The 56,890-nt window shown below is 28.7% G+C and overlaps 3 protein-coding genes, 1 long non-coding RNA gene and 1 pseudogene across 6 annotated transcripts; 2 read left to right on the top strand and 3 right to left on the bottom strand.

Moving 5' to 3' along the window:
- Window positions 1–3,716: 3,716 nt before the first annotated feature.
- LOC114400414 (probable serine/threonine-protein kinase PBL11) lies at window positions 3,717–14,023 on the bottom strand. The gene is made up of 6 exons (XM_028362852.1): window positions 13,294–14,023; window positions 6,728–7,053; window positions 5,933–6,068; window positions 5,144–5,283; window positions 4,933–5,056; window positions 3,717–4,303 (listed from the first exon to the last, which is right to left on the bottom strand). The coding sequence occupies exons 1-6, from the start codon at window positions 14,021–14,023 to the stop codon at window positions 3,717–3,719; spliced, it is 2,043 nt and encodes a 680-aa protein (XP_028218653.1).
- Window positions 14,024–20,120: 6,097 nt separating this feature from the next.
- LOC114398031 lies at window positions 20,121–20,857 on the bottom strand. The gene is made up of 2 exons (XR_003663491.1): window positions 20,582–20,857; window positions 20,121–20,499 (listed from the first exon to the last, which is right to left on the bottom strand). It is a non-coding gene; the product is annotated as an uncharacterized LOC114398031 (long non-coding RNA).
- A 2,929-nt stretch (window positions 20,858–23,786) lies between these two features.
- LOC114400413 lies at window positions 23,787–25,078 on the top strand (annotated as a pseudogene).
- Window positions 25,079–26,928: 1,850 nt separating this feature from the next.
- Window positions 26,929–30,214, top strand: LOC114399318 (reticulon-like protein B16). 3 transcript variants are annotated; one of them, XM_028361492.1, is made up of 6 exons: window positions 26,929–27,008; window positions 27,629–27,714; window positions 28,368–28,548; window positions 28,630–28,774; window positions 29,174–29,243; window positions 29,745–30,214. In XM_028361492.1, the coding sequence occupies exons 2-6, from the start codon at window positions 27,678–27,680 to the stop codon at window positions 29,909–29,911; spliced, it is 600 nt and encodes a 199-aa protein (XP_028217293.1). In that variant the 5' UTR covers window positions 26,929–27,008; window positions 27,629–27,677; the 3' UTR covers window positions 29,912–30,214. The 3 variants fall into 3 exon arrangements, with proteins under 3 accessions (XP_028217293.1, XP_028217294.1, XP_028217292.1); XM_028361493.1 differs by having other exon boundaries at window positions 27,002–27,201; window positions 28,633–28,774; XM_028361491.1 differs by lacking the exon at window positions 26,929–27,008 and adding an exon at window positions 27,015–27,201.
- A 217-nt stretch (window positions 30,215–30,431) lies between these two features.
- LOC114398460 (cyclic dof factor 2-like) lies at window positions 30,432–33,804 on the bottom strand. Its single transcript, XM_028360660.1, has 2 exons — window positions 33,319–33,804; window positions 30,432–31,919 (listed from the first exon to the last, which is right to left on the bottom strand). The coding sequence occupies exons 1-2, from the start codon at window positions 33,490–33,492 to the stop codon at window positions 30,936–30,938; spliced, it is 1,158 nt and encodes a 385-aa protein (XP_028216461.1). The 5' UTR covers window positions 33,493–33,804; the 3' UTR covers window positions 30,432–30,935.
- Window positions 33,805–56,890: the final 23,086 nt, after the last annotated feature.

Here is a 56,890-nt window from a genome sequence, read left to right as displayed (position 1 = left end):
AATTATAACAACAATGTTGACATGGAAAAAACAACTTTTAGCAACAACAATGAAGGTTGTTGGCATTTAGTAGTATTTTTTACAACGACAATAAACGTTATTGGAACATTAAGTAGTGTACTTTTTGCCCAATAATGAACATTACTGACATAGAAAAACACTTTTCGTAGCTACAAATTTGTTGTTAGGATAAGTAAAATTTTCCCTACAAAATTGGCCTTGTTGACAAAAGGAAAATCTTATTCCAACGACAATCAATTATCATCGTCAAATATCTATCTTTGTCAACAACTTAGTAGTCGCTACGAAATTGATTATTTCTTGTAGTAAACTGTTCCCGTATCAGTTATTTATAAAGACCCTGCAAGTTATTCTTCCAACCCAATCCCCTAAAGGTTGAAGTAGCTAGCTGGTACGGTGCAAATTTTTAATGCCAGCATTAGCCTGAGATGAAAAGGAACAAAATTCAGCATTAAAAAATCCATTAATTTAACAAATTACATCAATCTCTGTTGAGGATTGCTAAATTACAAATTAAATGGGAGTATATGATTGATCAAAAGTCGGACCAGACGTCAATGTAAATTATTACTCTACTCTGCTAAAATGAAAATTTCCATTAAGTTAAAATGCAAAGGACTCTATATTCACAGACACAAAAAAAAATGCAGAGACTTGTTAATTAGCAGAAGATTCATCACTGCCTGCTGTCTTAATCAAATGAATTTTTATTATACTAATACAAATTATTAATTATTTTGTATTTAAATTTAAATATTTTATCAAACAATGCTCTATATTAAAAAGAATAGTGCCTTTGCTCACTTAAAGAGGCGGGACCAAGCTAGGATATGAGAGGTATTGATGTTTTCATAACAACATATACACTGTACTATAATTAACACTGATCACGGGATGCTTAATTAGTTAAGAAAAATACTCTCTCTGCATAAATCAATATAGTTTGCAATTCATATAAATATAAAAAAATTACTTAAATTTAAAATTTTTATTAAACAATACTAAATATTAAAAAGGCACGTACATTGAAAGAATATACTCATTAATACTTTTATTTATTACATGTGCCGGATTAGGCATTTGAGGGCAAAAGGCACAAGCAATCATTAATACTTTTGATATCTTAAAATATATGTTTCCACTAACGAACGAGAAAACATGATAGAACTACAGTGATAAAAGTGCGTGAAATTTACCCTTTCGGAGTGAATCCTGTATGTCATGGTACACAAAGTGAACTACCAATCCTAAACTCATTGAAAAATGAAAATGTCATAATTCTTCTTGGAGTAGCTCAGATGAGCCTGCTCTTTGTTGGTCAGAAAATTTTGCAGGTTGGTTAACTTCCAGCACTCCCTTGGCATCTTTTTAAATCTTAATGGTGTATTTCTATATGAATAAAGCTTAAATGCTTTGTTTTGTTTTTACTAGCTAGTGCTTTTGCTTCTGGTTGTTGTCTTTGTGCCCAGGATGCTTTTCCCAAAATCCTTTTATTTTGAAGAAGCAAAATGAATCTGTATGCTTAGTTTTGTATTTTTTAAGTTTTCTCTTTGTTTACACGTGACTTTTATCTTTGTTTTGGTTTTAACTTCTATAATATTTATACTACTTCAGAGGCACAGGGTTGAATCCTATACGCCACTTCAAAGCCATATGAAAGCTTGCAAGTGAAGTCAAACCATGATTCTCATGGTCATGAGGAATTTGAGTTCAGTGAAGTCTTTGTACATCAACTCATACAAATCTTATTTCCAATTTCTCATTTCTTATTATGGTGGCAACTACATACAAACGTGATAATTTTTGTTCTATTTGGTGTAGGAAAAGCAACGCCTTTCAAACCCAAGGAGTTGGAATAACTCAGAGAGAACCTGTGTTTGGATATTTAGTTTTTCCACCTAAACAGTCAGAATATACTAAAGCAATGGTAAATTATTTATCCAGTCAAATCAATGTTGTTGTGTTGTTTGATTTTGATGGCAAGATTTGGTGGTGAATCTGAGCTAGTGCAATTGACTATAATACAAAGGTCTTGGAATTGGATCAGCAGGTCTTTTTGTAATTTACTATTTATTTGTTTGGTCTATTTCATTGTTTATATGAGATCATGACAGTAGTTTACAATATGCATTTGATCTCATATATTGCTAGTTTTTAGCATTGTCCGGATGTGGATAGTTGTACCGTTATTAATTTCCTAGAAATAAACCAGCTTTTTACACAATAATAAAAGTTGTGAAACCTAGGAGTGGGAAAGTTACCTTTACTAGCAATTTCAATTGCCGCTAGTATTGCTGTTAATTGTACACGTTTTTCTTTGTACAATAAAAGCAGCCTTTACCAGCACTCGTAATAATTGCTGCTAAAGCTTTTAGTGACCGGATGCAGCGGCCAGACAATAATTGCTGGTAAATATTTTAGTACCAAAATATATTGTCGCTAAGACTTAAAATAATTGCGACTAAAAATTACTTTTGGTATAATGACATTTAATATTTCATAGTATGTTAGGCAAACAAGAAAAAAAGCTTTCTTCAATAAAAATTCGACTGAAAAAAATAGAAGGAAAAGAAGAAAGCAAAAAAGATTAAAAATGTATACATTTTACTATTTGAATTAAAAGTATTTACTTATAGTTGGACAAGAAAGTAAAAAGGAAAAATATATAAAAAGTAAATTAAAAGAATGAACTCTATTTACATATTTAGTTGGATAAAAAAGTAAAAAGTAAAAAAATATAATTTTTATTGCACATCAGATAAATATATATTTGTAATATGACTCTTTTTTATCTTCCCTTCGTATGCTCGCTTGAGCTTAAACATATTGGCTCTATATAAGCTTTTATTTTTTATTTTTCCCCACATATTAAATGAAAGAAAAATATTTTTAAATAAAAAAAATCATGCATGTTTTCCCTCTTACTATTTTCTTCCTTTGCGAAATCAATCGATACAAACAATACATAAACTTTCATGGGTCCCGATTCACTTAACCAATGAGACACTAAAAATATTTTTCTTCTTAAGGTTTAGAGAGATTCTAGCTTAATTTTGGTACATATCTAATAGCATGTAGCTAGAATAACTGATAAAAAAAATAGCATGTAGCTAGAAACTATATATTATTTAATATATAAACAAATTGCTCGGGTGCCACATCTTGGAATTGAATTATATCCATTTGTTTAAGTAAATTTTCCTTTACAATGGAATGATCTGTACGTATATGCAAAGTACTAACGTTACTAATTGCTCTAAGATCAAAATTACTCTAGATTGCTCTAATATCAGTCTGACTTCAAAAAAATTACGCTTTCAATAGCTAGCCTAATGTGCTCCGTTACCTTAATCCATCTTGTACATAAGACAATTTTGTAAAATTGTAGGCTTAATCTGTCACATCACTTAACTATATAATCATTATCATAAAATATTAGATTGTATTGTAGACTTTGTCATACATACGAGAAATTAATATGATAATCTAGTTAAAAGCTTATCAGAGCTGTCTTTATAAACATTAGTCGAATTGACATTTTTCTCACCTTGATTTCTAAGGTTATCAAAAAAGAACTTCCACATAACAAGAAAGAAGACTGTTATTCAAAAAAAAAAAAAAGAGACTGTTGGAGTTTAACCAGAACACTAGGGTAAACTACAGCATAAAACTTTTAAAACGGTTAAAAATAACTTTTAGATCGGTTGTCGAACACTAGGGTTAACTACTACATTGGACAAAGATGCAACAGTAGGATTGGATGAAGATCCAACACCAGGATTTGGAAGAGGTAGAGGATAGGCTTGAAAGTGCCTTCGAACGTATGGTGATTGACCTGTTCTGAGGCCATACTTGTTCGCACCACCATGGTTGGAGGGGCCTACATCCAATCTTTGAAGTGAGGTTGAGGGAATTGAGACTGAGGAAACTGATGAAGTTGTGGGACCAGGTTGAGAAACCATGTCATCATCATCACGAAAAAGAGGCAAAGATTTCAACTCACGAACCACTTCACTCATAAGGGGTCTTGATTTAGGGTTATGACGAATACAGTGAGTGGCCAACCACAATGCCCTACGAGCACTTTTCATTGGGTATTGACCTCCAAGTCTTGGATCCATTAGATAGTGAAAATTATCTTTCTCCCTAAGACGAGGACGCAACCATTCCACCAAGTTTTGCTCCTTCCTAGGAACTCTTTGATCCACGGCTCTTCTTCCTGTCAGCATTTCAAGTAGAACCACCCCAAAGCTATAGACATCACTCTTGGAAGTAAGGTGTCCTGTGACAACAACATGCATCTTCTTAATTAGCAACTCCAAAGATCCCGACCCAATGGAGTAGAAACTAGCACCATATGCAACATTGAAGCATAAATCATACATATATTGCTTCGTGAGTGATATGATGTGATAAGAAAACAAAAACAGAAATTAAGAAGAAAAATTCTATGTTGCCCTAATAAGTTTGGAGGTTTCGGTATAGTTGGTTTTGAACCAAAAGTTGTATGATTTTCCGTTTAATAAAATCATGTCATCTATTTTGCTATTTAGTATGGAAACTTAGATTTTATGCATTTAATGACCCAAAAACTAATTGTACATACCAAAACCCCTAGATTTATATTTATATACATGAGTACTTTGGCAACTCTCTAATCTAATACTTTTTGTAAACAAATTATTATATGTTTTTATGAAAGATAATCAATATTCTGTTTATGTTAAATATGAAGAATAACATTTGTTCATAGATCCTATTGAATTGACTTCGTTTAAGATTTATCATGGTATCAAATTAATTAAACATGGCCCTAACTAGCTAGGTATTTTCATAAAGCTTGTGATTGTATGCTACACATGAATAGTAACATTTGGTTGAACAAAATGAGATGTTTGAGAGCATACTAACCCGTCATCACATACTCAGGGGCTGCATAGCCTTGTGTTCCCATTACTTCAGTGGAAACATGAGTTTTATCTCCCACTGGAGCATCTTGGGCAAGCCCAAAGTCAGAAAGTTTTGCATTGTAGTCCTAAAATAGAATGATATTAAGAGGTAAGTAAAGGTGTTTATATGTTGAAAGTTAGTATAGTAAGCAATGGAACATTCAAGTTATTACCTCATCCAATAGGACATTAGATGTCTTGAAATCTCGGAATATTACTGGCCTTGAAGCTTCCTCATGCAAAAATGCAAGGGCATTAGCAGCACCAATTGCAATTTTCATTCTGATAGGCCATGTAAGGTGCTTAGTTGCCGCTGATACATGACAATGTTACTTGTTAATTCAATGATATATGTCTAGCGTATACATATTAATTAATCAACCAAGTTGTTAAGCTAAATAAATGGGAAATTCACACTAAAACAAAATTGAAGGTACATGCGACATTATGATGAAGGTGAATTCAGATTGGATTGTGCACTCATTTTGTTCATTGAATGAGGACAACAAAACAAGGCAATACGAGATTAAATGGCACACTTATAATTCAATCCCCTAATAGCATCAGAACCTTTATATTGATAATATATTTAGAATAAGAAAGCATGCATCTTCCATATTTAAAGTTAAAGGCTTAGAAATAATTTTACATTTGATTTTAAGAAAATGTTGATTTTCTGATCTTAGATTGTTCCAAAATCTTCCGTCACTTTTCTTTTTGCAATCATGCACATAATTTATATTTTATTTCTTTTTCTTAATTAAAAATATAAGGGTGTGTTTATTTCTAATTAAACAATAAAGTGACATTTGAGAAATTTAAAATAATTAAAAGATGAAAATAAAAACAAATAAAAATCTTCAAACCATACAATCAGTATTAAAAAATTAACTAAATAATGCATTTACTAATATATTAGAATAAAAATTTCTATGAAACAATAAGTTGAATTTAGGACATACTCTTGAACAAATGGTTGTCTAAGCTTCCTTGAGACATATACTCATATACTAGTAACCTTTTAGCATCTTCGATGCAATAGCCAACCAATCTAACCAGATTTGGATGATGGAGCTCACTAAGATAATTAATTTCAGCCTGCCATGCATGAAACAGTAAAAGATTCAATTGTAAATCGATCATAGCACTTTGTACCAAATAAAAATGAGTAAAATTACACTATGGTTGCAGCCTTTATGTTTATTTGATTCTAGCATTGTGGTTTCATTGTGGTTTCTAAGCCTAGAAAAACTATGTTTAGGAAGGCTTTCTGGATGGATTTAGTGTTTAAATTTTCTTGTGTTTAGGGATGATGTTAATTTGGTGCTGCAACCATATGGCAACAAATAATTTCTGTAATGTTTGGCTTATATATTTAGGTCACATCTTGTGGCTTTGATAAGTTTATGAGAATAAAATTTTGTTTTGTCTCTTCAAAAAATGAGCAAAATTACACACTAATACCTTCCTTGATATCCTGAGATTGTGTAAAATACTCTTGCCTTTTTAACATTTACAATATTTCCCTTAGAGGGCACACATTGTAATGTGTGTCTTTTTGTGAAATAAGGGTGTCAATGTAATGTATTTAGAACAATTAAAAGGGATTACTAGAGGGGTTCGAAAGATAGGATATTTTGTGCAATCTCAAGAAATCAAAGGATGTGTCAAAGTAATTTGCTTAAAAAATGATGGAAATTAAATAAATTGTTAAAATATAAAGAAATATAGTAGGATTAGAATGGTACGTCACATACAAGCCATTCTTTATGACCTTGAAATCCATTTGGGTTGAGAGTCTTCACTGCAACTGGAGTCCCTGTTCCAGGTCGTGCTGCAAAGTTCTCATGCTCATTGACCCAACCTTTCAACACAGTTCCAAAACCCCCCTCACCAAGAAGATTCTTAGACTCAAAATTTCTTGTTGCCAACTTAAGATCATTAAAGGTGAATCTTCGAAGGGAAGAAGCTTGGATTATTTCCTGGCTTAAGTTGGTGGCTGAGGATCTTTTTGACCTTTTGGTGGATAAGGATCTTTGGGTAACTGGTTGGTGTCTAACCAAATCATTTGTAACATTTCTTCCTGTTGATTAGATGGAAAATATAAGATAGCAAATGCAAATTTAATTAACAACATAAAATGTATAGAGCAATGAGGAAGATCCTAAATTGTCCGTTTTGTAGCATGCAATATACATATATAAAGTAAATATCATTTAAAAGTTTTAGGACCATTGAATCAAAACTTACACTTTATAATAATCGTTATTTTGACAAAATAATCTAAACTTAAAATTTAATCACATTAATAATTTTTATTATACAACTTATGCTCATTTTTTATACAACTAATAAATACAACATGCTAAAATATCTATTTATATAATTTATGAATATATTTATAATATCTATTTATATATTATTATTATCTATCTTTACACAATTTAATAATAATATACTAGAATAGCATCATTATAAATACAAATGTATTAAGTATCTTTTTATATAAGATATAAGTAGGTGTATTGCAAAAGAGAATTTGGAAAATTGATTTAATAAAACAAATATTTTTATTAAATAGAAATAGAGAAAATTAATAAAATGAGAAATCATGTAACTACTACAAAGTGTAGTATTCGTTCTCACTTATTCAATTTTAATGAAAATAATAATAATGACAATAATAAAGTTACACAATTTTAATTATACTAAATGAGAGTATTCAACTTATGATAGGATAAGGTTAGTCAATGCAAATCTTTAACATTATCACATAATTAAATTTATATCTTTAAATTATTAAAAATATTGTTTTAAAATAATTAGAAATTATATCTATTTAATAAAAATTATACTATTTCATTAATTTAAAATCAATTTTAATTTTGATGATAAATGCATTTAAAAATTACTACATATTAACATTATATAATAAATAAAATAAAATTAATTAATTAATAACTATATTATATATTCATATTTATTATTTTTAGATTACTTTTGAATTTATACTTTTAATATAGAAAAAATAGACTTGAAAATGAAAAAAAAAATCTTATCATACTTTTTTTGTCCCTTATTTCATATTAATTATATGAGTGAGAAATTATATAAGTGTGAAATTACTCACACTATTATTATGATTTTTTTTTCATGACCATTATTATCATTATGTGCTATAAATATAGACTCATATATATTTGATTATTTTTTTTAGTTAAGTTAATTATTTTATATTTTTTTCTCTTGTTTAAATGTTAATAATATAGTTTATAAGGAAATATTTGATAATTTACTTTAATAAATTATTATACTTGACATATTTTATTTTTTAATGATAACATGATGAAAGAAATTGACCACAATTTTTTTTAAAATACACAACACTCTGAAAAACTCCATTTACAACTAGTTGTTTAAGATAAATTAAAAAAATCATAACAATTTAATTATTTAAATAAACTTGTTCAAATCAACTGTTTAATAAGTTAATGTAAATAATTATAAATTTTCATTTACTAATTTTATTTTAAAATTATATATTCATGTACTTTGTTACTCAGAACAAGAACCAATAAAGATAATTTCAAGAACATCTAAAAGATCACATCTACTCAGTTAATTTGATCTCTTTATTCAATTTTATTGTATCTGTATTTAATAGGATACTAAATATTTTCAAAATGATTAGTTGATTTATTTATATAATAGAGAATCAAAAGAAAGAGAAATAATAAATGTCATAAATAATTTAATGCTGGAACATAGATTAAAAAAATAATGGGTGCTTGTACTGTCAAGGTGGAATTCTAAAAAAGTAGAACATAGATGCCTGTTTTTACCCTGTCTGCTCTTGTCACTCCTCGAGTCTTCCTGTTTTGAACTAAAAAACATGCAGCCTAGGAAAATCTTCAATTTCTTCAAAAAATTTGAGCCTTCTTCGTAGGTGACATCTTTATTTCTCTCCCCCTTGAATCTTCTTGCACTCCTATAACCAATCCTATTACCAGCACCACTTGTGGTCTCCATATTTTGGATTTAGAATCCTAGAACATTGACATACACAAAATTGATGAAAACAAAGACAAATAGCAACACACTAACACACGGTGTAAGAAAAAAGTCGATAAAGATGCTTGTGACAAAGTCAAATGATCTTAATATACTTAGATATTTTGAAGTCAATTTTTGTTTTGTTGATAAGTTGGTTCAACTTGGATTTGATAAAAAAAAATTACACAAATTCAATACAATCACCCAAAAATTATTATAAGTTTGGGGTAACAGGGTTGAATATGATCGTCCGTGTTACACAAAAAGAGAGAACCAAATAATCATACCATTGACAAAAAGACAGGAAGAGGTTGACATAAAAAAATATCATACATGGAATAAAAGAGATGAAGAGGGAGTAAGTACTCACTAAAGATTGGGAATGAAAAATGTTTCTACTAGGAGGATAGGACAAAGATCCTAGACCAGAATTGTTGAGGTTTGTTTGTGTTATGTAATAGTATAATGTGGTTTAATGTCTTTATTTTTTTTTTAATTTCTATTTTATACAAAACATACCAATGGTATATACCATTGAATTAAAATTAAAAAAGTTACATATTATCATGGTATATCTTTTTTTTTTTTTCCTCATAAGATTTATTGAGAGCTAAAACAGATTTAATAAGTTTTATTAATAAAATAATAAACACCATTAAAAATGATAAGCGTTACAATATATAGTTTGAAAAAATAACAAAAGCAAAATGGTCAACACCGCCAATAAATAATGTGACAAATATTGGATGCATTAAAAATAGTTGTAAAAGTATTTTAAGATTTGGTAGGTTTTGATCTTGAATCCCAGTGGTTAAAGAGAATGTGAGAGATGACCTCAAAGATAATATATTTAGTAGAGAGATACTAATAACATTTTCTTTATAACTGATTCAAATTAATTAAAAATTATTAATTTTGATGGGTTTTATTTTTTATTTAATGACCTTCTTTACTAATTTAGAAACTAAACTTATCAAAATTAATGATTTAAAAAAAATATCAACCAATATAAAAAAGATTGTTAAAAAGTATGGGGTGGTTATTCTCTTTACTTATGACATTAAATGAGTTTATAAAGAAGTGAGCAAGTACAATAATTTCAGTCAAACTCAACCTGTTGACATAATTATTGTTCTGTTTGACTGAGTATTCCTACACATGCCACCTAATCAGACACATACAACTTGACCGTGGAACTAGAATGAATGAAACTTTCAACACTTAATTGCTTTATTTTAAGAGACAACTTAAACATTGCATATTCAATCATCCATACATGTGATAATGATAATAATTCATTGGATGCAATGTCCATAGAATTTTGTTAACCACTGTGATGACATTCTCAATATTTTATTCATCATTCTTTATTGTTAATTTTGTATTGTATATTTCTTTTTTTTCTTATTTGTAAAACTCAACTTTAAAATGATATTTATTTTTATAAGATTCAATTTATAATATTTTTTTATTAATGATTTATATACTAGAAATACATTTTATTAAAAAAAATGTAGTGATAAACCATTAGAAAAGAGAAATATAAATGACAAGAATAGTTTTTTAAAAAAATATAAATTTAAGATAAATTTATTACAATCAAGTAAATTAACTAATTTTTTCAATCTAAATGAATTAGGTAATTCAGATAAACTGTAGTATTTTTTTTAGTTTAGGACTCACAGTTTAAAGATACCTGTAAATTAAAACGAAAAACCTAACAAGCGAATCACCTCATTAGCAGTAACTACATATAATTTACCATAGACCGGTCCTATATTCATATTTATAATTTATCAATGCTTTTAAATATTATAAATAAATGTGGTCAAGATTATAACATAAATATATACTTGTTTTTTTAATAAAAATTAATTTTAATCCTTCACATATAATTCATTGGTCAACATTCAACACCCTCAGCATGTAAAAATAAACATCCGTGCATGTCACTGTATTTTCCTATATTATTACTTATCTGTGTATTTATATTTTTTACCATAAAATTATAAAGGGAATTGTTATTTGATTTGCTCAAAATATTATACTATTTAATTATAAACATAAATATGAAAATGTTAAAAATTTTAAATTCTCCTTTTTTGCAAGTGTAACTGCCTTCAAACTTATTCTTTTAATAAAATTTTGTAAATACAATAAATTCTACATAATTACTTATGCAATTTTAAGTTTATATACTAAAATTTAAAACATAAATTTAGGAAACACAATATGGTCAAAACATTTGTTGTTATTCTAAAGCAATACTTATTTTCTGAAAATAAAATAATTATATTATTTTTTATCAAATTAAGTTTTATTTGTTTTTAGTTTTTAACATTACCAAAATTATGTACATTTAATTCTTGAAAGTGCACTTTCTGTTAAATAAAAAGACTGAATGAGTAAAATTAACAAAATAGAAAAATAAAATTTATAGGGATAAAATATATTTAAACATTAATTTCATTATGATATATAACAAGAAGGACTTACTAAATAAATTTTTTTCGTTGGGCAGAAAACCTCTGTAAATTTCTTTGTTTTGAATTATTAATTTGTTATATCATTTAATTGAAAAATAGTAGGCTAGGGATAAATATTCTTAATTTTACGTAAATTAATTTTATTTTTTTTAACATTTTTAATGTTTGAATTTACCTTATATAGAGAGAATAAAAAATTCCTTTTTATTATATTCCTTTTCTCATTTTTCAAAAAATAAATATTTCTCTTCCGATATACAATTGACTACATTCTTAAGAATTTAAAGGAATCTTTATCCTTCAAAAATTTATAGCATTGGTATGTCGGCCAGTCACCCTAGCTATTCCGTTTTCCAGTCAAAAGGACAAATAAATAAATATATATAATAAGATAGAAAAAAGGTTTGAATCAGTAATTATATGAAATTACTATAAATTTCAATTTTTGGGAGAAAATTTCTATATATTGCTTCGTTTTAATTAGATTATGGTTATATTAAGCAATAGGTTTAGGGTTTAGGGTCTTTCTTGAATGGATCTGGTGGGTATATGCTTAAATGGTGCATTAGTGCAAATGGAGATCATGTTTTGTTGCGATCGAGGTTTATAATTTTTGCTTGGTACTATGTGTTTCTCAGCAGTGGAACATTGGTTCTCTTTGCGGTTTTGATTTGTTTTTTTTTATTAATAAGAATGAAAGATGATGTCAAAAAAATTATAATATTGATATATCTTATTTAATCAACTGAATTTGATTTCGTTAAGTATTTGGTTTGTTTAAATATGGATTAGTGTCTTAATTGGACCCTTCTTGTTCTCAAGTTAAGATTTATTTTAATGAATTCATGCTTATAATAAAAAAATCAATTGGTATATGAACTATTCTGAATTTTTTAATTAGGTTCTAAACTAAAAAATTTGTAATTGGATCATTGATCTTACAAAAATTTTACAATTGTGTCCCTAGGGTATATTATATTAGAATTTTAAAGGATTTAAAAAAATTATAAAAAGTCTTCTATTATTCATCAGGATTTTTAAATAGTATAATAAATCTTGTGATATTTAATTAAGACTTTTAAGATTTTTTAATAAGAGCAACAAAATTCGGTGATATTTAATTAGGATTTTCTTATAATTTATGTATTAAAAAATTTACAAATTTTGATGGATTTTTTAAGAAGAATTTTGATGAATTTCATCATACTTTCTAGTATAAAATATCAATCAAACAATTTTATAAAAATCCTTGAGATTTTGTTAGACTTTTTTTTTTCTTTTTCTATTGATTATCAAACTTTCTTTACTTTCATCACACATACTTTCTTCTTTCTTTAATATTCTTCACGTATGTATCATATATGTTTCTCCTATTCTTTTGAAATAAAAAAATATCAAATATACTTTCTCATATGCACTTTTTTGTTTGGTTTATAAATTAATATTTGTCTTATGTACGCTAAAACTAACCATATTTTCATTATATTGGCTATGTCCACCACCCATTCAATGCAATGTTATTTTCATCACTGTTACCCTTAATTTTGGTCATCCACATAACTAATTCTCCTACAAAATTTTCATTCTCACCACTCCCTTCTATCCATTTAAACATATCATTGAATTTATCATGAAATAATTATAGTAATTAAAAAATAAAAAAAAATCAACTTATAATTTTAAATCTATATTGTTCAAATCCAAAAGTGAGAATGAGAAAATATTATTGTTCAAATCCAACTTGGGCCTCCATTCATACTCAATGGGTTGCATCATTTTCCGACCATCTTTATCCTTGATAGCAATTTCTTCCACCAATTTTCTAGTAATGTCGACCTCCACTAACATCCTGGCATAGGAAACTCTGAGTTTGTGGGTAGTGCATTCATCAGTAACCATGGGTGTACCAATGGCACTGCCAATTTTGTTAAGGCTTCGTTCGCCCCAAAGATACAACGGGAGCTTGGGAAGTTTTATCCATATCGGTATGGTTCGTAGCATGTCCTGCTTCAGACTAAAATCAGTTCTCCACTCTTTGAGTACCACCGGCATGCTTCTTATTGTATAGGGACCCTTCATCACCACCACTTCCATATCGTCATGTGATTTGAATCTTAGCAGGAAGTACCCATCATCGTGATAATACAAGTTTGGCAGCTGCACAAAATTCCAGTTTCTCTCCATGAAATTCTTAATCGTATTCATATTGAGGTCACCCCCCAGCACATATAGGATTAGGGCATTTTCCCAATATCTAATTTCAGATTCGATGTCCTCATCCTCAATCTCGATTTCAATTTGTCCCTCTACCATTTTCGGTGCCACATAAGACATCATCCTTCCTTTTGTTGGATTTCGATTCTCACTTATCACGTCAACCCATAATCTTCTCGCCTCTTGATTTCCTTTCGGATCATCTTTAGGGGTTTCCACCTCTTTGGATCTCTCCTCAATCAGCTTTTCCCCATCCAGTTTGTTCTCATCTTCAGTCTCATCATGCTTCCCTGTTTCCATCTCCGATTGTGGTTCAGGCGAATTCTAATTCTTCGTTGACGAAGGCACTGTGGATTTCGGATGCCCTCGCCCCCGCTTCGTCATCATCGCCGCCATCATCTCAAGAATTAATATTTGTCTTATGTACGCTAAAACTAACCATATTTTAATTATATTGGCTATGTCCACCACATATTCAATGCAATGTTTTCATCACTGTTATCCTTAATTTTGGTCATCCACATAACTAATTCTCCTACAAAATTTTCATTCTCACCACTCCCTTCTATCCATTTAAACATATCATTGAATTTATCATGAAATAATTATAGTAATTAAAAAAATCAACTTATAATTTTAAATCTATATTGTTCAAATCCAAAAGTGAGAATGAGAAAATATTATTGGAAGAAGGGTTAGTATAAGAGAACATAAAACTATAATCAATTTAGTTATTAAAAAATTTAAAAAAAAACTATATTAGTTTTACTTTTTTATCCAAACCTCATCATTTCTTATTATTTTTCCATTAACTCTTGTAATTTTGAATGTGTTTTTAAAAATTCACATGATGCTTTCAAATTTTATAAATTTATAAAATTCTTTCAAATCCTTTAAATTTTTATGAAATAAATTCATTAAAATTCAAACTATCTATCATAAAAGTCTTGTAAAGAAATCTGATAAGTCATAATATTTATATATAATCTTTAAAATTCATAAAAAAATATTATGCCAAAATAGTCTTTTAAAATCTTAATCCAATACACCCCCTTAATAACTTTCACAAATTCTTATTTTCGGATGGTTTTAAGCCATCATAAACTAACTTTAAAATTTAATTATAAAACATTTTCGATCAATGGCTCAATTATTACAATTTTTTTTGGTTTAAAAAACCTAACTAAAAAATCTCAAATAGTATAGGGACCTGTTGGTTAGTTTAAAACCTTAAGTCATTTATTTGGTATGTCTTTTTCATTGAAAAACAATAATAATAAGTATTCTATATATGTTATACATACATAAATTAATCCTTTTCATGGAAAAATATAAATTAATATAGAATTTGTTACCTCTTTACTTTTTACTTTCAGGTGAGGTGATCGAGAGGATCAAAGTTAGCATCTGGAGTTGGCTTAAGGCATGGCCATGGAATATGTCCAGAGCATTAATTTTGTTAATCACTGCAATGACATTCTCAATTAATATTTTATTCATCAATTTTTAATGTTAAATTTTGTATGTGCATGTTTAACCTTTATGGGTTCAACAATCACACGGTTTGCAGATACCTCAAGACCCAAAAGAAAAACCAAACAAACTAACCACCTCATTAGTAATAACTAAATATAATTTATCATAGATTGGTTCTATATATTCATATTTATAAATTAATCATTGATTTTAAATGTTATAAATAAATGTGGTCAAGATTATAACATAAATACATGTTTTTTTATATTAAATTCACATATAGTCCACCCCTATCCATTGCATAAAAGCACAACCTGTGTGCTTGGTGTGCTGATTTGCAATTCCAATCCCAACCACTCTTTTTCTTTTCACTCTCTTGTGCACCGCTTGCACAAAGTCTGATGTTTTTCAGGTTCAGCACCTTTACTGATCAGAAATCACATTTATGGCCATTTCATCGTATATCTCTTTATAAAGATGTTTTTACCTTCATTGAGGAGGCAGAAAACAGCCTGCACTTTTCTTATATCATATATAGATATAGAGAGAAATAAAATTCGTTTCTACTATAGTTTCTCCTAATTACACTTTTTATTCTTTGTTTTTTCTTGTTGTTGCTTGTTCTTTGTGAATATACCTCTTAATGTTTGATTTGCTAATGAGTATGTGATGGAAAATTTATTTTCGTTATGCCACGACACTTGTTGCATACTCGTGCCCACTTTGTATATTCTGCCTATATTTCATTCTTCCTCATTAATTCTCATATTAACTAATTAATGAATATTCAAAATATTAATTTTAATAAGTTTACTTGATACTCCATACATACATCATTAGTGTACGTTTTTTATACTCTTAATTAATTAAAAATAATTTAGATATGACTTTTAAGAAGGAAAAATTTACATCAATATTACCTCAAACTGTCAATATCATATTATTTTAACACAAGTAAAATAAAAACTGATTTATAAATTATATATTTAACTTCATCCAATATAATCATTAGACCATTTGATTTTGGGCCTAGAGTATTCTATCACCATGTGAATGATATGGGTTTGGAAGTTGCTGTTAGTCCCATCATCATTGCTAATGGACCCATCCAAGGGACTGACATTTATTTCTTTTTCAAAAATATCCTTTTCACTGAAACATGATTATATGATATAGTTGTACAATATAATTGTGTTTTCATTGTATGAGATGGGGATGTAGATAAAAAATACATAATGAAAATACGATTTTATTGTGTATTGGTCAACGGAATCATATTTTCATTATATTAAAGGGGTGAAAAAAAATAACAAAGGAAGTATGATTCTATTGAAATAGTATGATGGAATCGTATTTTTGTTGTTCACTAGGGGGTGTTAAAAAAAATTATGAAGGGGAAGTGTAATAGTACATAACTAAAGTGGATATAGCAAATGTCTTTTTTTTTTGCCCGAACAGCATGGCCCGCAAACCTCATGGGCCAAATAGCCCATTTTGTAGGAGATGGAGTGGTGTGGCCATTACTTCCTCTGCCCCACAAATTGCTTCTTGCCATTCCTCTTTTTATCACTTCCTCCTTTTAATGTCATGCCTCCAAAAGTGGCAAGGAAATATTTGTGTAATTTGCAATGCTTTTATGTTGAAACTAGTTAGTTACTCGTCCATACACATAGGTCATTCTCTTTCGCTCCGCTATTTTTTTTTGTTTTAGTACTGATATTCTACTTAGATTAAAAAGTAAAATATGTCAAAAAGTATAAAAATTATAAGAAAAATGTATAAAAAATCTTTTGTATTTTTTTTCAAACTACTTTTTGGTAAATAAAAGGAGTTGGATCTTCTCCATTACTAAAAAAAAATGGACATCTTCATATTTTGCCCTTGTCCCATGTATCTCTCATGTTGTTCTCTTTCTCTTTTCACTTTTCAAAATTCTCATTTTGTCCCTCTTTAAGCGATGTGCCAATAATATAGGATAACTCGAGTCATATAATTGGACCAACAATTTATTGATTAAAAAATGAATGAAAATGACATATAAACTTTGATAATTTTATCCTCTCTAATTATAATTTAATAAATGAATATCATGTGCACAAATTATATTGTTATTTAACCACAAAAATTATCATATATGATTAATTTATTTTTTTATAATAATTATTTTATAAGTTATACTAAAAAAATTTATGATTGATATGATTAATGATACAATTTTTTTTTTTTACAGAAATCAAACTTTTGAATTAACTTTCATATAAAATTTCACTTTGATAATTTTCCCTCTCCAACTATAATTTAACAAATGAATAACAAGTGCACAAATTATATTGTTATTTAATCACAAAATTATCATATATGACAAATTTATTATTTTTTATAATAATTATTTTGTAAGTTATGCTGGAAAAAATTATATTGTTATTTGATAAAAACAAATTATTTTTGAAGGAATAAAAAAAATAATTATCAAATTTTAAAAAATATATTTAAGCCTAAAAAAGTTAATCCCTACTCCTAAAATGTATAGCAAAAGAAGATATAAGGAGCATCCTGTAATATTAGAAGATCTCAGCAAATTATACTCTTTTATATATATATATATATATATATATATATATATATATATATATATATATATATATATATATATATATATATATATATATATATATATATATATATATATATATATATATATATACTATTCTTTTATATTTATACTGTATAGATTAAATTATAAAAAATATTTTTAATGATGAGAAATCACTTCAAATAAATTGTGATACCATTAACACAAAGAATAAGAGAAACTAAAAATAACTATAATTTAATAAATAAATAACATGTCCATAAATTATATTTTATTTAACCACAAAATTATCATATATGATAAAAAAATTTTATAATAATTATTTTATAAGTTATACAGGAAAAATTTATGATTGATTAATGATACAAAAACTTTTACAGTAATCAAACTTTTGAATTAACTTTCATATAAAATTTCACTTTGATAATTTTACTCTCTCTAACTATAATTTAATAAATGAATAACATGTGCACAAATTATATTGTTATTTCATCACAAAATTGTCATATATGTTGAATTTATCATTTTTTATAATAATTATTTGATAAGTTATTCTGGAAAAAAATTATGATTGATTATTGATACAAAAACTTTTATAGAAATCAAACTTTTGAATTAACTTTCATATAAAATCTCTTATATTACTAAAATTATTGTAGTTATTATTATATTTTCGTCTCTAGGTTTAGATAAGGAGGTGATATTAGAAGGTCCCAACAAACTATACTTTTTTTATATATTTATATATTCTCTTAAAATGAATAAAAATAACTTATAAACTTTGATAATTTTATCATCTTAAACTATAATTTAATAAATGAATAATATGTGTACACATTATGCTATTATTTAATCACAAAATTACTATATATGATAAATTTATTAAATTTTATAATTATTTTATAAATTATATCAAAAAAAATGATTGACTAATGATAAAAAAAAACTTTTATATAAACTAAACCTTTGAATTAACTTCCATATAAAAATTTCTTATACTACTAAAACAGTTATATTTATCCTTATATTTAAGGAGGTCATCCTTTCGTATTTGAAGGTCCTGTTGTAATAGAAGCGAGTAATAGTGTTTGGTACAATAGTGATGGACAAAGTAAAACGGTTGGAGTCATGGTATCTACAAATATTGTTATAGTGAAAAAGCTGAAAAGACCAAAAAAAAACAATAAAAAATAACACGTGTGAGTCAACCAAGTGAGAGAAGAAGTGTAATCCAAGTGAGTCAACCAAGTGAGAGGAGAAGTGTACTCCAAGTGAGAGCAGAAGTGTAATTTTGTTGTACTATTCCTTTGTATATAAGTCTTTAGTCTCAGATGTGAGTGGCGCTGAGTTTTCTAAGAAGTTTAGGTGTAAGAATTTAACAGTGGATTTATCCCCTGTTTCTATTCCAAACCTGGCTAATTCCCATACAATACACTCCATGTATTCCCTTTCTCATCTCTAAGATACAGAGGTTTTCCACTCTGTGTCGATTGTATGGTATTGCTTATTGGCTTCTTTGTAAACTCAACCACACTAAGTCGTCTACAGTCTTACGGCTGAAGGCGATTTGGATTTAACTTTTTACTTTGTCAAAAACAACCTTAAGCTCTTTTTTCGACTAAAATGGGGAGAACGCAAAATCAATGTATAATTGAATATAATTTAGTCATGTTCTTATGAATAAAAAAAAAGTTTAGTTATGTTCTTATAAATTGTCTTGTTAGTTGGTAGTAGTCCTTATGATTTCTGTATAAAAAAAAAAAAAAACAAATGTAGTCCTTTTGATTCTGAATATTAAGAAAAATGTATGAATTCATTTTCTTTAAAATTTGACAACATTAAATTCTTTCTTAATTTTCATTTAATTGTTAGAAAAGACTTCTTTTGATGGACAAAGTACATTTATGGTTTATTGTCTCAATTATATTACATAAATGCGTGAACATACTATACTCATGCATACATCGCGCTCTAAGTGGGAGTAACTTGAAATTAAATTAGGCAGAAGAAATCCAAATTTTAAATATAGGTTACTAGACGTCTAGTTAGGATTAATCTAAACTTATTTTATTTTTCATTTTTGGAGTTTTTTTTTCTAATTATATCATTCACACTTTTACAATTTTTTTTTCTAATTATATCATTCACACTTACTTTTTTTTTTCTAATTATATCATGCAAAGGTATATTTCCAATCGTAGTTTAAAACAATACAAATTACTCAAGAACTATATCCTCCTTCTTCTTCTTTGTTTCTTTGGTCACAAACCAACCAAGTTGTCCCTTATAGACCAAACAGCTGTCAGCATATTAATCAAGTATGAGATGTTTGATATATATCATTTGCATATCATCTATATGTTTCCCTTGGTCAATAAGGTGCTTCTTTTTTGGTTTGCACAATAGTACATGTATGAGATTTAAAATTAAACATGTAAATTCACCACTCACCATATCAAATTATCCCCAAAATATTCAAACAAAAGAAGTGAAAAAATACAATTAGTCACTACCATTGTTGTCTCTTCAAAATAACTGCAACAACTCAAATTCAAACCAAAACACTTATCAACTAAATCCAACATTGCTCTCTTTTAGCCTATAATTCCCCGAAAAAATCGCCGCAAACATGAAATCAGAGCAATATAGAAAACTCTCGGCACCTTCGGCCAATGCATCTTCATCTAAACTTATTCATCACCACCACCTTTCATTAATTAATTAATTAATTAATCATCCCTTAAACCAAACAACACTTATTGGAACAACGATGGTTAATAACTACTTACCTTGCTTGCACTCATGTGTGTCATCTCATAGCACCGTAACAGACTTTGCAGACAAAAGGGGCAATCATGGACAAAGAAACAACCTTCTTGAGCAGATCTTGCTGCATCTTCTTTTTTTCTTTCTTTGCTCCTTCCTTGATCAGAGATTGAGTTGCAACTTCAAAATTCAGGACCAAAATAAAAAAAATTGAACCGGTTAACCCGGTTTGAAAATGGAGATGAAACCCTACAACGGAAGCAAAAAGACTCCACAGAAGACGCAAAGAGAAATTCAAAGACTAAAAACTATTTCGTGAGAGAGACGGGTAAAAAAACCAAAAAGATAAAAAAAAATCAAAAAGTTGACATGTGTCATCAAATCAAGTGAGGTCAAAAATGTAATTTTTCTATGCAACTCTTTCCATTAGATATATTAGATGTTAGATTAGATGTTAGATATTAGATTAGATATGACATGATATTAGATATATTAGATTTTTGTATCCCCGTATATAGCAAAATCAAATGATACAACATCGATTCAAGTAGATAAAAGTATGTATGAATGTGTGGTACACATTCTTTTTTCTTCCTTTAACAAATATATATAAAGTATTTTACAGCTCTCTCAAAATATTATGGCAGGATCCCTCACTGCTTTGACAAATTTACTGTAGGGGGGTTTAGTTTTAAAAATTATTTATCAATGGGGTCTGTTTTTAACTTTTAACAGAGGAAGTCTGTTCCTGCATGAATGTCAGTCGTCAGAAGAACTGGATGTTGGGGCCGCCACTGGAGTTGGCGAGAAGCGCTGAGTTGGAGGGTCACGCCTATCCCATTGATGAGACAGGTGCTGCATTTTATTTCTTTTTTTTTTCTTCCATTATTTCTTTCTTTTGCTCTTTATAATACTAGTCTCCCTTAAAAAATTTATATGAGGCATCTTATAAATTGCATTTTAAATGAGTCTTTTTATTATAATTTATGACACATTTGTCAAAATTTTCTTAAGGAAATATTTTATTTCAAATAGTTTATTATATATATTTTGTTCTCAATTGCTAATTAAGTTATGTAAAATTATTTATTAAATAAAATTATTATTTAAAATATGGAATTAGAAAACCTCATACAAGAAAAAAAATTATGAAAAAGTCAATGAATTTTTTAATGAAAAATTATTAGTATACTAGTATTTATTTTATAATTTAAAAAGTTAAGAATTATTTATATGTTAAGGTTTGGTTATAATTAAAAAATTATAATTTATCTCTTATATTACACTAATATAAATATTAATTTTTATATTAAAATGAAACAAATTATATTCTTAAACCAGTAAATATTAGTTTATTAATTTTATTAAAAATATCCAAAAGAGATATTCAAATTCATGATCTTTTTTTCCTCCTTCACCCTTAAGCTCACATTCTCATCATACGCCAACATTATATATGGGTGAATTTGTAAATTTTTTAAAAAATAATTTTATAATAAGCATTTTTTTTATTAAGTATTTTTATTTTTAAGAAAGTAGATAGAATTTACTGCTTAAAATAAACAAAAAAATTATTTTTTTAAGTAGAAATTATTTAAATAAACATTAAAAAATAGAAAATTAATTATTTTATTAAAATAAATTATTATTTCAAATAAGTGTAAACAAAATCATGATATATCTCCTTATTCATCAATATCATGTCATATTAAACAATTGGTGCAAATATAAAAAAGATGTCAAGTTATTAAAAACATGGAGACAATATTGGAAAACTCATCAGTTATTGAAACAGGAATTGCTTCTTTTTTTATGTATATTGAAACAGGATTTAATTAATCACCTGTAACTCAATTGACACATAAACACAACTAAATTTTTAAGATTTTATGTAACGTTGACGTTTGAGATTCAATATTCTTGTTTTTATCTTACCTAAATAGTTGAACTTTTAATGCATAACATATGAAACTGAATTGCTTTCACCTTTGTATAGTTAAACTAATAACGAAAAAAAAAAAAGATATCCCGCCAACTGCATTAGCGAAACTGTGAAAAAAAAAAAAGACATCCCGCCAACTGCATTAGCAGAACTGCGAAAAAAAAGAAAACATCCCGCCAACTACATTAGCGGAACTGCAAAAAAAAAAAAAAAGAAGACATCCCGCCAACTGTATTAGCGGGCGGAAAAAAAAAAGATATCCCGCCAATTGCATTAGCGGAACTACGAAAAAAAAAAAAAGACATCCCGCCAACTGCATTAGTGGAACTGCGAACAACTATGTCACCGATTCTTCTGGCGACATCCAGACAGACCCCGTGTTAAAAGTTTGTTTTTAAAACTAACCCCCAGTAAATTTGCCCACTGCTTTCTTCATTCCAAAAATAATGATGTTTAAGGTTATTTCATATAGATTAAAAAAATAAGGATTCGAAGATAATAGTATTTGTTAGGATTAATTTTACTGAAATATTCTTATTTTTTTTTCTTCTTAATTTTAATAAATATATTATTAAATTTTTTAACATTATTAAGTTTTTCAGCAGAACAATAATTATTAGGAGACAAAATTAAAATAGATGCATCAGGTGAAAATTATGAGACTCAACTTATGTTCGAACCAAAAAAGGTTAAATCATAGTAAAAATTGCATAAAATATAAATCTAATGAATAACTGAAAAATAATCTAATATTAGATTTTTAATATTTTTGTTGTTGATTGAATTCACCCAATTTTTATTATGTTTATGACTTTAGCTTGTTTGTTCGAATATCATGTACGTAAATATAATGACACGAGTTTTATGTCTCAATTAGTAAAAAAAACTGTTCAAAATAAAAAAAAAATTGAAAACATGATTTCGGGAGAACTATTTTAACTTTCTTTCAAATTATGAAGAAATAAATTAACTATTTATAAAAGATAAGGAACCAAACTAAAAAATTGAAAGCTTAAAGAACTAAGTGTATTTTAGTCATCTTTCTACTACTTTATAAATAAATAAAAAATATTAAATAAAAGTATATATTTAATTTCTTCAAAATATAAAAGTGCATTCAATGGTGAAGTAGGAGGAATAACACAAGCATGTTGTATGAAATAATTTAAAATTATTCTAAATATTGCATTTGGTTTTTGGGTACCTATAAGGCTATAATTATAACAGGGATGTAGTATGTACCTTAGACAAGTTTCCTAACTACTTGATTGATCCAAAGTAACCCAATGCTTGTTCAGAAACTGCCACTTGCCACCCCTGCATTTCCTGTGTATCTGCCACATTTTTGTTCCCTCAAAGAACTTGCTAACCTCTTGAAACTCTCCGCCACTGCAAAGAGCTTGAGATTTGGCAAAACCATCCATGCCCAGTTGGTTGTTCGCAACCAAACTTCAAAGGACAGTGACATCACTCAAATGAATTCACTGATCAATCTATATTCCGAATGTGGTCAATTGAAATGTGCCAGAAAACTGTTGACCCAGAGAAAAGTGGTTTCTTGGAGTGTCTTGATGGTGGGGTATTTACACAAGGGTGAGGTGTTGGAAGCACTTGGGCTATTCAGGAACCTGGTTTCATTGGACAGTGCATGCCACAATGAGTATATATTTACAATTGCTCTTTCTTCTTGTGCAGACAGTGGAAGAGTCCAAGAGGGGAAGCAGTGTCATGGGTATTTGTTGAAGTCCGGGTTGTTGTTGCATCAATATGCGAAGAATGCACTCATTCACATGTACTCAAGGTGCTTTCATGTTGATTCAGCCATGCAGATTTTGGATACTGTTCCTGGGGATGATGTATTTTATTATAATTGCATCTTGAGTGCACTTGTAGAATCAGGATGTCAAGGAGAAGCTGCACAAGTTTTGAAGAGGATGGTGGATGAATGTGTAGTCTGGGATAGTGTTACATATGTCAGTGTTTTAGGCCTTTGCGCTTCAGATTAGAGATTTGCAATTGGGTTTGCAGATCCATGCCCAGTTGTTGAAAACTGGTTTGGTATTTGATGTCTTTGTTGGTAGCACACTGATAGACACCTATGAAGCACGGACACTCCAGTCCCTTATTGTGTTTGGTGTTCGACACTCATCCGTGTCAGTGTTCGACACCAACACGACACCCGTACTACGTTCTATATTTTAGACATTACAAGTGTTCACGTGTCCGTGTCCGTGTCGATGTCGGTGTTTCATAGATAGACACGTATGCCAAATGTGGTGAAGTTCTAAATGCAAGAAAACATTTCGATGGCTTGTGAGATCGGAATGTGGTTGCATAGACTGCCATCATGACTGCTTATTTGCAAAATGGACATTTTGAGGAAACTTTGAATCTATTTACAAAGATGGAGCTTGAGGATACGCATCCAAATGAGATCACTTTTGCAGTTCTGCTAAACACTTGTGCGAGTATGGTGGCACTAGCATATGGTGATTTATTACATGGTCGTATAGTGAAGTCGGGATTTAAGATTCATCTCATTGTTGGAAATGCTTTGATAAATATGTACCTGCAATGACCACTGGTAGTAATGTGAGAAAATTTCCATTCATATTTGTTTGAAGTGAACATGGTATTTTTTTTCTCTCACTATTTTGTGGAGCATAGAACTCTACATCATATCTGCATGCACTAAGAGCTTAAGGATATCAATATCAACCATAGTCTGAGAATGTCAATCAAACATGAAATATATCAACAACAACAATAGCTACGACGGTATTTTGTAGCAATATATATGAATTTCTTGAAATCAACTCCATTTTTATGTATCGATCCCAAAACAATTTTGATGGCTTATCTTAAAATTTGCAGGTTTGAACGTTGGATTGGACCAAAATGAAGAAACTTCTCTAGTACCAATTACTACCCTCATGATTTTTTTTTATTTGATTAACTTCACAAATGCATGATATACTTAATTTCTAATTGCATGAGGGACAACAGAAAATAATTTTTATTTAAGAAAATGAATTTAGATATAATCAAGTCAAGATATATAAATATTGTCATCCATTATTCTTATCTTATTTCTAAATTTTATTTTGTCAAGATATATAAACATTTTGTTCCGTACAATATCTTGGGTCTGTAATACAGGATGATGGGGAAACTGAAGGGGATGTGAATCATCGCATTCAAGCAGGATGGATGAAATGGAGAAAAGCATCGGGGGTGTTATGTGATGCAAAGGTACTGATCAAGCTAAAGGGAAAGTTTTATCGGACTGCGATAAGACCGGCGATTTTGTACGGAACAGAATGTTGGGCGGTCAAGAGCCAACATGAGAATAAAGTAGGTGTAGCGGAGATGAGGATGTTGCGGTGGATGTGTGGTAAGACTCGACAGGATAAAATTAGAAACGAAGCTATTAGAGAGAAGGTTGGAGTAGCGCCTATTGTAGAGAAGATGGTGGAAAATAGACTTAGGTGGTTTGGGCATGTAGAGAGAACACCGGTAGACTAAATGGAGAGAAGACAAACAATTCGAGACAGAGGAAGACCCAAAAAGACTATAAGAGAGGTTATAAAAAAGGATCTCGAAATTAATGGTTTGGATAGAAGTATGGTACTTGATAGAACATTATGGCGGAAGTTGATCCATGTAGTCGACCCCACCTAGTGGGATAAGGCGTTATTGTTGTTGATATTTTCTTTTTTGTCTTCATCTCAAACCAAAACATGTTTTTACTCTTACTTTCAGCTTCTAGCTACTTAAAGAGGTTATTGGCGAACTCATAGATGTTGGTCCAGTAATAATACATAATCTTTCTAAATTAAAATTTATTGAAATATATAAAATCACGAAGGAAACTCATTTAATACAAGATTTATAAAGTTTGATAATTTTTAACAAATTTCAACTAATATTAAAAGGAATGAATTGAAGAATATATTACTACATTGTATTAAAAAATAATATTCTGTTTGCGGTTTATTCAATTGCAAACTAGCAAATCACTCGTGTTTTTAAAACAAATTTTTTAAAGTTAAATTAATTTGTAACTTTCTAAATTATTTGAAAAAATTTAATTTGGTTTCCAAATTAACAAAAAAATGTAGCAGAGTCTCTAATCTTGTAAAATTTTTGTAATTGAGTCGTTAGGATTTTGAAAATCTCCATAAATTATTTTTTTAGCAGCTTTAAGCCGTGAATTACTTCATTATAAAAAAAAAATAAAAGATCAGGGATCCCATTACAATTTTTTTTTTAATTTGGTGACCTAATTAATATTTTGCAATTAGTTTAGAGACGTACATATTAAGTTACCCAATTTTAAAAGATAATTACTAGTAATTAGAAGGGTCTCCTAATAAATCATTCCCGAAACGTATATATATTTGAACCCGCAATGTTTTTTGTTCCCGAAAAACACGAAAAAAAAATTAAAATTATTTGCAATACAAGTCATAACATAAGCATAGTAGGAGTGAGACTTGATGACGCTTGTAAGCATTTTCTCGTTCCAAAGAATTGAATATTTGAATTGAATTGATTCCCCAATTTCAATCTTTCCCTCATTAGTTTTAGGGTTTCGCTTGCTTCCCTTTCTCACCCATAATTGAGTCTAAATTTGATTCAAGATCCTCTCTTTCAACTCTGCGTTCTCGGCACGACAATAGTCATTTTAGGATCTTTCTGGTAAAAACTGCGTAACTGGTTTCAATTTTGTTTTTTGAGTGTTAACATTTTTTGTTTTGTTGTTATTTGCGGAGGGATTTTTGCTAACAGAAAATGGTAATTTTGATTTAGGTTTTCCTTTGATGATGTAGTTGCTAGCTTGGATAATAATTCATAATTGCTTCTTTCATGGTTAGGATGGTTGTGACTAAAATATGATCTTGGTAATTTTAGTCTTATTTTCCTTCATATCATTGGTTTGTGTGTTTCCATTATCCACTCAAACTTTGGCAAGTGTTCGTTGTTCAAGCGCATGGTGTGCTATTGTAATTCAGCTTGTGATTTGGCTGAGATGACTGAATTCTGAACAATGATTTTGATTCTTTCTTATTATGAAACTTTGTTGCCATGGTAATTGACTCAGCTAACGTGTTGGATATATATCCAGGTCCGGGGTGTCTGCTTGGTAGGACTTCATTTCTGGAGAGTTTGGTTTAATGTCTGAATCAGAAGCTCAGCTTCCTACTGCCTTTGGTATGTTGTAACTCCCTGATAAGTTTTTGCATACTGTTTGGTTTATAATTTGCATTCATTTTGGTAGAGATGCAGATAATTGGACACTAACATATATATGAACTTTCCCCTGTTTGATGGGCTATTGAATCTAAGGTTTAAATAGTGGTCACAGTAGTGGTTTTCTCACGATCCTTGATATTGTGGGAAATGGTAGACAAATGCAGCTGATGTGGCTGCAATTGTAGTTTTTGAAACTCCAAAAACCTTGATGTTGCAGCCAAAATTGCAGTCGGGGACCATTGTTTAAAATCTTGATTGAATCTTCGGTGGCCTTTTTTATATATGGATACTTTGCTTCATTATGTACCTGTGATAATTCAAGTTTGATTTATCTTATTTTTTTGTTTGTTTGTGTTGGTGGTCAACTTGGTCTAATCTTAATGGTTTGGATTTGCAATTGAGATTTTTTTTTTTTAATTTTGAGTTTTTTCTCATCTGAAGATTTGATTCCAAACCAGTTAAGGATTTCTTTTAATAAATTTAAACAATATCTTTACAAACTTAGATAAAATTGCTGAAGGGCATAATTTTGCATGCTTCAGCTTTTTGTTATGGGTTCAATATGGTTATACATTATACTAGTTCTGATGTTTGCTTTGTCTCTTTTGTAGTTGCTGATGTTCTATTGTGGAAGAGGTGGCATGTTTCCTTGGGTATCATTGTTGTTGCAACAGTTGCCTGGGTCCTATTTGAGTGGACCAGTTTACCATTTTTAACAATTTGTTCAGATGTTTTGCTGATTTTGATCGTACTGTTGTTTCTGCATGCTAACTATGCTGCCCTTAGAAATAAGTATGACTCATATCCCTTGTATGTTATTTTTTATCATTTTCAACATTAGCACTATGTCATTTGTGTCCTTTTCTTCTAAAGCAGACAACCACCAACATTACCTGAACTAGTTGTGTCAGAGGAGATGGTTAATAATGTAGCAGCTTCATTTCGGGTCAAAATCAACAATATGCTTCTTATAGCTCATGACATCACTATTGGCAAGGATTTTAGAATTTTTTTCAAGGTTAGTTTATTTCAGGTTACAGCCTTTTAGGATTGTAGCTTGGGGAAGTGTGACCCAAATAATTAGTAATTCTTTTTCTGAATATATATTTTTGTTGTAAAGAATCTAGGTTTTATATGACATCGTCTTGAAGTATTACACATAATTTGGCAATGGCTTATGAAACATGCTGTCAATAACTCACTACCTTCCTTGAACCTGCTCTGTTGAAGTTATCCCTTCAAATATATCATTTGTTTTTCAACAATATCTGCTGGTTTTTCTCGAGTTTTTTTTCTCTTTTTTATAGCATAGTGATTTTTGCACCTAGAAATGGGATAATAGTAATTATCAATATTTTGTATGCGACCTGATGGAAAATCAACTGAGATAATTCAGCGTCTATTGTCTACTTGGCAGGTGGTGATTTGTCTATGGCTCTTGTCTGTCATTGGCAGCGCCTTCTCCTTCTTCACACTCGCATATATTGGTATGCTTGCTTCCTAAGTCTATTTGTTAAAATCAATTTGTGATGTCTCTCACAGAGACCCTCCTTTCATTGATGTATAGTAAATTCTGTATTACATCATTTTTGGGTGTTTCACTTTAAACTTTTGGCTTTCCTTTAACTGCTTTTTCTATTGTCTGGTTTTTATTGGGTTGTGTTGGAGGTCATTTGTGTCCAACTCTAAGCAATGTAATGTAACCCTTCTTAAACTTTCATTGCAATTGCATGGTTTTCCATTTACCCCATTGCATGTTTGCACACGCATGATTATGTGCTGTTGAACTTACTTGCATTTGTGTCACAAGTCCTACTAGAAATCTTCATCTATATGTTTTGTGTACTGAAGAGCTATTTTGACAGCTAATTTTCTTGAACAGCACATGTATATCCTTCATGTCTCACACAAGTTGGGGATATATATAACCATTTGTTAATTTTTTTTTATTTTTTCATTTGTACTGAAGAGCTCTTTAATGGTGACAGGAACCCTTCTTATGATTACTATCCCTGCATTGTACAGCAAATATGGGGGTTATGTAGATAAATGTTGTGGAGTTATACATCGCCAATTTTCAAGACATTATAGGATAGTTGATGAGAGTGTTTTCAACAGACTGCCACGTAATATATCAAAGGACAAAGAGTCTTGATTTTCAAGGTCTTCCAACCCAGTTCATGTTCCTTTTGGTGAAATTAACTATTTCATGTTCTGAACTTCGGAGAAAGGTTGCAAGCTTGTGTGCATAGTTTGAGGATTTTGATGCCTGATTTTGGTGATCATTTGTTAAAATCTTCGGGAAAAAATTATATTAGTTGCACCGATCGATGACAGATGCAGTTAGCAATATTTGAATATATTGTCACTATTTTTTTTAATGTAATGATTCTTACTTACAAGTGCCAGATACATTTTTTTTACTGAGTTTATAAAATTACTTCATAACGCGGAGTTCTTTTTCTGGTCCTACCCAAGCTATTGCCAAAGGCATTCGGGAGAGATTGGCATTGTTGGTATTTTTTTCATTCTGATTATGTTGGTATGAGAAATGTTAAAAACTAACACTCGTATCTCACTTTTTGTAATAACAATATATCAAGGATAAGTTTGTTAATTTTTAAAATAATTATCTTAAAGTAATTTAAACAATAAATTATAATTAAATAATAATGTAAAATTATTTTATACTGTTAATATGATATTAAACTCATAATATAAAGTGTGTTAAAAGAAATATGTTTGACAATATCTTGTGAGTATTGCTGATATGGCTCACGCTTTTCTTTTTGTTAGGATTGTTCCTTGAAACTACCACAAGAGTCACGCAAAACCCTATCTTCATTAGCTTTCACATTTGAATCACATCTTCTGCATCAAGCTAATTATCTTGGACATTGTCATTTCATTTTGCTTTCAACACATCCATAGAGCACTTTCTTTTCCTCACCACTTTTGCTTTTCCCCTTAGGCATATCCCACTGCCCTGTACATTCCCCCAAGAGGAAACCCACTATTCTTTGTTGGCTAATGGATCAAGGAGACATCAACAGTAACTGGTTGGGTCTAGAAGCCTTATCTCACTTTCCCTCACTTTCCATTGCAATATGGTTGAACAGCAATAAGAGTCCTCTTGTTGAAACCCCACTTCCTCCTGTTAACTTTTTGGGACGTGGCAATCAAGACATGGCTATGGTTCGGGCAATGGGGTCTGGACCAGAGTTAGACACTGTGCTATTTGGTAATGATGGTTGCGCTAGCCATGGGATGCTCCATGCACCCGGTATAGTAAGACCCCAATAAGCTGCTGCAGGATAGAGAGGCATGGTAAATCCTTGTGGGAAAAAAGCAGGTGGTGATGGTACCGGGGAGTTCCACAGTGCTGGATTCCATGGGAAAGGCCAAGGGGCACCAGGAAAGTAGGGAGCATGAGGTGGGAAGGGATGACAATTCTCTATGACTTGTTCTTGGGACCTATTGGTGGTTTCACCTTCCATTGGCTTTGTTGACATGTCAGAAGATTTATTGGAATCATCATTCACTTTTTCTCCAGCAACATAAGCAAAAGGAATTTCTAGTTCTTCTGAGCCATTAAATCCATTTGTTGTGGAATTGTTCACTGCTTTTTCAGCAAGGTTCAAAACAGATGTCATTGATTCACACAAGGGTGTATCAGACCCAAATGCAAGGAGTGTGGCATTACAGTTCAAGGAAGGATGACTGACTCCATTTGGCAAGTCCGGCTGAGAACTCAAGAGTGCTGCTTCAGGAACAGTTATCTGACGATACTGAGAAGTAAAATTCTTGTTCTTCCTGCGACCAGCACCCACAGGAACATTCCTCATCACTCCACCGGCAGTCCAGTATCTCTGACAATTCTTGCAGAAATGGCGGGGTTGGTTGACATTGTAATTATTGTAGTAGCAGAACTTGGTATCCATGCTATTGCAGCGGGGGCAAGGCAGTATTTTGTCCGGCTTTCTCAGTGTTTTATCTTGGGAATTTTCACCTTGTTCTTGTTCGGTCTTTTTTGAAGTTTTCAATGTAAGATCCTCCTTCTTGGTAGAGGGGTTAATAGACACTTCCCCTGGTCTTGAGACAGTATCAAGATTGGTCACTTCATCTTCCTTCTCACTCTCAGTTGTTTCCTCTCCCATTATGTCCTGCATTCATGAAAACAGCTGCTGAGTATGTTGTTATAAACTAAAAAGTTAGTATAAGAAATACATTAGTGTAGAAAAGGATGACTCATAATTTTACTGTTAGATTTCTGCCTTCTGCAATTACATATGTGTGTCCAAGTCAAACAAAATAACTTTAACTAAAATAAAAATTGAAACACAGAATAAAATAATGTTAATATTGACAATGATACATGGAAAGCCAGTTCACTGGGATTAGGTGAAAACAAATTCAGTACCCCCAGCATCTAAGGAAAAAAAAAAAAAATTGCATCCCTTGTTTAGGACTTGCAGGGCAATGTCAATTATCAAGATCTCAAAATTCTGTAGTTCATCGACAAACATGTTAATCCAATATTTTCTCAAAAGGTTAAGGTTGAAAATATTGCCTTCCAACTCTAGTCACTGACTGGCTAAAACCAAGAGAAATGAGAATAATAGTAAAGGCAACCAAACAGGAACGTTGTACAGCAAAACTGAATAATATTGAATTTCTGTGTATCTGCAGCTCATTATTCTTTCGTTACAAGATAGAACAACAATTATGAACTCAAAAGAAGACAAGGCTAACAGTAATTATAGACAAAAAATCAACAACCGAAAAAACCAAAGCAAAAAGTATAGTGAATTGAGCTTGAAACTGTAAGATGGACAGTTTTCAATATTTCTGTTCCCAGATTTAGAAAGAATGATATATAAATTGAAAAGTCAAATAGAAAAGGCATTTTATCAACTAAGAACGATTCGTCATTTGCTACCAGAAATATTAGGTAAAATCAGAAAAAGAAAGGCAAAAACAGATTGATATCTATAGATTGTTCATATTTAACACACAAATAAGAGTTTAGAAGCTGAACTGCAAACATACAAAGAGATGTCATCAGTGCCCAAAGAACCAGCAAGTAAAGAAAATATACACACAAGTATGCTCAGAAATAAATTGGAAATTGCTCAAATAATGTTAAACCCATGCTGCAGTTTCAAAACTAACAAAATAGCTGAAGATTCAATCTAAGTGATATGCCATTAGAGAAACAAAACTGTTTCAATTTAAGCCATCAGAAACTCCAACAGCAGCAAGTCAAAGATAGCATGAAATACACTTGTACAAGCGGGAAAAAAAGTTGCAAATTTGAAACAAACCATCAATGAACACATCAAATTGAACAAAACCAAAATGTCAACAGAACACTAAGTTACCAAACCCTTTCAAACAAAACCATAATATATAACAAATTAAAAAATACAACACAAGACGCTGCTACAACAAGTCAACAACATCTCCAATGCCAACAAACAAGCCAAGAAACTAACATCGACCCACTAAATCTTTTCGCATTTCCAATAAAGGGCCACTCTCAAAATCAATAATTTTTCACACCTGCTCAATCTCGTGCTCTTCACCATCCCCATTGACACTTGAAGAACCATGGTTCTGAACAACACCAACAGCATCAGCATCACCAGAAGACAATGCCGGAGCTCCGGCGGAGATCTCCGGCGCAGGGATCGTCTTCCCGAAGAGCTTCATCGTCGAGTCTTTTGACTCCAACATTTCTGTTTCTTTGGTTTTTTTTTATTTTTCTTTCTTTTTAACTTTTTTCTAATAAGGATAAATAACCTTTAAAATGCCGCGTGTTTTTTTTTTGTTGTTTTTTGGGGTGTTTCTGGAAAGTTTTAAAGAGAGAGAGAGAGAGAGTGGTGGCACGTTGTGTGTGGGAAAGAGTGTCGTGGTGGTTTGATTGTGCACTTTTATTGTTTGTTGATATGCTGAAGTGAGTGAAGCAGATGGGGACTGGGATGCTACGTCAGATATACAACAATGAATCTGAGCCACAACCACTTTGTGGCAATCCAAAGATGCTTTTCTCTTTCTCACTTTTTACATTCATTCAATTGCTAAATACACGTCTCTTGTTTTCATGACGCGTGTGTTTGATGACGCAGAAAAGCATTTCCATTGAGTAAAGAGTACATATGGCAGTTTCAAGAGTTATCACCGCTTCCTAACACATGTTGAATTTGTCACAATTTGCGAGTTTATTATTTTTCGTAAAATATGTGAGTATTTTTAGAAAGGGACAAAGGATGAGGAATAATTAGGTTCTAGATTGAATGAGTCGAAGAGTCTGATTGTTTCAAGGATTAGAAGTCTATTTCCAGAAATGTAGGCATGAAAATTTAACATTCTCATTCTATTACAAGTTTTACAATTTACAAAATTATACCTTTATTGTTGATTCCTAAGAATGTTATTATTTTCTTTTTATTATATTTTTTCATGTTTTTATTTCTATGAAAAGGGATGAAAGTGTGATATTTGTTTTCATGGAAATATGAAAAGTTATTCTCTGATACTCATATCACTTTCAATTTTTATTTTTTATTTAAATTATTTTACATTTTAAAAATATTCCTAAAAATATTAAAATGTAACCAACACATGTTTTTAAATATACCTGAAAATATCATTCCTAATTATATGATTCCTGTGAATATAATATCAGTTCATTTTGTGAAACAAACACTCCCAAATAATAGGTATACGTCATAACTAATTAACAAAGTGAAACTTGTAGATAACGATGGTTATATGGGCCAGGATTCCCAAACCGACCCTTTAAACCTACGGATCTCTTTTTCTGTCCACATAGCTATAGTAAATTTTGGGCCTAGCTATAGTAATTAACTTGGTGAGCTTAATCCACATATTTCTAAGTTTATGCTTTATTTTTTATTTATTTTTCACTATTTTTTAAAAAAAATATAGAAGTTTGTATAATATAAGAATGAAAATTTGTCAGATGTGGATAAATCTCAATTTCACACATTTGAAAGAGCAAAAATTTTCTTCTCATTACCATCCAAATTTATGAGAACGTGGGAGTTTAATATTTAATTGAATGTTTATATTTATATTTTTTATAATTATTTATTTTCTTTATCGCATCTCTATTGGAGATCCAATTTTAACTTGTAGTTTGTTTATGATAATGTATTTATCAACGGTAATCGTACTCAACTAGTAGTCTTAAATAAATAAATGACACCCCGTTTTCTAATTTCTTTTACCCTCAAACTGACACTAAATAGTATACATATTTCGTTTAGTTTTTTAAGCAAGATTATAACTTTATTTTAATACTAATTACAACAATATGAATGTTTTTTCTTACAAACAATAAAGATGTTTAAAAAAAAAATCATTACATTTTATGCTGCAGGTGTAGTTTTTCACTTTTGTTTTGTCAATTATAAGAGGAAGCCAAAAAAAAAAACATAAAATAACTCGTCATCCTGAAGATTCCCAAAAATAGCACGTGAATTTGGGTCCTACTTCTTATTTAATCATTTAGTCCAGCTAGCTAAGGAGGTTTTTGCTTTCGGCACCCCAAGTATTACTACATGCATCTCTTTATTGTGATATATCCCAAAATTGTCCTTCTTATAAGTTCCTCGGACCCTTGTTGGAGCTTCTCCACCCAGCTCCATTAACCTCAACAGTTTACCTCCATCTAAAAGTCTCTGCCACCATTATTGCTCATTTTTCTTGGTTCACACTTATTTCCTCCTCCGCATAGGTCACCCTTCGTTGCTTGGCATCCAAGTAACTGTTTGAGGTAAGTTCCTTTTTTTTCAGATCTAGTTATAATTCTAATTGGCAAATCCTGAATAGACAAAAAAAAAAATGTGCACTTATAAATTGTCCAGAAATTATGAATACATAATTATGGAACAAACAATCCAGAATACATAATTCTAGATTGTTGATTCTAAAAGCACACAAGTTTTTTGTTTTATAATCCTGATTTAGCATTCTGGAAAATGATCTATGCATTTACGAATTTCATTCTGTAAGTGCACATAGTTTTCAACAAGCACTGAAAGGCATTTTGTCAATTTGGAGCGTTTTAAGATTTTATGGAGTGCAGGAAGCAAATTCGAGGGGTGCAGAAAGCAACACTCGGACTCCTTGCCCCAAAAATCCATTGTCGTTAGGATGTATTTAGTAGGTATAAGAAAAATAGGATGAATAGAAATTAAATTAATAAATAAAAAAATAGATGGAAAAACAATACATTATTTCTTCTCCTACAAACATCTTAACTTATTTTCATTCACCTGAAATTATTTCAATCAATCATATCAAACAAGGGGTTAGACATTGATCAGAACAGAAGGAAAATAATACTTTTAAGAGTACACTGGTATTTCCCTTTGTAATAACTCTTTAATTGTTTAAAAAATATTGTACTGATATTTTTCATACATTGTACTAATTCCATTTAATTGCTTGAAAAAACTTTTATAATTTACACTGTATTTTCATCTAAAGGGATTGTTGTAAATGTTTACAATTTACACTGTATCTTCCTTTCAAGGGATTGTTGTAAATGTTTAAAAGAGTACACTGGTATTTGTTCGGTTTTCTTATTCATTTAAAGAATTGAATTAAACATTTAATTTAACTGAATAGATCAGAATGTATTAAATCTTTTAAGATTTAAAATAATTACCAACTTTCAGCACATGGATGATCTTGATTTATTTTTAGATTTGAAAATATAGAAAGAAATATCAAAAAAATAATTTTTTCATCAGAAATATTAAACTATATTAAAATGTTAGATTCAATTTTTTAAACGCACATATTACTTATAGAATATTATTCATAAAACTGTAAATTTTGTTATATAAATAAAATTTTCAAAATTAGAAATATTTAAAATACATAAATCATGTAATAAAATGCATTAAATGAACTAATTGTATTATCTATTGAAAATTTTGACTTTGTATTTGGTACCTATGATTATTTTTTAAAAAATTACCAACTGAGTTCCTATTGAAAATTTACGACATGTTATTCAATATGACTACGAGTATAAGTAGGCCTGGGCCTCCTACTGAGTCCAACTTTGATGCTCTCAGAGGACAGGATCTATTTGGTGATGGTGTTGCCCACGGTGAAGAGAAGAGAGTGAGTAAGGTGAGAAGGGTAAGATGGGGACTTTAAAAATTTAGGAGGTGTACCAAGCAAAAACATAAGGTGCGTTATGTAATTGCCCAATCAAAATTGTCCAAGTTCAACCCATGAGCTGCTAGGCTTAGCCTGCCCAGTGTTAAATTTTAAGAAAATTTGAAACCTAAGTTGGAATTTTTAATGAATTATTGATAAAATAGAGGATATAATATGTTTTTATTTCTACAAAACTTTCAAAGTTTATTTTTAATCCTTCTAAAATAATTATCCGTTTTTCATTCCTCTAGTTTTGAAATGTCTGATTTTATGTCTTATATTTAAACTAGTTTTTCCTCCTTTACAAAGAAAAAAATTATATATTAATCATGTAAAAAAATTTATATTTTCACACACTATAGTACATAAACGTTACATTCTTCTATAAATACTATTTAAACTAGTTTTAGCTTTTATGTACACCCAAAAAACGCTAAAACTATTTAAACCTTTATAAAACACTTTTACGTATGAAAATATGCGATTAGATAATTATATAAAAAAAATATTCTAATTAAATCTTTTATTTAGTTATTCATCACAATGAAAATTATTTAACCCCACCGTTTATTCCAGACTTCAAATACAGTCACGTATTTTCCCAAGTATTTCATGAAACTTCAATTTCGTGCCACGTTGCATTGGTCTTTCCAAATAAAACGCGTGTCTCAATATCAACCAACACACAATGGTTAAATATGAATAAGCTGCATATTTATTTTTTCATCTCAACAAATTTATTTTAATTTTTAGAAAAAACAAAGAGATACAACAGGGTCGACCCAGATCTAAATTAGTTAAAACCCGTGCTTTAAATTGTAATTTTTAAACTGATCAATAATATATTTGTAGAAATTTTAACAGAATTATTAATTATTTAATAAATAATATTAATCTATTAAAAACAATTAAATACAGTAAGTCTCCCTTTCTGTTGTAATTTTTTTTTTCTCTTCCTATGAATATTAATTGCATGTAAAATGTTAGTGGTTGATTAATGTGATTATATGGGATAGGTATCCGGCCGAATACTTAGTCTGACAATGAGAACTACTTCTCATAAGCTCATATAATAAAGTAGTGGGAAGATGTGATTAAGATGTATAATTTTGGTAAAAATTGGATTACTAAATATGAGAATCTCAAGATAAGTTATTGATCATTTATATTTATATATGATCTCATTTATGACTTTAGGTTGAAATCTCACTTAAACTTTGAAATGTTTTTAGAAGTATCCAGCCATCTAGAAGGCACCAAAGCCCCAATGAAGAAATAAATATCCGATCAATTCTAGGCAAAAACAGTGATTATTTTTATTTTTTCCCTTTTTTATACTAGTATTTTAGTTTTTCGGTAACACACTAGTAATTTAGTTTGTACATTACACAAGATATATATTTATTTTATATAATTAAATAAATATTTAAAGAATACTATAATTAAAATTCATAGTAAATAAATAATTTTGAAAATATAAAGTGTATTTAAGATTTTCAACAAACAATTTAAATTGTATATATGATTTTATTTTTAATTATTATTAAGTATATTAAAATTCCTTTCTTACATAAGAATGTTTCTGGGACAATTGCATATAATTACAAAATCTTACACACAACACAATTACATCACGTACACTAATATAAATAAAGGACGAAAGCTCCTATTCACACAAACATAACACTGATAAATAAAGGACAAAAGCTCCTATCCATCACACAAACATATCTTTCATTGATTACCGCTTATATGCTCAAATTCTAACTTCTTGGAAAATAAAATACATTGTTTTTGAAATATCAAAATGCTCTAAGTCCCTACAATTTTTTTTTATATAAATACATGTATTCTCTAAACCTTTTTTCCCTAAAAATTTTAAAAAAAATATACAAATAATACAGGTTAAAAATTATTTACTCAAATGATACAAAATACTATCGATTTATCACCTTTTGTTTTTTTTTTTCTTAGTTAAGAAATTGTTTCTCAAGGAATCAATTTCTAAATGTTCCTTTATTTTATTTTTAAAATCCAATTAAAAAATTGATTTTTCAAAAACTGATTTGTTAATTTCTTTTTTTTTTATTTTATTTTTTTATTCTTTTCATAAAAAAGTTGTGTTCTTAATTGTCCATATTTATGTTTTGTTTAAACTAAAAATAATATTATTATACATATGTTGTTAATTTTTTTGTATATTTTATGTTTTATCATTTTTTAAAGAGTTGAAATCTTTTGTATTTTCATTTTATTTGATTATTAAAATACATAATTGAAATTAAAAAAAAACATATTTAACCAACAAGTTGAATTGAACTAAAATATTTAAATTACAAAATAGACATAAAATTAAAAATAATAGGACAAAATATTTAAATTTGAAACAATACAACAAAATTTTTAAAATACAACCAGTATGACATAAACTTAATATTATTGGCTTGAACCTACACGATGGGGGTATTTATTTTTTAAATGGTCTAGGATGCGACACATGGAACATCATTTTAGTTGACCTTGTTCTTAGATATCCATTTTTGTGTGTATACGAGAGAAGACAAGACGACCTTTAGAATTTCTTTTCATCTTTAGGTTAAGACAGATTCTTGGCTTGTAACACAGTGATCAATATGCTTCGTTGCACAATCCCCTAAACAATCCTATGTACATGTTGGACACACTTTCCAGTGTATACGCATGATGTTTGTAGTTCTTACACTCGTGATGAGCATGCTTACAAGCAGCAACAACATGAGAACAACGCACATGAATTTTTTGGAATTTGTCACAGTCACACCACCTTTCATCTACCCTGATCCTGAAATTTCCAGTGAGTAGAACCTCTCTCGGGTTAATTGTCTGCTGGACTAAGAACTATGTGTCACATCAATCAAACTCAAGAACAATGTGAGAGTTTATCTTTCTCTGTGTATCTTCCATAGCCATGTTTAATACTTGTGTATAAACTTGGCCATACGTAATCATTAATGCGACTTCTCTCCCACTTTGGTTGAACAATGCATTATATCCTATATAGGTTGATTTTACCAGCGCACTTATTGGCAGATTTCGTGTTTTTATTAGTACCGAATTAATTGACTCAATAACATTGGTGATCATTGTTAACTCGTTAGCAAGTACATCAAATTTGTCACAAATAGTAAAATACTCAGAAGTCTGAGTGTCGAATCCACGGAGACTTTGTTAGTACTTAGATTGATGCAAACCCAATTTACAAGCAAGAGATAGGAAATTTAAAATAACAGATAAAGAAATATAGGAGATAAGATAAAGATTTAAAGATAAAAATAGAAGATAGAAAAGATAAAAGATTTAAATTAAAAGATTATAAAGATACAGATAAAAATAGAAGATAAAAAAAGATAAGATAAGAAAATAAAAGATAAGAAAAAATAAAAGATGAAGATAAAGAAAGATAAATTCAAAATGTGATAATGTTGGGATCTAGTCTGTCTTATTTGCCTAAAATGTATTATTTTAGATTTTTCTCTATTAATTTGGTGAATTTTTTCCCACCTAAATCTGTTAGAATACTTGTCCCTAATGTCTCACGATGACAAACCTATTTTACCTATCTATCTCCCAAATGTCTTTGCAAAGACTCAATAGATAAAATGCATGAAGTTTTAATTCTAGATGTTTGCATTGATGCATGGGCATAATACAATCATTCTATGTCTAGCAATGATTTTATTAAGATACTCTTTCCTTTTAGTTCTATTAGAAATGACCCTCTGCCGAGCGACTAATCCCTAAAACTGATGCATGTAAGACCTTTTTTGTATTCCTATTAAGAATTATCCTCTGTCGAGCACCTAACCCTTACACATGATACAAGGATGAATGATGCACGAAATTAAAATAAGAAAGGATAATAGAAAAGAAAACGCCTATTTGCATTGATAAATATGAAGTGTAAAATACATCTTTTGACTTTTTAGGTCTGTCAAGCCCTAGCTAAGGGTTTAGTCTCTCATAACCATAAGTGGCCTTACACTTGAAAAGGGGTTTAGAAACTGATGGAAGAGAATGGATGGAAAAAAAACATATAAAGAAAGATTTCCCCACTAGAGATACTCGGGCTTATGATGTATTCATTAGAGAGCTCTAAGTCTCCGGGGTGGTGTATTTTCTCCTTGGCCTAACTCCCTTTTTATAGTTGTTAGAGTGAACTTGAACCTGATGTAAAAAATCTTCCTTATTCATATTTTTGATATTTTTCTGAATCTTTTTCACTTTTCATACCTACAAGGCATAAAATAATAAAAATATCAATTCCTAACATTTAAGCCAAAAATAACTGCTAAATAAATATTTTTAAAGATATTTTTAATATATTTTTATCATAAAAAATAACTCATATTTAGCAGTTATCAATCACGTGTCCCCATCATTGGCCACCATCCCTGACGTAAAGCAAAAATGTATCTAATTCACTAGCGTAAAATAAAAGGGTCTCTGATGCACTGACGTAAAGCATTGGATTTCCTAACGTAAAACAAAAGTGTCTTTAACACACTAACGTAAAACATTGAATTCCCTAACGCACTAGCGTAAATCAAAAGTGTCTTTAACACACTGGCGTCAAGCAAAAGTCTCTCTAACACACTGACGTAAAGCAAAAGTGTCTCTAACCAAGGGTTAGGGCTAGGGCTAAGGGTCGGGATTAGTAAAAATGAAGCCAATGAGACAACCTTCAGGTCTCGATTCAGCCTTAAAACGCATTAACAAAGTGACCAAAAATAAGAAAAAATTGTTGAAACTTCAAAATTTAAATCCATGAGGCAACTTTTGGCACCTAGATTGTTATGTGTATTAGTTTTTTTTTTTGTTAAAATAATGTTTCATTCCTATAGTTTTCATATCAATGAAGCCAATAAAATAACTTTCGAGTCTCAATTCAGCCTTAAAACGCATTAACGAAGTGATAAAAAACAAGAAAAAATCACTGAAACTTTAAAATTTCAATCCATGAGGAAAACTTTTGACACCTATATTATTATGCGTATTATCTATTTTTGTTAAAATAGTGTTACATTCCCATAGTTTTCATGTCAATGAAGGAAATATGGAAACTTTCGAATCTGGATCCGATCTTAAAATGCATTAACAAAGTAAAACAAGAAAAAAACCATTGAAACTTCAAGATTTCATTCCATACTTCAAACTTTTGGCCTTAAAACATACATGGCGAATTTTTTATTATAAAACAACACTCAGTAATACAACAATGAACAACAAACATGACGAATATTTTTATTACAAAACAAACACTTAGTAATACAACAATGAACAACACACATGATGATTATAAATCATTAGATAATAAAATAATAATCAAATCAATTGGGGGGGGGGTTTCTTCAAAACTCAATTCAAGGTTCATTAATTCATCGAGGTATTCATCCAAACCCTCCAAATTCAAAGAGCTTGCAAAAATTGGTGGTGGTTGTGCACATGTTTGTGTTAATGTGTCTATGATGGTAAGATATAACTCGAGGCATTTGAGGTTGGAGAGTTGCACGAATATATAAAACATAATAATTATGTCTTTATCATCTTACAGTATGCATGTCCTGTATTGAAAACAATCACCAACAGATAATACAGGACATCAAAAATGTATATCCATAACCACTTTACCATTTGGTAGACTAATCTATTTTCCAATAGCTTGTTTGAAGGCAGCAAGTGTCATTTTGTTGTCAAGTTGAATGATCTTTGGTGAACCACTTACAAACATTTAATCATGTTTAGTTGTTGTGATGATGCTATTATAATACACAATCACAGTGACTAATGATGAAGTCATGGTTTGGGTTTAGGATTTAGGATAGCAATAAGGTTTATGATTAAGGTGATGTATCAGATTGCCTCACTACAAACTATATTTATAATGTTTAATTACTTGTCACATGCACTTTAAAAAAACGATCAAGATCCCACCGACAAAATGAATGACTTAGATAACACCGATTGGAGAAACTCATGATGATCGACCAAGATCCCACTGAAAAATCAATGACCTAGATAACACCGATTGAAACAACGCACACAGAATGGCCAAGATCCCACGACAAAATCAACGACCTAGATAACACTGATTGGAACAATACATGTTAAACGACCAAAATCCCACCAATAAAACCAGTGGCCAAGATTGCACCAAATAAATTGTTATTGTTAAATTTTTTTCTATAAATACAATGCATGTATTGTTATCATATACAGTGACAGACTCACTTTTTCTCATTCTTATATATCCTTCTTTAACTTCTTCTTGACGTTTTTAACAAAGCCTAAACCATTGAAGCTATAACTGCTCTTTTTCTTTGGAAACAACACCTTCATAGATTTGGAGTAGTAGGTAATACATTTTGTACTTTTGAATGTTAATTATGTTATGATTTACAAATACTCATGTTGTTTTTATTTTGATTTCTGCATGTAACAAATGATGTAATCTAGTCATATGCTCAAGCTATGCCTTCTCTAGATCCCATAATTGAATCTTTGTTGGTTAAAGCTGGGTTTTCAAATGTTGCAAAGCTCGGATAGATTAAAATCAATGATGCTTTAGTAATTGTTTTGGTAGAAAGGTGGAGACCTAAATCACACATGTTTCATCTTTCAGTTGGTGAATGCACAATCACTTTGAAAGATGTTACTCTTCAATTAGGTTTACATGTTGTGAAAAACCAATTACTGGCCCAACATATTATGATTGAGAATAAATGTGTGCAGAATATATAAGTGTCATTCTCTGAAAAAATGCACTAGTGGAATCAACACTGAAACTAAAATGGTTAAAAGAAAGCATGTCAACTCTCCTAGCAAAACTCACACCACAACAATTAGCATCCTATTGTAGGCCATACATTTTAGGATTGATTGGTGGTTCTTAATGCTAGACAAGTCAGGAAACAAAGTTCACTTGATGTATTTACCTTTGTTAGTAGATATTAAATGAGATGGATAGTGCAGTTGGGAGAATGCATAATGTTTTATAGTCTTGGGCATGGTATCGCATGTCATTCATTCAACTAAGGGCCGAGTGTCAACCGTCATATCCACTTGCAACTAGGTAAATTAAAATTTATCACTAAAAAAAGATCATTTTTTGTAAAGTATTTGACACTAACATATTACATTTCACTAGATGGAGTGGCAGAGGGTTACGATTTTCCAAAATCACACATTGTGATGTTATAAGCTACAGATTAAGATTCGATAGCATGCGTAATGAGGAGGTTGAACCATTTATTTTTATTTTATTTATTCAAATGTCAATTACATTGTTTTGTAAATTATTAACACAAATTAATTTTTTAGTTCCATTAGATGCCTTATGGAGGGTTTAAGTCATTTCTGCCAAAACATGCATATAAGGATTCCAAAGTATAAAGTGCTTGTATTACTTTAATTTGTTTCCTTGTGGTAGTATGGTTGCAAACTAATAGGATCATGTTCCAATTTGGACTTTGTCAAGACATTCCAAATTCACCTTATAATCTTGACAAACTCCATCAAATTGAAATGAAGGACACAGTGACACAAATTGAGCACAGGAGCATCAACAATTAATTGTAATTTGGAAGGAAATATGTAAATATATGTTAATCGGACAACCTATTCAAGGAAATCTTGAACATAAGAGTAATTACATGAACTAAAAGTTTTCCTAACACGGTTTGCAACTTATCCAAATGTTGTTGTCACATCTTGCTCAACTCCAAAGATGGAAACTGAACAACATCCTTCACCATAAATCGCACCAATTGTTGCCAACATGTATGATGAAGGACTACAACCATATTCTCAATCATATGAATTCATACCACAACAACATCATCATCAAGATTATGGGTACAATCTGTAGTTCTTTAGTGCTACCTCATAGGTACAAATCTTCGAACATCAGAATTTGTTTATGTGTGCATGCAAAGTATGTTCATACCTTCATTTACATCCTTTAACCAAACTATTATGGACAGTTCTTCAACCAAACAACCAAATATTAATGACTTCGTTCAGGAAGAGAAACCTGTTGTTCCTGATAAACAACTTCAACCATAAGAACATGAACAAGTATATTGGCAACCAACAAGAAACAAACAACCTCCTAGATGTGGAACTGATGGACACAAATGACATTAATTATCCTTGTTAAATTATTGTGTACTATGAATGTTAGTTTGCCTTGCTTAATTGATTGAACACTAAACACTGCATTTTTCTGAGATGAATTGATTGAATATTGTTTTTTTTCCAAAATGATTTGACCCCACTTTGTTTTTTCTCAGAAGGTTTGACCTCACATTACTTGTTTCGAGACGACATGACTCAACGATACTTTTTATGAGACGATTTGATTGAACATTATTTTTTTTTTGAATTACGCAAACCAACCATAATAAATTAAGACACAATCTAAACCATTTATATTGTCGGTGCGACCTCAGGCACTCGTGTGAGTCACAAGAAAACAATTTATCACCTAATGTAAATACCAGTAGGGGTTAGATGCAATGATATTCACCATATTGCTTAAAATATGGAAAGTGTATATGCTCTTATGTATTGGGATAGTGACATGATTCCATCATATAAATGGATAATGTTTGAATGCCCTAATCATCCTAAAGTCAATAAGTGAAGACATGTCGTTTGATGCCTTAAAGAAAACAATTTTGACACTAACAGAGGTTGCAAAATATTACTTGATATTTTTAATAGTCAACCAATTTTTGTTATGTAGGTGATGGTTGTGTTGAATATGACTGTATGGAGCTCAAACACGATGATGATGTGGGAGAAATGTTTTTCAGAATTTAGTACCAAAAGTCCAACTAAATTGAATGCTACTTTTGGGCGATCTCGAGATGGAATCCTAGCACTACTGCACAAACCAAAAAAATCAAGAATTCTTGATGAGATTATTGCTCTGATGTGTGATAAATTTGTGTAGTTATTTCTCAAACTAGTTGTTTTAACTTTTTTATGTACTTTAATCATGTTAGTCCCTGAGTTATTTATCTAAGCTTTCTTTATTTTTTTTGTCTTCTTCAATTTAGATAAACTTAGTTTCAGATTTTTTTTTTTTTATGTTTACTTTCAAATTATGCTACCTATTCTAAATATTTCATTTAAAGATTAATTTTTTTTAAAATTCCATTTGATAAAAATAGATTACAAGTGTTTTCTTTAAAATAAATTAATTTAAAATAAATCTTTTTAGCATGCTGTGTGGAATTTACAACACAATAGGTTTGGAAAGAATTTTAAACAAAATTAAATTAATATAAAATTAACAACAACATATGCATATTAAAATTTTATTTTTTATATAATAAAATTTATATAAAAATTAATGAAAAAATTTTAAAAAATAAAAAATTCAGTTAAGAAATCAATTCTCCAAGAATTAATTTCTTAACTAAGTTTTAAAATAAAAAATCCACATTGAGAAATTGGTTTCCTACTTATTTCTCAATGTGTTTTTTTAAATAAAAAAAAAACATTAGTTAAAAAATTGATTTTTTGGGAATTGATTTTTTAACTAACACCAAAATAAAGAAAAATTGTATAAGGAGATTCGATTTCTCACCATGTACAATAAAATGTATCATATATAAATAATATTTTACTTGTATTATTTATGTAAATAATTCATTAATTTGTATTTTTAAGTAAAAAAAAAGTCTATTCTCTGCATGCATGATACATTCTTATTTGAGATATGAACATACACACTATAGTTAATTCTCCCAGTGAAATTCCTTTTATAACAAAATTCAAACTCAAGATATATATTAAATACCAACAAAGTGCAGCTTGGTGTGTAGATAACCCAATCTTTTTAAAGTTTTTTTTTTTTTTACGAAACTTTTAAGTTTTAGTATGCTGAAAAATATTTGATTCTTGATAATATATATAGAGTGACAGATAGGAGGGATATTTTTTTATAAGGGTTATTTTTTATCCTTATTATTTTCTTAAAATATGATGATTCTAAAGTATAGTTAATCTTAATCCTTCTTTCTCAATTTCTCTTATTCTAGACATAGCATGAGCTCTTTCTACTTTATATAATAAATAGATTAATTAATATAAAATTATTTTAATTTAATCAATAGTCTTAAATTTAAGTTCTAATATGTAATTATGTTAAATACTTAAAAAATTAAAAAAAATATTTCTTATAGTATCCTATTCAATGGAAGCAAAATTTTCTCTAATAAAATATACTGATAATTTCAAAAGGAAAAAAAAGTGTAAGGATAATTTATTTAACAACAGTTGTAGTGGAGGCCCTTGAGGATAAGCATGACCGAACTTGAAAACAAGAGTCACTTTCCTCATCTGATCTCTACTTAATGCACTAAATAAATAGGGTTCTGAAGTCTATCATGACATCATTTTTTCTTCCTTAACCAGTGCTAACACAGTATTATAAACTTAAAAGACGGGTCCAGTAGCACTTTTAGGTGATTCTTGATTCTGCAACTTCGCAAAGAGTAATAGTATAATAAAATGTACCAAGAACTTTAATTCAAAGGAGGTATCACAAGTCAAAACCTATAAATTAAATGGTTTATATTGGATCTTCTGATGAAAATATCTCCGTAAAATAAGAGTGCGATAAAAAGTTTGCGTCAAAGATAGAAAACAAAAAAGTGTTACAACATATACTGAGTGCTTTTCTAATGATTATGAATGACCTAATCCATCTTCACTCTTGACCCCAAATTTTGGAGCCAAGGACATTTTTTCTTCTTTTACGCACTTCGCAATGACTATAAATCTAAGAGGAGAGGGATAATGGATGAGGCTGTTTAAATTTTTTCTTCTTATAAAATCAGTTTTTCTTCTTATAAAATCATTTTTTTTAAGAAATAAATAAGATTTACTTCTTAAAATAAGCAAAAAATTATTCTTTAAAACAGAAACAATTTAGACAAATATACTAAAAAAAGGCTTATTATTTTATTAAAATAAAAATTTATTTAAATTTAAATAAACTGACACAATATATATTAACATATTTTTTAATATTTTTTATCACAATTTAATGTTTTTAAACAAAATTTAATATTTATTAGAAGCTATAAAATAATGAGTAAAATTTAGTATTAAATAAGGGGAGAGACTCATAAAATTTTGTGATTTTTAATGAATTTTTTAGTATAAAAAAAAGTAGACTAAATTATAATTTTGGTTCTCTTAGTTTTTCAAATTCATAATTTTGATCCTCTAATTGTAATATTTGGTCTCCCTAATTTTACAAAGTGGTCATTTTACTCCTTATAGATTACTAACTAATAATTATGATTAATAAAATTATTAAATTAATTATTAAAAAGCTTTAATAAAAATTAATAATCTTTAACACAATTATTGAATTTTATTAAAGTCTTTATTAATACATAGATTTTATTAATTTTTTTAATAATTAATAATATTTTATCAAAATTTGTAATAATTAATAGTTTTTAATTAATTTATAATTAACTTTATAACTCTATTAATTACAATTATTAGTTAACAATTTATTAGGGGATCAAAATTGTTAAATTGAAAAACTAAAAGGAACAAATGTTATAATTAAAAATTAGGAGGATCAAAATTATTGATTTAAAAAATAAGGGGAAAAAGTAATTTAGCCTAAAAAATAAACTGATAAAATATTTATTAAAAATACTAGTACGTAATAGTTACATGCATGTAGCTGGTATTCCTCTGAATAAAATGTCTGAACATGGCTTTTGAGTTTTGTCTACGCAACCATCGGTATCATGGCATATATGTCTATAGTATAACATAGGCATTAAAGAATTAATAAATAAAAAGTATTAAAAATACATTGAAATTATTATGAGATGTGTTAATAATATTTTTTTTAATTTTTAACTAAATTTCTAAATACATTAACTAACGTTAGAATATAGTATATATGATATGATGATCTATATCAGTTTTGACCAAAGTTGTGATTGACTGCCACTGATGAATGGTATTGTCACGACTCACGAGCCGTGTAATCGGAAAAGCTTAATTGAATTAGTATTTAGGATTGCAATAAAGAAAATAATAGGATAAATAAGAACAGGAAAAATAAAATTAAAAATATGTGTTATTAAGATGAATAAAAGTAATAAAGAAAAATTTCAATTAACTTTGACTAGCATATTAGTCATAGTTCTTTGTAAAAAAAACCAATGATTTTTTTTATATTTATTTAAGGATTCACATTCTATAATATTTCTCTCTTTAAAAAAGAAAACGTCCCACTTTTTTAAGCTTAGGTGTTTCTCTCTTTCAAAGACTCTCTTGTAACATAATTGCAAAATTTCTATTTTACCTATTAACCATTCTTAATTACTAATGTTTTTAATTCATCACAATAGAAAATTATTACACTCATTTCTTAATATACTTTTTTTAATAAGTAGAAATATATTTTGAAAATTTAAATCTAAACGTGTACTGTATAATTCTTCTGTAATTATAGTTAATATATTTGTTTTTTTAAAGAGATAAATTATAAAGAGGTGAGTACATAAAATAAATAACAGAAATATATATACAAGTCCATAAATATTTTCTTCAAAAAATTATAATTAGTAATTTAGTTAACAATTGCCTAATGGTCAAAGGCATAATTAACATTTGCCTAAAATTTCTACCCTACGCGTAAAACAGTTTGAAGTGGCAACCATTGATAATCATGTGAGGTTGGTTGACTAATAGCAATAGGATTTGATGAAAGAAAGGAACACTCAATTGTGAATTATGTGTGTGTGCTTACGGGTTTTCTCACTTTCTGATACGTTGATGTGTGGGTCATGAGTCATGGATTGAGTAGAATTAATTACACGAAGACTCAACTCTTAGTTCCCCAATAAAATTAGGTTCGAAACGAAGCTTCAAGTCATAGTGTGTGTTTTGATATAACAGCATTATATTAATGATGGCTTAAATAAGTTATTTATTTTCAAATTATCAGTCATATAATATTATATAAATTTAAAAATTTTACATAAAAATTTATTTTATTAAAATAAGTGTTTAACTTAAATCATATTAAATTTTATAATTAAAAATAATTATATATATATATATATATATATATATATATATATATATATATATATATATATATAAACAACTCACTTAAACAATACAGTATTACCAAGTTATTTGTTGCAATGATAAAAACTTGTTAAATAATGTTGCTTAATTTAAGCAACTCATGAAGCACTTGAAGATGCTCTAAATTGAGTTTGATTAATCTTATTTTTATCATCAATTTATGACACTATTCCTAAGAAAATGTTAAAGAGTGTTTTTAGGACATTGACTAAGAAATTAAAAAAAGAAACAATTTTATTGAAATGAGAAAGCGGCACAACCCATAACTTATTTTATATTCTTCACAATAAATATTTTTTCTTTTAGTTTCTTAACTAATACCTTAAGGGCACAATTATCAAGACTCTTATTTTCATGAAATATTTATGATTTAAATCAATAATAATAGGTGAAATTATTCCTATTAAAATATATTATTTTCTTAGTAGTTATCATTTAAAAAAGTCTCAAAATAATTATCATTTTAATTTCTTAATGTCATATTAGTTATTATTTTTCTAGTTATATATCTTATAATAGTCGTGACGGACAATAAAACTATAAATAAATTAATGATGGTAAGGCTAATTTTATAAAATTGTCACTTTCTTTCATTCATTTATTAATTTTTCCTAATCTATGTAAAAAAAAATAAAATTGGGCAACAAATATTATGGGACAAGCGAAGTAAAAAATAAATGAGTTTGTAAATTAAGTTGAAAAATTTAAGGGTCCATTTTGATTTGCTAAAATTATAATATATAACAAATATTTTTGCTTCACGCTTGATTTAAAAGTTGTTTATGGGACATCATAAATTAAATAAAATGGTGACAAAACAAAAATTCAATAATTTTTGTTCCTAGTATAAAGTATTAAAAAAACACATACCTCTTCTCTTATTTTTCACCCATTTTTTTTCTATAGAAATACAATTGCATTTGAATTCTCATCATCTATTAGTTGCAACAACCTTATCATGTCATTTATTTTTTAATTTACATTATCTATTAGTTTTTTTTTTGCTATGCCATTGTCTACTAGATACAACAACCTTATTATGTCATGCATTTTAAATTTATACTACCTTATTATATCATGTATTTTTGAGTTCATGTTATCTACTAGCTAGCTTACTTAAATATATTCTATATTTTGAATTAACATAATATATAATTAATAATGGAAATAACTAATATTAAAAGGGGTATTTTAGTAAATTTGTATGTGTAGTTCATTGTTTGTCAAGCAATCTACATAATAACAAAATTATCCTATAATTCAAGTATCTTGTACTATTCTCTCTATCATGCATCTACCGTTTTGCGTATAAAAATTGATAATGACTTACTTTCTTATCGGTTTGACCGATAAAATTACTATTTAATTTCCGGCGACCCTTGAATTGGAATTTATAAAGCTACAAATTATAGTACAAGTTGGCCACTAACTTGTCAAATAAGTTTTCTAAAGCTAGAAGGCATCATCAAACTCTATGTTAATCTCATCACTTCTCAAGCGGAGGATACCTTTTTTTCTTTGTTTCCATGGCAATTGGGGATGGCGGTGCAATTTTTTTTGAGAGATTACTAATAAGAGTTGAATTTGAGAGATATGGGCCAGGAAAAAGAGGGAGAAAGAAAAAGAGAAAAAAAAATAGAAAACAAAGCCTAAAGTTTTTTAAGGGTTTTGGTGAGATTTTTTGATTGAATATTATATTTATATTTTTTACTAAAAAATTTCATTGAAATCTATTTAAGAAAAAATTTATTAAAATTTGTAGACTTTTGAATAATAAGAGATTTTTTTATAAGTTATAAAAAAAAGTCATTGAATATTAATAAATTTTATTGTACTCTTTAAAAAAATCCTTGAAAAATCCTAATAAAAATTTTGATTAAATATTACAAAATTTTTTCTGAAAAAAAATCTTTTAAATTCTTTCAAAATCCTAATTGAATACATAGTTAGTTTTTCCACACTTGCAATTTTATAGCCAGCCTCGAATTAAAATGTTTTTCTCTTAAACTACCATAATATATTCATAGCCATTATATAACATTTCCCATCATTTTTCACTTGTTATCAAATTTCTTGTTAGCCATCGACATTGCCTTCATTCGAGTGAAATCTAATTTGAATGATTTAAATAAGGTTTGGTTTTGATCCTTAAAGATAAAAAAAAATGTACTTGTTAAAAAAATTAATCAGATTCTAAAAAATATTAATTATCAACAAGATCAATGAATATTTTCTCCTTATAACATGATACCTAAAAAAAATCACTGGCCAATAATCCACCCATATCTAATGACTAAAATTTAATTTAAGGTTGATATTTTAAATAATTATATATATATATATATATATATATATATATATATATATATATATATATATATATATATAAACATTTATTCACACACTTCAAAATTAAGTGATGAATAAATTATTTTAAAGAGAAAAATATTAATTAGTTTTCCAACATTTTAATTACTAAAATAGTCCTTCAAATACTTTTGGCATTACCCTAAAGTTATGATTATGAAATTAATTTCATAAAGATTCTTTTTTAAAATATTTTAACAGACGTTTATGAAATTATTTTAAATCTTCATAACAACAAATATGGTGGCACTAATTTAAATATTTAAGGAAATAATTTGGTAATAGATTATTTTTTAAAGGCTAATTTTGTAAAAATAAAATATAACTAGTAAAAAAATAATTAAATGGCCAGTATGATGATGATTTATATATTTCAATAACTAACTTAATAATCAAAACTTTCAAAGATTAATGTTATACATTTAACTATGAAGGATAATTTTTTTAGGAAACTTTGAAGGATCATATTAAGCGTTTTCTCTATTTTTAAATAACTATAACTATTAATAGTTTGTTAAATAACTTTGAAGGATCATATATATATTTTTAGGCAAATTACTTCAGTTAGTTTTTTGTTATTTATACGGGGTAAAAAAATTGTTTGATTACTTGTCAAATAAGTTGTTTTTAGTATATGTTAATTGGAATAACATTTTTTTTAAAATGGTAGTTTGTAACTTTTAATTTTTATATTTATTCACTTTTTGTTTGTGAATGCTTATTATATTTTTATTTATTTAAGGTAAACTTTTATTATTTTATATCCTTTATGTAATTTTACATAATTTAATAAGATAATTTTTCAAGTTTTAATTATTATATAATTTTTAACTTTCAACTAACTTTCCAATTAGTTTTATCAAATATAACCTAAACTAATATATATATATATATATATATATATATATATATATATATATATATATATATATAAAATATTATGATTTTAAGATAAACTAGCAAGTACCTCTTACTACAATGCACCGATTTTTATTTAAAAAAATATAAATTCAAATTATGTAAGTTATAAAATAAATATACATGATTAATTTAACTTAACAAATTAAATAAATAAACATAAAATAAACGTTTGATACACCTCTTATGCGTGTGTGAAATTTTTATTAAAGTAAAATTTAAAAAAATATAAATTCAAATATTAAAATAAACACTTGATACGCCCCATATGACTGTGTTTTTAATTATTTAAAATTATAAAATAAATATACATGAATATTTTTTTAACTAAATAAATAAACATAAAATAAACACTTGTTTCAAGGAATTCTAACTTAGTTGATTGAGGAGGATACATAAGTTATTGTAAATTTTCTTATACTTATATTTTATTTTTACAAATAAAAATCACTTAATCTCTCTCTCTATATATATGATGTCAAAATTTTTAAAAAAATAGTAGGAAATTATCAAATGATTTATATTATTATATATTTTAAAAAAATATATTACGTTAATTTTGATGTACTCAAATGTGGTATTAATAATTTTGAATTAATATAAAATTTATAAACATAATTTATATAAAATAAACTTTTTTATATATAATTATGTTATTTAAATGAAATATCTATTGATTTTGTCAAAAATCATTTCAATCATATTTCTTTTTTGCATTTAAAAGTTTTGAATCCGACACCTCAAACCTAACAACTTATTATTAAAAATTAAAAATAATAAATTTTAAGATAAAATTATTTAATTAAAAATTATTAAAGATATAATTTTGTGTGCACAACTTACAAAGGTATACGTATAATTTAATCCTCCTCTCTCAATCTCTCTCTCTCTGTATATGGAAATTAATTGAATTTTCTTTATAGCTTTGTGGAGAAGGACGGTCTGGCCTCTTTATCATTCTCATATAAATTCCAATTTATTTCATACTCATAAAAGATATATATAAATTCCAATTGCCAACTTCACGCTGCTTGACCAAAAGATGCTGATTCCTAAACTGTTTTTCTTTAACAAATGCCATATATACGTAGGATCATGAAAGACCTTTCCATGTTTTTCAACTTCTCACCACTCCCAATATATCAAATAATGGAATGTACTTGGACGGGTTAAACACTTCCACTTCATGTAAATGTTTGCATGTGTTCATTACGCTAACGTAATGAATATTATCACTTTTATGTTAAAAAAAACTATTATAAGAAGATGATTGCCAAGCCAAAGCATGTGCATGCTTTGGTAAGATATATAATATAACTAACACTGCGTCAACACATTTACAAGAATCCTTTCTCTTATTCTTCCTTTTCACTTTATCTTTCTTTTAATTACTAACCACTCTTTTAGTAATTTTATTCTTTGGTGAATAATATCATTGATACTATAATCATGAAGATATGCTTCACGGCTTAAAAAATTACCCAGACAAGCTTTAAAATGATATTATTAATTGAATTAGTGTTAAACTTGATTCATTGGTATATAATATTTATTTTTTTTGTATTATGGGATACTAGATGCCATCTATTTAAAAAATAACCAAGCTAATGCCTTTTATCAAGAACCGAAAAATTTTATATATTAGAATGACGTGTATTATTTGCCAAATTATATTCATGTGTCAATTTATTGTTTCATGATAATTAAGGTAAAATTTGTACATTGACAATAATCAAGTTTTAACCTCGTAAAACTATGCAAATCTAATATAGTTTATCGTTCAATAAATTGAATTTAGATATGAAATTCAACCATCGATAAATTTTATCATAAAGTGGTATATTGATATCATATGTCCAACACTCCATACTAATAGCATTTTTTTTTTGTATAGACTATACCGGTATTCTCTACTATAGATAAATAGATAATTCAGTTCCATACTAATAATATACTAGCTACAACGTCACTTATATATTGTTATGCAACACTAAACATGAATCATTTTTTCTATCACAAAACAATAACTTTTTCTTTGGTTCAATCACTGTAAAATTACATATAGAGTAACAACATAAAGCATTTAAAGGTACACAACAATTTTTATGAAAACATACAAAATTGTATTTCTTCAGGTTACCTTGATTGGTTAAACTATGGAACATAAACGAGTTTGATTCTCCACAATGCTCCTTTCTCTATTTTTCACTCTGATGTTTGGGGATCTGCCCCTCTTCCCACACATAATGGAATGTGATAGTTTGTGACATTTGTGGATGCTTGTACAACAATGACTTGGTTATACCTTCTTAAACGCAAAAGTGATGTGTGTAATGTTTTTCAAGTTTTTCACAAAATGATAAGCACACAATTTAATACTCCACTAAAGATAGTCAGGTTTGATAATGGAGGGGAATAGTACAAAAATGAGTTGACAAATTTTATGAAATTTGTTGGTATTCTTCATCAAACATCATGTCCTAATTCCCTTAAGCAAAATGGAGTAGCCAAGAGAAAAAATAGACATCTTTTGGAGGTTATTAGATCACTATTGATTGGCGGTAATATTCCTTCTTACTTATGGGCTGAAGCTTTAAGTTCTGCAGTTTATCTTATTAACAAAGTTCCCTCGAGTATGTTAAATTTTAAGAGATCTCTTGATGCCCTTTCTCATCATTTCACCCTTAATTTTGTCAATTATTTACCACCCCATATTTTTGGTTGTGTCATATATGTGCATTTGCATCCTCACTAGCGAACAAAATTAGAATATAGAGCAATGAAATGTGTTTTTGTGGGATACATCACCACTCAAAAGGGATATAAGGCCTATCATCCATCTACAAAAAGATTTTTTGTATCAATGGATGTTACATTTCATGAGCATGAAATGTTTTTCCCTTGAAAACACTTCATTCTTCACCTCAAAGGGGGTGTGATTTGGAGGTGCAGAATCATTATAGACTTGACCAAGATATCAGGTTATTTGATGTTATGCCAATAACAACAGAGGATGAAATATTCAAGATAATGGAACAGAGGATGAAATTCAAGATAATGGAGATGAGAACATAAGGATCAAATTCAGAATAGTGTAAATGAGAATATGGTCGAAGATGATAGTATAATCTCTTATTCAACCTCAAATCCACTGTTGTTCCAATCCAAAAATAATTTTGTAAAGATATCACCTGAAACTCTTACTCCTTTTCATTCTGTTGTTGATACATAAAACTATGTTTCCACTGATATACAATGCAATGTCTCCTCTATAGTGAGCCCTTACACTCTTCCACCTCGTACTAATAGAGGACAACCCCCAATTAAGTATGAACCTATTCTTAATTGTAAGGTCAAATACTCCATAAACAACTACGTGTCATTTGAAAAGCTGTCCAAGTCATATGTCAATTTTGTATCTCAATTATATACTACCTTTACTCCTAGTAGTCTGCAGGAAGCTCTAGCAGAT

This window comes from Glycine soja, chromosome 19 (assembly GCF_004193775.1).
Source record: "Glycine soja cultivar W05 chromosome 19, ASM419377v2, whole genome shotgun sequence".
Lineage (NCBI taxonomy): Eukaryota > Viridiplantae > Streptophyta > Magnoliopsida > Fabales > Fabaceae > Glycine > Glycine soja.
The sequence above is the reverse complement of the archived record's forward strand: the minus strand, read 5'-3'. Positions and strand labels throughout refer to the sequence as shown.

Coding starts and splice junctions, on each gene's coding strand:
- LOC114400414 (XM_028362852.1), bottom strand. CDS start 14,023: ATGGAAACAGGGAAGCATGATGAGACTGAAGATGAGAACAAACTGGAT. Junction 5,284..5,932: donor AGACAACCATTTGTTCAAGA/GTATGTCCTAAA, acceptor GTCATGTATCAG/CGGCAACTAAGCACCTTACA. Junction 5,057..5,143: donor CTAATGTCCTATTGGATGAG/GTAATAACTTGA, acceptor ATTCTATTTTAG/GACTACAATGCAAAACTTTC.
- LOC114399318 (XM_028361492.1), top strand. CDS start 27,678: ATGTCTGAATCAGAAGCTCAGCTTCCTACTGCCTTTG. Junction 28,775..29,173: donor ATTTTAGAATTTTTTTCAAG/GTTAGTTTATTT, acceptor TCTACTTGGCAG/GTGGTGATTTGTCTATGGCT. Junction 29,244..29,744: donor CTTCACACTCGCATATATTG/GTATGCTTGCTT, acceptor TAATGGTGACAG/GAACCCTTCTTATGATTACT.
- LOC114398460 (XM_028360660.1), bottom strand. CDS start 33,492: ATGTTGGAGTCAAAAGACTCGACGATGAAGCTCTTCGGGAAGACGATC. Junction 31,920..33,318: donor AAGAGCACGAGATTGAGCAG/GTGTGAAAAATT, acceptor TCATGAATGCAG/GACATAATGGGAGAGGAAAC.